This window comes from Coenobita brevimanus, chromosome 12 (assembly GCF_032717465.1).
Source record: "Coenobita brevimanus isolate Jiangsu-jjx chromosome 12, ASM3271746v2, whole genome shotgun sequence".
NCBI lineage: Eukaryota > Metazoa > Arthropoda > Malacostraca > Decapoda > Coenobitidae > Coenobita > Coenobita brevimanus.
In genome coordinates, this window is record NC_136965.1 from 16,761,614 (window position 1) to 16,833,702 (window position 72,089).

The 72,089-nt window shown below is 41.1% G+C and overlaps 1 protein-coding gene across 1 annotated transcript; it reads right to left on the reverse strand.

Annotated features, from left to right (window-relative positions):
* Positions 1–2,015: 2,015 nt before the first annotated feature.
* On the reverse strand, positions 2,016–27,118 carry LOC145412909 (trypsin-1-like). The gene is made up of 7 exons (XM_080282707.1): positions 26,967–27,118; positions 25,338–25,453; positions 14,489–14,657; positions 12,310–12,403; positions 10,980–11,160; positions 4,766–4,908; positions 2,016–2,177 (listed from the first exon to the last, which is right to left on the reverse strand). The coding sequence occupies exons 1-7, from the start codon at positions 27,116–27,118 to the stop codon at positions 2,016–2,018; spliced, it is 1,017 nt and encodes a 338-aa protein (XP_080138833.1).
* Positions 27,119–72,089: the final 44,971 nt, after the last annotated feature.

Here is a 72,089-nt window from a genome sequence, read left to right on the forward strand (position 1 = left end):
GCACTGAGACTGGACATATTTCAATTTTAGGCCAAGTTAAAGTGGACATAATATAAGAATGTCTGTACACCCCGACACAAACACAGGGTATCCTCTGTTGGCATGAAGTTTAAGGTACACAGGGCGTCTCATCTGATGGCAAACTACGTGCAAGTAATGATTCCTGGGGCCATCCAGGGACATCAATGCAAGATGAACGTATGTTGGATGCGCAACGGATATGAAGTATGGGGGAATTAAAACTGAATGGTTATGGCGGGAAAATAATATTTACATCCACCCATGATGCTGTGCTGTGTACCCTTCATTCCTACATACTTTTCTTCTTTTCTGTAGACAACCCAAACATTGCTGAATACGGCTATTGATCTGAAGTGAAGGACAATTAAATATGAATGATTATGGCGAAAAAATATTATCCACATCCACCCATGATGCAGTGCTGCATGTTTTTTATTCCTTTTTTTTTCTTTTTTTTTTTAGACAACTCAAACATTGCTGTATATGGCTGTTGATTATTATGTAGGTTATCTTCAGCCGAAACAAGGCAATCAAGCTTAATAGGGGTGGCAACACAGGTAAGAAATGGACAATACACTATGCCTCACTCCTTGTATCACAGGCTTCTCATCCCTTTATACTTACTTATATCTTTATTTTGGGGGGACGGGGTACTATTCAACTCATGTATGTATGTATGTATGTATCCGTCTGTCTATCTGTCCATCTATCTATCTATTTATTCCTTTAGTTTTACTTTATACCTCAAACTACGTACAACATGGTCAAAACAATGTGCTTTTTCCCTGATTTGGATGCACAGGTGGCTCAGTTACTTTTCCCATAATTGCAAAGAAAATCAGGGTAACTGACCACCTGACGAAGGAAAAAAAAAAAACAATCCCTGTAAAAGCACTACGAATACTACATTATAGTTTGCGTGCCTGACAAATGCTGTTAGGTTAGGTTAGGGCAGGGTAGGGTAGGTTAATTTAGCTTCAATTCGTTACACTACGTTAAATGAGGATATTGTAGTTAGATTACGTTGAAAAAAGCTCTTAGAGGAGCAGTAAACACGGCTGATTAAGACTGTTTAACCGAGTCGGTCATGATCACGTGATGGTTGTGATCATCAGCATTTTACCCTCTCGGAAGAGAGCTGAGAGCTCATATAGTCTGATCTAAGTGCATAGCCTTGACCTTCACACACGCACACACCCATCCCCTTGGTCAAGGAGGACAGTGACCACCCGTTTCGTCAGTGAAACTTTTTCTCATCCAGAGCAAGGCCCGAACCCCCGCCTTAGCTGATGCTAAGCAAGAGCGTTACCACTGAGCCAGCGAGCAGTGTGTGTGTGTGTGTGTGTGTGTGTGTGTGTGTGTGTGTGTGTGTGTGTGTGTGTGTGTGTGTGTGTGTGTGTGTGTGTGTGTGTGTGTGTGTGTGTGTGTGTTTAAGGTTCAGATTAGCTTAGATAAAGTCACATTAGGTAGTTAGGTTAGGTTAGCACAGTCTAGTTGGATTAGGCTAAGCTAGGCTAGGTTAGGCTGGCAAAGTGCTACAGAGGAGAAATCATAGCGAATTACGCTCTCAGGGCTACGTATTCTCTTTGGTTCAGGAAGCTCCCTAACGCCTTTTCCTGGGCGATTTATTTTGCTTATTCCTCCTTACTATCCTATTCTGTGTTATGTAAATCCAGTATCAGTGAATTCTGCATAAATAACGTACAACATATTATCATCCAGCGTATCCAATAATAAATCGCTAAGAAAAAGGTGTTAAGGAGCTTTCTTAACCGACGAGAATGTGGTGACTCTTTGGCCCGTATTCTCGTCGGGTAAGGAGGCTCCCTAGCACCTCTTCCTAAGTGACTTATTTTCCAAACTACACATTAATATCCCCTAGTTTGCTTATGTCTTTTTATTATCGACAGAGATTGCATGAATAACACACAAGAATGTAGTAACGGGACAGAATCAGAAATGAATCGCCAAGGGAGAGGTATTAGGGAGCTTCCTTAACCGACACGACTACCAATGACTCTCTCTGACTCACTGTTGACTCTGGTAAAGACCGCAGGGTAGTAAGCACTGGCGCACTGATACCCCCACGACACCACGCCGATCGCCTCCATACGTGAGTCATCCCTGGGAGTCACCATGGCCCCCCCTGAGTCACCCTGGGGAAGGAAGGAGAGGAAAGGATAGAAGGAAAGTTGAGATTAATGAAGTGTCTGTCTATCGCCTCCTGTCAGAACTATCTATCCCTGCTAGTAAGGTACACATCCAACACAATAAAGTACACATGCAAAATCTTCCTGTACATTCAGATAAAACATGGAACCTGCATACCCAGTCCTGTGATATGTAGGCCCGAGTTGGTTGATGTACATGTGGCAATTATCCTCCATTTCTGATTGTTTATATATATATATATATATATATATATATATATATATATATATATATATATATATATATATATATATATATATATATATATATATATATATATATATATATATATATATATATATATATATATATATATATATATATATATATATATATATATATATATATATATATATATATATGTATATATATATATATATATATATATATATATATATGTATATATATGTATATATATATATATATATATGTATATATATATATATATATATATATATATGTATATATATATATATATATATATATATATATATATATATATATATATATATATATATATATATATATATATATATATATATATATATATATATATATATATATATATATATATATGTATATATATATATATATATATATATATATATATATATATATATATATATATATATATATATATATATATATATATATGTATATATATATATTTTTTTGGGGGGGCTGACCCCTCCAAGAATCATTGGGAGGATCATGGTCCCCAAATATCGCATTACAGATGAGCGTCCATCGTACAACATGTACTAAGATGTCAGTCTTACCTGCCCTCCTTCCCCTGTTTTGCATCCTTTATAATGTTTGGAGGGGGGGGGGTGACCCCTTTAAAACTAATGGTGTATAATGTTATGTTGTGGAGAACATTAATAAGCAACCAACAGATATGACCTGAGACGTTTCGTTGACATCCAGGTGCTCACTTTCCCCCATTTCTGATCGTTTTTAATTTTGTTAGGGGGCATGACCCCCTTAGAACCATCAAGGGGCAACTCTCCTCATATATCGCATTACGACTAAGAGTCCCTTGTACACCATATACCAGGATATCAGAGCCATATCTACCTTCCTTTGATTATTTCTGAGAATTTTTAATTTGGCTAGGGCGCTGACCCCCCCTAAAAATCATGTTTGGAAAATTGTATATAGCGGAAGACCTTTCCAGAAACCTAACGAACTCACCTGGGAAGTTTTATTCAAATCCATCAAGTAGCCTAGGAGTAGTTATAACACACACACACACACACACACACACACACACACACACACACACACACAGTATAGCGCTACGCCATATTGAGCAATGCCGAAAACTATACCATCCTGAGTTGCAGAAATGATAAAATCGTGAGAATATGTTTTAAAAAATGCATTAAAAGTAAGATCCATATTCTCGTCGGTTAAGGAAGATCCTTAACACCTTTTCCTAAGTGATTTATGTTGCTTCCTACATATTACTCCCCTCCTCTGTGTTATACAAGCCCTTTCAACATCGTCATACTCTTCATATATAACGTACCAAGGGATAATTAAAAGCCATATCCAAAAATAAATCGCTTGAGAAGTGGTGCTAGGGAGCCTCCTTGCCAGACGAGAGTACGAGCCATAACATCGTCACTCCAATGCCATTTTTTTTTTTTTCATTATAATTTTTGGTGCCAACCGATGCATTTACCGAACTATATATAAACTGGGTTCCTACTCTCGTCAGGCTCCCTAGCACCTCTTCCTTTGCGATTAATTTTTGGATATGGCTGGTTAATATGGTTTTGGACGTTTTTTTTTTTTTTTAATGCAGAGTATGGCGATTCTGGAAGGATTACTGTAACACAGAATAGGACAGAAAGGTGCAATAAGCAAATAAATCGCTTACTAAAAGTAGTTAGGCAGCAACGAGAATACAGGTCTTCTTATAGTAAGTGTTGCATTTATGCCGATATCTGACAACTACCATTAATAAGCCTCGCCTAATGCAAGTAAAATTTTCTTAATATATCATGAATAAAAAATAAGTCACTGAGCAGAAAGGGTTAGGTAAAAGCTACAGATAATTCAGTTAACTCAGTAATAACTGAGCCCAGTGACTGGGATGGGGGTCTGGCTTCTGGCCTTCTTACAGTATATCAGCTTTGGCCTTCATCTTATTTATCTTCAGTTAATAGTGCTGAAAGTCCCTCTTATATTCAAGTTGTGCTGATATTTTAGGACAAAATAAAATATACCTGAAGATGGCTGTGATGGGTCTAACATTGGCAAATAAAAATGTTTTTTATGATATTTACTTTCTCATTCTCTTTATATATATAGATATATAGATAGATAGATATAGATATAGATAGACAGATAGATTAATTGATTGATAGATAGATACAGTACATTATATATATATATATATATATATATATATATATATATATATATATATATATATATATATATATATATATATAATCAGAGAGACAGACAGACAGACAGGACAGACGGAGACAGAGAGACAGACACACAGACAGACAGCACCCACATTGCAGGCGCCCTTGCCATCCTCGTCCACACCAGCGCAGATCATGTTGGCAGTAATCGTTTCCCTTCTGTACCTCCTGGCACACTCGGCGTTGGTCATCGTGTCTACCGTCACCTCCAGCAGTTGGGCTGGTTGGCTCCCTCCTGTTGGGTCAAGGGTCATGTTAGGTCGAGGTCATATTAAATTTCCTGCTAACTTTCCCTCGGCGTTATTGCCTATTGGATCGAAGGTCATGTTAGGTCTCTGTCGTACTAGCTGCTTTCCTGTTAGGTCGAAGGTCATGTTAGGTCTCTGTCATACTAGCTGCTTTCCTGTTAGGTCGAAGGTCATGTTGGGTAGGGGTCATACTAGCTGCTTTCCTGTTGGGTCGAAGGTCATGTTAGGTAGAGGTCATACTAGTTGCTCTCCTATAGGGTCGAAGGTCATGTTGGGTCGGGTCATACTAGCTGCTTTCCTGTTGGGTCGACGGTCATGTTAGGTAGGGGTCATACTAGCTGCTTTCCTGTTGGGTCGAAGGTCATGTTAGGTAGGGGTCATACTAGCTGTTTTCCTGTTGGGTCGAAGGTCATGTTAGGTACAGGTCATACTAGCTGCTTTCCTGTTGGGTCGAAGGTCATGTTAGGTAGGGGTCATACTAGCTGCTTTCCTGTTGGGTCGAAGGTCATGTTAGGTAGGGGTCATACTAGCTACTTTCCTGTTGGGTCAAGGGTCATGTTAGGTCGGGGTCGTTGTGTTTTCCCAATTCAATTTGCCTGACAATTGTACTTTTTCAGTGTTTTAATTGCCATGGGCAAATTTGAAGAGCTGTGCATGTTTTGACTTTATTTTCTACGGCTGACAGCCAGTTCTAAGGACACTATATCGTCTTTCATGCTTATTTTTTACCTGTGGATTTATCTTTCCTCTATTTTAATCGTCTTATTTTAACCCAAAGACGATACGCTTTTTACACTGATATGGCCCAGAGTCTTGTCCTTTTGCAGTCTATTTCACGTAGCGCATTGGCAGAAAAAGACAATATTATAACTCCACAGCCTTCTCATTAGACTTCTTTGTGACCAGCACTGTATTTTATAATTAATCTGTTATCACTCAGCAGTCAAGATGGAAAGGTGAAAATTTACGCCAAGTTAGTGTAAAAGTAGTATAGATGTGCAGGTAAAAGCGTGTGTGTGTGTGTGTATGTGTGTGTGTGTGTGTGTGTGTGTGTGTGTGTGTGTGTGTGTGTGTGTGTGTGTGTGTGTGTGTGTGTGTGTGTGTGTGTGTGTGGAACTAACAGGGCGAGATTCCAGTCCCACTAACTGGTGTAAACATTGCCAGTCAGCCTCCCAAACTGTTATCCCATGGAGCCGTTATAACACCGTCTCTTCGTGGGGCTGGAACCCACCTCCCCACTGCAGGTGCAAAAGGTGAGTGGCTGCTGTCTGATGATGTTTTCCCCTCTTTTCGGACCCACACACCCCTACCTAATGCTATGAGGGGACGGTAGTGAGCCTGACCTAGCCTGGACACGATGCTTGGCAGGGTGTACGTAGAATCGACAAGTTAGAAATATTAATTAATTCTGAGTTCCTGTTTGGAGATGCTCATGTGGAGAGGATGGAGAGCCAAAGACTAACGAGGAGAGTGTATATGAATGAGGTGGAGGAGGGGGGAAAGGACAGGGGAGACCGAGGATAGGTTGAGGGATGGAGTGGAGAGGTATATGAGAGAGGGGGGTGTGGGCTTGGGGGAGGACAGAGAAATGTCGGAGGATGAGGCGACATGGAGGCGATTTGCTTGTGGCCACCCCTTACGGGATTTAGGCGTCTGGCTTTGGATAGATGGAGACAAACATTTCATACAGATAGTAAACACAGCAAAAAATTTGGTGGGTTATTTACACTGGATTTCAAGGTCCGTATACTCGTCAGTAAACGATGCTCCCTAGCACCTCTTCCTTAGTGATTTATTTTTGGATATGGATGGTTAATATCTTTTTGTATGTTAATCATGCAGAGTATGCCGATGCTGGAAGGATTTATGTGACACAGAAGAGGATAGTAAGGTGCAGTAAGCAAAATAAATCGCTTAGGAAAAGGTGTTAGGGAGCTTCCTTAACTGAGGAGAATACTGGAACAAGGTATAGTGTTGAAACCTAACCTATCCTAACATAACACAGCATAGCATAACATACCACAACAAAACATAACAAACTAACATGGCATAACATAACATAACACAACATTATCTAACATAACACAACATAACAACATAACAATCTAACACAACATAGTATAACATTATCTAACATAATACGACATAACATAATCTAACTTACACAACATAACATAATCTAACATAACACAACATAACATAATCTAACAACACAACATAACAACATAACATAATCTAACAACACCGTAACAACATAACATAACACAACATAACATAACAACATAACATAAGCTAACATAAAACAACATAACAGAATTTAACATAACATAAAGTAATCGAACATAACACAGCATAACAACATAGCATGACATAATCAAACGTAATAGCACAGCACAACATACCAATATAACATAACATAATCCATTTCATTCAAAGGATCTTATTTAGTCTAGAGACATTAGAGGCTGGTGATGAGAGGCATTTACTAAAATTAATATATATTGTCCATAAATATAAAGAAAAAATATAGAGAAAGGTCTAGCAATGAAGCAGTTTCTGTCAGATTACCCCCTGGGGATAGGGTTTTTTTTTCGAGAATACTCCCCCCGTACCCCTACTTGTCGTATGAGGCGACTAAAAGGGTTGGCGGAGGGTTAGTTCCCCTCCACGGAAAACAGTTACTAAAAAGACGAACAAGAAACCTCGGACAAGGGCTGACCAAGAGATGACGACCAAGGACCGGAAAAAGGACATGGTACGGAACGCGACGTGGAGTGTAAGGGGTGTGAATGATGAGGTGAAAGAAAGAGAGATTGTCCAGGTGCTTGAGGGTACGAAAGTGGATGTATGTGGAGTAACTGAAACTAGATGGAGAAGAGAGAGTGTGAGAGAATGGGAGTATGAATGGAGTATATGTGCAGGAGTAGGTGAGAATGAGAGGGCAGAAGAAGTGTGTATTGTTGTGAGTAAAAGATAGACAAAGAACATAAGAGAGTATGGATCAGTTGGGTCAAGGATTGTGTGGGTAAGATTGAAAGTTGGAATGCAAATGTGGGCGATTGTGTGTGCGTGTATGCACCAACACAAGTTCGTGCAAGCAGAGTGAGAGAAGAGTTCTGGACAAATGTGGAAGTGTGCATGGAAAAGTTTGGAAGGAATGAGAGTGTTTTTGATTGGTGATATGAATGGTAAAGTAGGGAATGTGAAGGTGGATGGAATAGTTGGTGAGTGGGGTGTGCCTGCTGAGATAGATAACAATGGCAGTGGACACTTGTGCCAGGAGGAGGTTGGTGATAACCAATTCCCTCTTCAGGCACAAAATGATCCACAGGTATACAGTACATGGCGAGTGATGAGAAGGGTGGGTGGTGAACTGAATGAAAGGAAGGCAATGATTGATTATGTGTGTGTGGATGAAAGGATGCGAAGATGTGTAATGGATGCAAGAGCTTATAGAGGTTAGAAGAGTGGACTTTCTGACCACTACTTGGTGGTGGCCAGAACCAAGATCCAAGTAAGATGGAAAACTAGAAGAAGGGAAGGACGAGAGGAAGGAGTAGTTGCAAGGAGAGTGGAAAGGTTACAAGAGGATGAGAAAAAGCAGAATATAAGAGAGAAGTGGAGGAACAATTGGGTAAATATGAACTGGAGCAGATGAGGGACGTGGGAGGTGTGTGCAAGATATTCACAGAAGAAATATGTGCAGCATGTGATGTGGTGTGTGGGGTGAAGAGAAGACGGAAGGGGGGTGCAAGGAACAGCACTGTGGAATGAAGAGGTGAAACGGGCTGTGGCACAAAAGAAGAAAGCATACAATGAATGGATGAGAAATAGGGGCGTGAAACAAGTTGAGAGGCGGAAGAGAGAGTTATATGTAGAAAGAGAGAGGTGAAAAGATTAGTAAGAGAGAGTAAGAAAAGAGTGGATGAGGAATTTGGAAGGAAATTGAGTGTAAAGTGGAGGGACTGTGAGAAAATGTTCTGGAAAGAGGTGAAGAGAGTAAGATAGGGTGGCAGTGAAGTTAGTCGGGAAGTGAAAGATAAAAATGGTAGATTACTAGTGGAGAAGGGAGAATAAGTGAGCAGATGGAGAGAACACTTTAAGGAATTGTTGAACATAGAGAATGGAAGTAATGCAAGTATAAGTGGCTGGGGAATGGCTGGGAGAAGGAGGGAGGTGAGAAGACAGGAAGAAATCAGTAGGATAGAAGTTGTGGAAACAGTGAAGAAAGTCAAATTGGGGAAAGCCCCAGGAATTGATGAAGTGTGTGGTGAAATGCTGAAGCATGGGGGAGAGATAGTAGTACAATGGATGTGGAAGATGTGCAGATTGGCCTGGGAGGAAGGTAGAGTCCTGGAGGATTGGAAGTCAGGTACAATTATTTGCTTGTGGAAAGGAAAAGGGGAAAAAGAAGTGTGTGGTAATCAAAGGGGCATTTGTCTTCTGCGTGTAATAGGAGAAGTATATGGTAGGATACCTACTGACAGAGTTAGGGAAATAACAGAGGAATTAGTTGGAGAAGAACAGGGAGGCTTTAGGAAGGGAAGAGATTGTGTAGATCAGATATTCGTTCTTAGATCTTTAGTGGAAAAGTTCCTAGAGAAGGGAAAGAAGTTGTATGCGGCCTTCACTGATTTGGAGAAAGCATATGACAGGTTATATAGACAAGGATTGTGGAAAGCATTAAGAATATATAGAGTAGATGGGAAGGTGCTGAATGCTGTGAAGAGTATATATGAGGGTGCTATGGCTGCAGTGCGTCTGGGTGGTGAACTGGGTGAATTTTTCTCTATGAAGGTTGGGTTGAAACAGGGATGTGTCATGTCTCCATGGTTGTTCAATCTGTACATGGATGGGGTAATAAAAGAGGTACAAGGTAGGGCAGTGGATGTTGGAGTGGCCCTGGTGAGACAGGGTAGTGTTTGGAAACTCCCTGTACTGTTGTTTGCAGATGATACTGTGTTGTTGAGTGAAGACGAAGGGGAGCTGCAAAGATTGGTGGATGAGCTTGGGAGAGTGTGTAAGAAACGGAATCTAAAGGTGGATATAGGGAAGAGTAAAGTGATGGTCTTTGAGAAAGGTGAAGTCAGTGAATGTACAGTGAGGTTGGATGGTGAGGAAATGGAAAATGTGAGTACTTTTAAGTACTTGGGTAGTGTGATGAGTAAGGATGGAAGTTTGGAGAGTGAAGTGCTTGAAAGGGTACAACAAGGAAGAAAGGTTGCTGGTTCCTTGAAAGCAGTGATAAGAAACAGGAAACTGAGCATGGAAGTGAAAAAGTTACTACATGACAGTATTGTGATACCAACTCTAACATATGGAAGTGAAGCTTGGACGTTGTTGGAAGGAAACAAGTCAAGAGTGAAAGCAGTGGAAATGAGTTTTTAAGAGGAGCCTGTGGAGTCATATGGAGAGACAGACTAACAAATGAGGATGTGAAGGAGCGTTGTGGTGTGGATGTGGATGTGATAGGAAGCGTTAGGAGGAACACACTGAGGTGGTTTGGCCATGCGGAGTGGATGGAGGGTGAGAGACTGACGAGGAGAGTGTATGTGAGTGAGGTGGAGTGGGGAGAGGGAGGGGGAGGCCGAGGATGAGATGGAGGGATGGAGTGGAGAGGTATATGAGAGAGGTGGGTGTGAGTTGGGAGCAGGGCAGCGAAATGGCGGGGGACTGGGCGACGTGGAGGCGATTTGTTTGTGGCCACCCTGTACGGGATTAAGGGGTCTGGCAATAGATAGATAGATAGGTTATAATTATTATTATTATTATTATTATTAATTATATTTTTATTTTTATTTTTGTTATTATTATTATTATTATTATTATTTTTATTATTATTATTATTTATTATTATTATTATTATTATTATTATTATTATTATTATTATTATTATTATCATCATCATCATCATCACTATTATTATTATTATTATTATTATTATTAGGTAAGGACACCTGTAGTCTGGTGTACAGATTTTTTTTCCACCGTTAAATTGTTTTTCCCTTCTCAAGGAGCGAGAGAGAGAGAGAGGGAGGGGGGGGGAGTCAACACTTGCCTTGCGTCGTAACTCCCCATCCGGTCACCGTGGCCTGTACACTGGCGTGAAGTTCCCCCTGTTGGGGCAGGCACACGGGGGCCACCTTGTTATCGCCGTTGAAGGCAATGGGTGTGGCCAGGCGGAGGAGGGCGATGTCGTTGTCTAGGGTCCGTCTGCTGTACCTGGGGTGGATCACAACCTGCAAAATACACTCCTGTTGGCCCCTCTGAAGCATAGACTCCCGTGGACACGTTGCGTGGGAGAGAGGGAGACACAGGGTAGAGCTGGATTTCTTTGTTTCTTTCTTTTCCCTGGCTTCTCGGGCTACACAGAACTCGTGTACACAGAGCCTGAAGACAAAGACCTGACGCTCTGTCCTGTGCCTCTCCCACCCAACATTGCCACTTGTCTCAATGGAGCTGCTGTATATAGAGTTTTGTGCTTATGGTGGATCACACCCTGCAAAATGTCCCCTTGTTTAGTTTTCTTAATTATATGGGAGGATACTCAGGTTGAATCATCATCATCATCATCATCATCATCATCATCAGCCATTGCAAGTCCACTGCTGAACAAAGGCCTCCACCAAACCTTCTTCATGAATTCCTTCTCTCTCTCTCTCTCTCTGCAAAATTTCCTTCTATTTACTTCTTTGAATTACATGATCTTTTACCCACGTGGATCACACCCTGCAAAATTTCTCCTGTTAACCTCATTTGATTAGAACATCTTGTAAGTGAGGTGGATCACAACCTGCCAAATCATCCTTCTGTGTACTCCTTTGAATCAGGTTATGTTCTATCTTTTTTATGCAAAGAAAAAAGAACCAAAGGCTAAAGTCTTCAACCAAAGGGAGGCCAATTCAAGATCATTTTGTGACGACTGGATACCTTGCGTTAGTCTGGGGGTCAGAGGCAGAGGGAAATACAGACTGAGAAAGTACCAAAGTTGACCTCTCTCTCTCTCTCTCTCTTCGGCGGATCACAGACTGTAAAATTTCCTCCTGCAACGAGAGAGAGAGAGAGAGAGAGAGAGAGAGAGAGAGAGAGAGAGAGAGAGAGAGACAGACAGACAGACAGACAGACACACACACACACACACACACACACACACACACACACACACACACACACACACACACAGATACGAGGTGTGTGAAACAGAGTGGTGAATTAGACAGGAAGGAAGGAGTGAGAATGGGAGAAGAAGAGAAAGGGATAGCCAGACAGACACGCACACAGATAGATAGATAGATAAGTAGACAGAGATAGACAGGTAGATAGATAAGTAGACAGAGATAGACAGATAGATAGATAAGACGACAGATAGACAGATAGCTAAGTGTTACCTGTGCGATACTAAGGCGTCTGGTGGCAGTGGTCTCAGAGGCGGTGTTCCATCTGTGTTCACCCACGACAACGTCTGTGTTTCTGGCTGTCCATCTGAGAGCCGGAGACAGACAAAGATAAGGCACACACACACACACACACACACACACACACACACACACACACACACACACACACACACACACACACACACAGATGATGCAAAAATACAAAGGAGAATTACTAGCACAGACTCTTGTAAAGAGCTACAAGAAGAATTAAATAAACTTCATGAATGGAGTAGTACATGGCAAATGGAATTCAATGTGGACAAGTGTCATGTAATCAAGTTTGGTAAAAGTGGAAAAAGACCTGATTGGGATTATAAGTTAGGAAATAAAACCCTACACACATCAGGAAGAGAGAAAGACCTAGGTGTGATTATCAATAACAGACTATCTCCGGCTGACCACATCAGCGAGAAGGTACGGAACATGTATACACTGCTTGCAAATATGAAAATAGCATTCACATACATAAATGAAGACATGCTAAGAAGGATAATAACATCATTCATTAGACCAACCCTGGAATATGCATCAGTAGTCTGGAGTCCTCATCTCAAAAAGCACATAGACAAGATTGAAAAAGTTCAAAGGGCCGCTACGAGATGGATACCAAGCTTAAGGGACCTAAGCTACGAAGAAAGACTAAATAAACTGAATCTACCAACACTACAGGAGCGAAGGAAAAGAGGTGACATGATAATGCTACATAAGTGCATATCAGGGAAGGAGAAAATAGACATAAATGATTACTTAACACATGGAGAAGCATCAGCAAGAGGACACTGCAAAAAACTGCATAAGAAGAGAGGTGATAAAGACGTAAGGAAATTCAGTTTCCCAAACAGAGCAATTGATCAATGGAATGCACTACCGAATGAAATAGTGTGTGCCAAAACAATTCACAAATTTAAGGATATGTACGATAAATATGGTTTAAGACCGGGACAGTACGAGCTTGACTCATTCCTGTAAAGATACAATTAGGTAAGAACAATTAGGTAAGGTAAGAACACACACACACACACACACACACACACACACACACGAAACGTAACCTCATCTCATTGGTGGAGACAACACACACACACACACACACACACACACACACACACACACACACACACACACACAGGACTTAACTTCATCTCACAAGTGAAGACAGTGACCCATATTCTCGTGGGTAAAGAAGCTTCCAAACACCTCTTCCTTAGCGATTTATCATGCTCACTACACCTTGCTGTATTCTTCTGTGTTACTTAAATCATACTTTGCCTAAGTAACCTACAAAACGATTTTAGTCAGTCGCATACAAAATAAATCGCAAAGGAAGAGGTGTTAGGGCGCTTCCTTAACCAAATTGCCATTGATAGTGTAACTAGATTTTTTTTTTTTTTTAATGTGGGCTTGTCAGTCTGAACCCGAGGCGTGTAGCAGGACCAATGTCATTCTGGGATATGGCTGGTTAATATCCTTTTGTACGTTATTTATGCAGAGTAGGACTAAACTGGAAGGATTTATGTAACACAGAGGAGGTCAGTGAGGTGTAGTAAACAGAATAAATCGTTTAGGAAAAGGGGTTAGGGAGTTTTGGAAGAATTTTATAACCCTGATTTATATAACACACGAGGTCAGTAAGGTGTCATAAACAAAATGAATCGCTTAAGTAACTGTGTTAGGAAGACTCGTATTCTCGCCAATTTAGGAAACTCCCTAACACCTCTTCATTGGCGACCTATTTTTGGACATGGCTGGCTAATATCCTTTTCTATGTTACTGATACAGATACGGCAAAGTTTGAAGGACTTGTATAACAGAACAGGAGAGTGAGGTGCAATAAACAAATAGCTTACGAAAAGGTGTTAGGAAGCTTCCATAACCCACGAGAATACAGGCCCCAAGTCGGTATTCTGGTGTGGATAGGAAGGTTATTGACACCTCTTCCTTACCGATTTATTTCTGATTCTGCTCCGTTACTCTATTCTTGTGTGTTACTCTTGCAGTCTATGTAGACATAAAAAAGATAAGAGAAGCAAAAATAAGGACATTAATGAGTAGTTTGGAAAATAAATCGCTAATGATGATTTGCTAGGGAACCTCATTACACAACGAGACTACGGGTGCCGTGTCTCACCGTCCGACGCAGTGGGCGGCAGTGAAGACCCAGCGATCTGCAATGATGGCCGCGCCACAGTAGGGTGCCGTTCTGCCCTTGGGGGTCAGTGACGCCTGCCAGGGGTACTCGTGCACCTCTGTCTCCACCCCACCCACGATCCTGGTGGCGCGGTTCACCATCCCGCACACTGATGATGATGATGATTATAATAATAATAATAATAATAATAATGATAATAATCTATCCATCCATCATCCAATCCTATGTTGCTCCATGAGAAGTGTAGGAGCCCAGGGCAAGGCAAGTTGGTCCTGGCATTTAGGATGAGAGTGAGTATAATAATAATTAAGTAGATGGACAGAGTCTTCCTGTGCATTCGGAGAAAACAATGGAAACTAGACTTCATACCCAATCCTGCAATATATATGCCGATTTTCTTTCCCATTTGCTCACTTTCTCATATTTCTGATCACTTTTATTTTTCAGGAGAGGGACTGACCCCCTCAAGAATCGTTGGGAAAGACACGCTCTCCAAATATCGGATTACAGATGACAGTCCATTGTATAACATGTACTGAGATGTCAGAGCCATATCTGCCCTCCTTTCACTATGTCTGAGAATTTCTAATTAGGTGAGGGGGTTGGCCCACTTAAAATCATCTTTGGAAAATTGTATATTGCAGAGCACCTTCTGGGTAATCACATGAACACACCTGGGAAGTTTGATTTGGACCATCTATTTCTGATCTCTATATTTTTGGGAATGGGGCTGACCCCCCAAGATACATTGTGGGGGGCACCCTTCCTAAATATCACATTACGGAAGATAGTTCATTGTACAGATTCGAATACCAGCTGCGACAGGAATTTAATTTCCATAAAGCAAACTTTACTGATCTGCTGTAACACCCGCCGACATGTCGTACAAATATCCCCCCTAATACCAATACACCAGTCCTCTATGAGACAGCCCTGGCATATATTTAATATGGACGGTGGGTGTTAGCGCCGAGGTGTTGGCATGAGGAGGTGATTGGTATGTACAGGACTACTGGGTCTTGAAAACAGACTGAGGAGCCTATGTCCAGAGTCACACACACACACACACACACACACACACACACACACACACACACACACACACACACACACACACACACACACATGTATTTACGCCATATCTGCAGTCCTTCCCCTATTTTGTATCCTTTTTCAGTTTCAGAGGGGGGCTGACCCCCCTAAAAGTAATGATGGATTATTATCTATAGCGGAGGACATTATCATGAAACAGTCAAATTGATCTGAGAAGCTTCAGTAAAATCTATATGCACAATACCCTACTTCAGATCATTTTTATTTTTGGGAGGGGGCTGACCCCCCAAGGAATCATTGTGGGGTCATGCTTCCTAAATATTGCATTACGATTGAGAGTCCATTGTACAACATGCACTAAGATATCAATGCCATATTTACCCTCCTTTCGCTATTTCAGACACTGTTATACTTGGTTAAGGGGGAATGGTGGCACTAAAAATCATGGTTGATAAACTGTATATAATGGAAGAACTTTGGAGTTACCGAACAAACTCACCTAGGAAGTTTATTTAAAACCATCAAATAGCGTAGGAGATTAGAAAGTGCACACACACACACACACACACACACACACACACACACACACACACACACACACACACACACACTTTGACTTGTCGAGATGTACGTCACGGCGTCGACAAGGGCGCTTGTTAATGCTCAAGAGAAACCCAGGACCATAACATGCTTTAAAAATATAGAGTTTACATGTGTGTGAATAATGAAGGTAAAGGTGTATTCCAGATCACGAAGGACCGCGCCATTCAGGAACAAATAATAATAATAATAATAATAATAATAATAATAATAATGATGATGATAATAATGAAATAAATGTCAGAGGGTCAGAAATACATGCATAAAAGACACTACAACTGACAGGAGGTATGGAAAAAGAATCACATACAATAGATATTTTTCCGTTAATTTATCAGACAGGTAAAGACAGATTTTATAATCATGGTCTTTCTGTATCGTTGCTGACTAATCACTCTTAAGGCGGTATTCTCGTTGGTTAAGGATGATCCCTAACACCTCTTCCTTAGTGATTTATTTTTGGATATAGCTGTTTAATATCCTATTGTATGTTATTTATGCAGAGTATAGCGATGTTTGAAGGATTTATGTAACACAGAAGAGGATAGCTAGATGTAACAAACAAAATAAATCTTTTAGGAAAAGGTGTTAGGAAGCTTCCTCACTCAGTTAAAATAAAGACCTTAGGCTGGTATTTTTACGCGGTTAGGAAGCTCCCTAACACCTCTTCCTATTTTTTTCTGTTATATTCTAGTGTGTTATTCACGTAATCTATGCCGATATTAGAACATAAAGAAAAAGGTTGTAAATGGGTAGTTTGGAAAATAAATCGCTAAGGAAGAGGTGCTAGGGAGCCTCCTTATTGTTAAATAGGGTCATCATTCTCGTCGGGTAAGGAACTTCCCTAGCACCTCTTCCTTATCGATTTATTTTACGATATGGCTGTTTAATATCCTTTGGTACGCTATGTACGCCTAGTATGGCGATATTCAAATGGCTTATGTAATACAGAGAAGGACAGTAAGAAGCAGTAAGCAAAATAAGCTGCTGTGGAAAAGATGTTAAGCCCCGTCCACATTAGGGCTCATGTTGTGCACTCTGTTGCACGTCATGTTGCTCAACTCGGGTTTTCGCGCCGCGGAAGGTCTGTGCCCCGCGCTGCTGGCAAATCTGGCCAAGGGGCATTTCATGGTACCGCGCACCGTGGAGCCCTCAGTAGGCGTCTATCTTCCCTCTGAAATTACTTCAAGACAGCTTCTGCTGGCTTCACATCTTCGTTTTCCCATTCTACTTTTCTTTCTGGGATAATACCGTGCCACAATGCTCTACATTAACAGTCTCTTGAACTGCTGAGGTGTTGGTATCTAGTATCCTCCTCTCGCAACTCAACAGTAAACTGGCATGCACTGCCCATTGACCTTGTGTGGACATCAGCGGCCTCTGCAACATGATTTTGACATGACAAGCAACAGAATGCGCACCATGAGCCCTAGTGTGATTGGGGCTTCAGGGAGCTTCACTAGAATACTGGTATAAGGCTTCCTAACACATTGCGTACTCAGTTTTAATATAGGGGAATATGCACTATGTGAGGTTACTATGGAGATTACTATGAAGTTAACTGTGGATATTACTATGGAAGATTACTATGTTACTTCCGTAACAAGGGTGCCACCTGTTGTTATTATCAAATCTGAAGATCCAGTTGACACTGTTTTAAACTTCACTTCAACTAATTTTGATTACTCACTGTATAAGCTAAATCATCTAAATATTACCAAGTATATCTGTGTAGTCTATCGCTCCCCCATTGGTTCTTCAGATCCCAGTGTATTTGACTCCATATCCACACAGTTGAATAACCTTAACCTTGCCCTTAGCACCGAAATTACATTTCTGGTTGATTTTAACATACATAATGTTGAATGTCTTTTTCCGCATTCTGCCAGAACTGACGATGCTGGTCTACAGTGCGAGCTGTTTGCCAATCGTTTAATCTCACTCAGTTGGTAAAGCAACCAACCAGAATACCTGATAATCCTGACCATAATGCCCATCTCTTGGATCTATTCCTGACAAATAATCCAGATCAATACAGGGTAGAAGTACTGTCACCACTTGGATCCTCTGACCACAATCTCATCAAACCCTCATAAGTCAGCCCCCACAAACCTCCCCGTTCTGAGCCTGTCGGGGTGACCCGATAGCACTTTGATAGGGCAAACTGGGATGGATTGAGAAATTATCTTGCTGACATTCCATGGCAGTCACTCCTCTCTGGTGATGTCAGTTCTGCCCAGTCCCATATTAATGACTTAATACTAGCTAGTATGGATTTATTCATACCAAGTCAACAGTTCACTAAAAAATCGAACTCTCCGAAGTGGTTTGATAGCAAGTGTGCCAGAGCAACGGCCAAAAAATCATTAGCATATAACTCATATTTTAAATTAAAAACATCTGAATCACTCTATCAATTTAAAATTGCTAGAAACCATGCAAAGCTGTAATAAATCTCGGCAAATCAAACTTGATTCAAAATCAAGCATCAGAGCTACTTAACAACCCTAATGACAATAGAATATTCTGGTCAGCTCTCAGTTCTTTCAGTAATAACTTTAACAAGTCAACATCTATTCTCCCACAAAAATTCTCAGATGGCAACATTACAAATGACCCGCGTAGGAATGCAAATATCTTTGCTATTTGCCAGATATTCTACCTTAGAGGAAGTCAGCCAGAACGTCCCAGTACTTGAACTTGACTCTCCCGAAATTGTTCCACTTAAACTTCAGACTAGATACATAAAATCCATCCTAGACAATTTACCAACTTCCAAAGATCCAGGACCAGATGGAATCCCTCCAACTCTTTTTAAAAAGTGTTCCCCAGAACTTGCCTCTGTTCTAGCTAAATTATTCAAACTATGCATACGTACTTCTTTATTCCCTAATTCATGGAAAGAAGCCAATATCCACCCAATTCCGAAGAAAGGAAGTTCCTCTGACCCCTCTGATTACAGACCAATAGCTATCACATCTTCTCTTGGTAAAGTATTTGAAATTGTAATTAATAAGCACACAGGTAAACACTTTGAATCCAACAACTTAATCAATGAGACAATATGGTTTTCACCACGAAATATCCATCATTGACATACTCAGTCGCCTGACTCATACCATCCATCAATCAATTGACCAACATGGAGGAACTCATGCAGTGGCCCTTGATCTTTCTAAAGCTTTCAGCAGAGTATGGCACCGTTCCCTGCCGTCTAAACTCCTTTGCTATGGACTAACGTCTTCCGCTCCTCTGCTTTCCTTATATCTCAGTGGCAGAAAAATAAGGGTAAAAGTAGATAATGTATATTCCAATTTCCACTCAATTAACGCAGGCGTGCCACATGGATCAGTATTGGCACCAGCTCTATTCCTTGTCCATATTAATGATCTCTTATCTGTCACCCACAATCCCATCCATTCATATGCAGATGACTCAATACTTCATAGTTCATTCACACTCAGACACCCATTTACAAAGTTTAATATCTCTAACTCTCAACTCAGTACAGCCATCTCCATAAATCGAGACTTATCTAAGATCAGTCATTGGGGACAAAATAACCGTGTCTCATTTAATGCTAGTAAAACCAAATATATACAATTTACTAATAGACAGATATTGCCAGATTGGTATGGTACCTTCAATGCTACTAATATTCCCATCTCCAAAAGTACTGAAATTCTCGGTGTTTCACTTAACAATGCCTTCGCTGGACCTTTCATGTCAGATCACTTGCAAAAACCGCTTCAAAGAAACTTGGATTATCGTACAGAGTCAGTAACTTCTCCACTGACGAGCAGTTAGTTATAGTTTATAAGAGTCATATGCTCTCACAACTTGAATATTGTTCACTCTTGTGGAATGGATGTGGAGAGGCTGCACTAAAACAACTAGACAAAATTCAAAGCAAATTATTAACAACCCTGGTATTACAAATAAACTACCTCCCCTACAAGTAAGAAGAAATGTTGCCTTCCTTACATTATTTTACAGATATTTTTATGCCAAATGCTCAGACGAAGTTGCGTCCATTGTGCCACCCCTCAATGACTTCCCTCGTGCTACACGGGCATCTGGTAGTGCTCATGACTGGAATGTCACACAGCCATATTGCAGAACTTCTGCCTATCAGAATTCTTTTATTCCTCGAACTGCATCTCTCTGGAACTCGTTTCCCCGGAGTTGTTTCCCCCCAGGCTTCAACCCACAGCTGTTCAAGTCCAACTGTTACATATTTTTTATGAATGGAGGACGCCAGTAGTGTGGTGTATGGATTATTATTTTTTTACTCATTTGTTTTTCCTTCCTCTCTCCTGTTATTTAAAAAAAATAATAAAGAAAAGATTACTATGGAGATTACTTACCACACCATGGAGTAGTGACAGTGGTACTTGTAGTCTCGCTCGTAGAGGATGTAAGGGAAGTAGTTGAGGACTCGCCTGTAGAGGATGAAAGGGAAGTAGTTAGATTCTCCTTGCAGTGCTCATAAGAAAATAATAAGGATCTCAGTCTGTCTGTGTACACACACACACACACACACACACACACACACACATACACACATATATATATATATATATATATATATATATATATATATATATATATATATATATATATATATATATATATATATATATATATAAATGTGTGTGTGTGTGTGTGTATTATGTGTGTGTGTGTGTGTGTGTGTGTATTATGTGTGTGTGTGTGTGTGTGTGTGTGTGTGTGTGTGTGTGTGTGTGTGTGTGTGTGTGTGTGTGTGTGTGTGTGTGTGTGTGTGTGTGTGTGTGTGTGTGTGTGTGTGTACTCACTTTGATCCAGGCGCCAGCACGGATCATGGCAGGGTCTGCATTTCTAACATACATTTTTGGTATGGACATGACTGTTGAGAATAATCCTTTGTAGACATTTTTGTTGCCGTGAACGTGGGCAACACACTGCTAGATGTTTCTTGTGACCCACTGAACCACAGTTTCCCTGAAACATCAATGTAACCATCCCCAGGCATGTGCACTTAGTGCTGATAGGTGAGGTGGTGGTTATGGCATTATAGCAAGCAATGGCCACCACAGTTGTCACCATTTTTTGCTACATATAGTGGTTAATTCATGGCATCAATGAAGTCATAGAATTCGAACTGCGGGTGTGCAACCCTCCACCCACCCCTTCTCTCTCCCTCACTCTGTGCATAGATGCATGACACTCCACAGAAATGCCGTCATACTTTTCCGCTTTTTGATGCAATATTCATGAAGAAAAATAAATTTTTTTGAGGTATGTAGAGTTGTACACAAAAATTAATTCCCCCGCCCTTAACTACAAATGTATGTACATTAGCCCCACAAAGGTCCTGGGTTCAGAAATTTGCGTGTTCCCCAGGCCGGCTCCGGGACCATTTTTCAGGGTTTTAAAGTCGATTATTTTTCTTACACATGTGAAGAGAATCGTCAGGTGAACCTGGCAGTGTGTTTTCTGGCTTCCTAAGCCCGTCCTGTGATTCGCTATGATTCGTGGAAGAATTCACAAAACAACTGCACATATGCCATTAACATGTAAACATATGGATGAAAATATCCGAGATAAACTAACCGCCTGAGTACTTGGGATGGTAGAGTAGTGGCATGTAATCGTACTATTGGCCTTCGTTCCCTCCCACAATTGTCTTTTTTTATGCAAGAAAGAAGGAACCACAGGCCAGGAGCCCGCAAACCGTTCCTTCCAAGAAAAAAGCAAAAACAATACAAAAAAGAACCAAATTCAAGATCCGTTCATTTCGAGATGCCTGGACACACTGCGTTTGAAAGACTGGAGATCATAGGAAGCAGGAAATACAGACAGAGGGAGACTGTTCCAGAGATGACCTGTTGCATAAATGAAGGAGTGGGAGTAACAGTTAACTCTTGCATTTGAGAGCTGGACAGAAAAAGGATGAGAATTTGTTGCTAGACGGGAGGTGGAGGGATGCAAGCAGACAGTTCAGAGGAGGAGTGACCACTGAAGACAGTTTCAAGTGGCGATAGAAAAGAGATAAAGATGCAACACTGCGGCAAAGACACAGAGGTTGAAGGGAGCCAGTAAGAAGAGGAGAGTTAATGAGACAAAAAGCCTTTGACTCCACCCTATTGAGAAGAGCTGTATGTGGGGAGCCTCCCCACACATGAGAGTTGTACTCTGCAAAGGGGCGAATAAAATCAACATCTGTGCAGGGGTAAAGAAGGTACGGTGTCGGCTTAGCACACCCAATCTCTTGGAAGCAGATTTTACAAGAGATGTAATATGATCTTTCCAAGATAAGTCCCGCGTGAATTAAACTCCAAGCATGTTCAACAATGATGCAGGACTTATCTGGATATTATTAAACATTAGTGGGTATACCTGTGGAAGATTGTGTTGGGTTGATAGGTGTAAAACCTGAGTCTTTGATGCATTGAAAACAAACAGATTATTTTTACCCCAGTCAGAGATACGAGCCAAGTCAGACATTGGGTGTGCCATAGCCTCATCCCTTGTTTGTTGAAGTAACTGCTGATATGGATGTTACGGGAGCCGAATGGAGAGGTGAAGGGTGGAATTGTCAGCGTACGAGTGAATAGGGTTAGATGTACAGCTTAGAAGGTCATTGATGAATAAAAGGAAGAGAGTTGGTGATAGGACAGATCCGTGAGGAACACCACTGTTGATAGATCTAGGAGAAGAATTATGGCCGTCTACAACAGTGGCTACAGAACGACCAGATAGAATGCTATAGATGAAGGCACAGATAGAAGGATAGTAACCGTAAGAGGGCAGTTGGGAAATTAAAGCTTTATGCCAGACTCGATCAAAAACCTTTGAGATGTCAAATGAAATGGCAAACCTTTCGCCAAAGTCCCGAAAGGAGGATGACCAGGAGTCTGAAAGGTAGGTGAGAAGATCGCCAGTGGATCGTCCCTGACGGAACCCATACTGACGATCAGAAAGAAGGTTGTGATAGGAAAGATGCTTTAAAATTTTTCTGTTAAGAATTGACTAAAAACTTTTGAGACACAGGATGTTAAAGCAACTGGACGATAGTTAGAGGGTTGGGAATGGTCACCCTTCTTTAGGACTGGCTGAATGAGAGCAAACTTCCAGCAAGAAGGAAAGGTACAAGTTGACAGACAAAGGCGAAAGAGTTTACCTAGGCAGGGTGTAAGCAAAGAAGCACAGTTCTTGAGGACAACAAGGGGGACTCCATCAGGCCCTTATGCCTTGTTAGTATTAAGGCCAGTGATGGCAGAAAATACATCAGCTGAAGAAATTTTAATGTCAGCCACGAGAAAGTCAGAGGGGGGAAGTGATGAAGGAGCAGCACCGGAATCGTCTAAGGTGGAATTGGAGGAGAAAGTCTGAGCAAAGAGATTTGCTTTATCAGTAGAAGAAATAGCTACAGAACCGATGAGGTAAAGTTGTTAGAAAGGTTTTTTGGCAAGGTGCCAGAAGGAGCGGGAAGAATTCGAGTTGGAGAGTTGAGAGCATTTAGTACGGATGTAATTATTTTTAGCAAAGCGATGAACAGACTTAGCACGATTCCAGGCAGAAACATAAACAAGATGTGATTCAGGGGTGGGTTGGCTCTGGTACGCTTTAAAGGCCCAGTCCTTGTTGCGGACAGCATTAGAACAAGCGTGATTAAACCAAGGCTTTCTTGCATTAGTCAAAGGATATGAGAAGGTAATGTATGCTTCCATGCCTGAGAGAATAACCTCTGTAATGTGCAAGGCACACTCAGATGCCTCCCGGCCATGGAAGCAATAATCATTCCAGGAAAAATCAAAGAAGTACTGCCTGAGGGCCTCCCAATCTGCAGCTCCAAACTGCCACAGTCGACGTTTCTTTGGAGGGTCCACAGGCTGTACCAGTGCGATAGGACAAGTTAAGATAAGAAAGTTGTGATCAGAGGAGCCCAACAGAGAGGAAAGACTAACTGTAAACAGAAGGACTAGTTGTAAGGAAGAGGTCAAGTAGGTTTTGAGCTCTCTCTAAGGCAGTCAGGGATATGGGCAGGGTGCTGTACAAGCTGCTCTAGGTCATTAAGGATAGAAAAGATGTAGGCTTGTTCACCAGGTGGATCAGTGAAAGTAGAGGAGAGCCAAAGGTAGTGGTGAACATTGAAATTTCCTAGAATGGAGATATCGGAGAAGGGAGAAATGGATAGACTGTGTTCCATCGTAGAAGTAAGATAGTCGAAGAATTTTTCATAGTCAGTAGAATTAGGGGATAAGTAAACAGCGCGGATAAATTTAGTTAGAGAATGACAGGAAAGCTGAAAGCAGAGAGTAGAGACTTCAGAAGAATTAAGTTCAGGAACACGAGTGCAAGATAAGTCGTTGCGTATATATACACAACAGCCACCTTTGGTTTTGAAATGAGTGCAGAGAAAGTAGGAGGAAACAGAAAAGGGTTTGCTGTCAGTTGCCTCTGACAGCTGAGTCTCTGTCAGGAAGAGAGGGTGAGGTTTAGAGGAGGAGAGGTGGTGCTCGACATACAGAAAGTTAAAGGAAAGGCTGCGAATGTTGCAGAAACGAAGAAGAAGTTTCAGACAGTGGTTCCAGGCATCTCGTTGAGTTTTTGAAGCTCGTGTTAATTCAATGTCACCGTGACCGGTACGGTGAAGTGTCATTCAGCGCCAACAGCTACTGAGGGGTTCACTGGAGGCAGTTTTCAAAGTGCTTAGCCTCACCACTAAAGAGAAGAATCCAATTATATGAATCACACACACACACACACACACACATATATATATATATATATATATATATATATATATATATATATATATATATATATATATATATGACCATTTATCTGTCATCTGTTTATGTACCTATGTACGTATCTATCTATTTTATCTATCTATGGAATCATTTATGTCTGTCTGCCTTATCTACCTATCTAATTACTTATCAGACTGCCTGACTATCTATATCTATATCAAATTACGTATCTGTTCTTTCTTGTATCATTTTTATCTATCTATTATGTTCTGTCTATATTTTCCTAAATAATAAATAATGTTATTCCCATCAATCTATCTATATTTCTTTCTATCTGACTCTACACAGAAGTAAATAACACAGTTATCAACAAAACCGACCCTTCCCGCTAACTCAGACGTAACCTGTAAATTAATTCTCCTTCCCACACTCACCCGTGGCGTTAACTACACACATGAATCCCTTGGCGGTCTTCCTTGTTTTAGTCTTGAAGAGAGCGACGAGCAGGCCGGTGGTACTCTCCCTCTCCACCTCCATCCTGCCGCAGAACCTGAAATGCCGAGGTTGTGCAGGCGTGAGTAGGTGGCTGGTGGATGCAGGGTTTGGAGAGAGCGAGAGAGAGAGAGAGAGAGAGAGAGAGAGAGAGAGAGAGAGAATCATTTTGTCAAGTGTGAGACAAAGAGGAATCATTTGTCAAGAGAGAGAGAGAGAGAGAGAGAGAGAGAGAATCATTTTGTCAAGTGTGAGACTGACAGACAGAGAGGGATCACTTCTCAAGTGAGAGAGAGAGAGAGAGAGAGAGAGAGAGTGAAAATCATTATTGTGTTAACTGGCAGTGTACTCCACATGGATTTACATAATTTGCAAAGCACTCATATAATTGAAAGACCTGTGTATAATGACAAACATAATTATTTGTTGTTCATTTATATTAGCTTTTATTTAGTACAGTGAGTAGCCAATTGGGTCATCTGGCTGTTAGCAATAAGCCAATATATATATATATATATATATATATATATATATATATATATATATATATATATATATATATATATATATATATATATCTTAGAAAAGCCCTGTAAATATTCCCATTGTCCCCTGCCGCTGAACACACCCATGAAAGACATCACTGGAGTAAATCCCCAAATGAGTGGATTTGACAGGCTTGGACTAGTAATGATCCTGGCGCTTGTTTGAATGCGCTCACTGACGATGACAGTGTCCTACACAATCATGCAGACTAAGGAAAAGAAAGCTGGGAAGACTGTTTTACGTGGAGATATCCGAGAATTCCTGAACCCAGTGTAACGTGATGGTAAACTGAAGTTCATTTACTTCTCTCCCAGCGAAATTAGGAGAGCCAGAGAACAACTAGGCTCCCAAGAGTGTAGCACAGCCCCCTTCCAGTAAAGTAGACAGTTGTTGTGGGAGTCTTACAAAATAACCTGAATTGCTGTTGGAATATCTATAGGCCTTTATCTTACACTACTGAAATGGCGAATTGTGAATGTGATGGAAAGATTAACCTGATAAGTGAGTGTAATATAAGTAGTTGGTATCTCTGTGGGAGTGAGATGGTGTTTCAGCCCACAGATGACGAAAGTAGCCATAGTGTGAAAAGTTTCGGTTCTAAGTGTATTTGGAAGGCTTGGACTATTGAAATGACGGACTGTGAGTGTGGTGCGAGGATTGATATAGTTAGCTAGTGCTGTGTATAGGACTGAGATGGTGTTTCCAAACAAAAGATGGTGTCACGATTTTCGTAGATCGTATTATAGCAATTCGTGACATTGTATTAGTATTATTATGGGAACTCTTGAACAGTACTGAAACCCATAAGTTTGCTCAGTCGCTAACCGCCCGCGTTTGCACTCGGATTTGAAACAGTTTTCATAACATTCGTCACAGCTCCATACGTGACTGTCTTTATGTATAAACAGTGCGTTTCACTGAGTGATATTTTTATGTAATTGTTCCCACGCCTTGCTTTTCTAGCCATTAAGTTAAGCCACGCCCATTTCTCATGCCCCTGTACCCGGCCTGGGAACACTAGTTACTTGATGTTGGACAGCCACGAGAGTAAGGCGACGTTGTGCGCAGTGCTGAGAGCAGGACCCTCATCATAGCTGCTAGTCTCCAGCAACTCCACGATTCCCCACATCTCCCCACCGAGTTGGTGACCGGCAGTAGTGGACGTCAACGTGTGCATTACAGCACCTCGAGCAGTCAGAGACGCCCAGCCTCTTCGCAGCTACAGGTCCATTTTTCTCCACTGACCAGTATTTTCGTTCGTTGTTTTTCTAGGCTTAAGATTATTCAGTTATTTGAGTGCGTGAGTGAATTTCCTTTGCTTTGATATTTTGAATTCACATTGAGATTCTTGTAATGTAAATTTATTTTGTTGTAATTAATAAGGTTACAGTTCTTTTCTTTGAGCTTAATTAAGTGTAGAATTGTGTTTGATTTCTCCACATCGTGCTTTCTTTAATTTGCTTCCACTTGGCACAAATTTCTTATATTAATCACGACTGGCATTTAGGCCAGTTCTTTGGTATTAATTCTTAAATCAATAGGAGTTAGCACCAGCAAGAATCTGTCCTTATTATTATTATTAAGACTGTCAGGGGTAAGGACACTTTCTCAAAGGCCAATAGTACTAACAATACAGCATTCGTGAGTAAGTAGTCCCTGCTGCGTACTGTTGAGAAAATTCATGAAATTCTCGTCTTTAGAGAATTGGTGAAGTAAGCCACATAAAGTAAAATTTACTACGATTTCACAAGTCGATTCCTTTCTGACAGTTGACTATTTTTTAGTATTTTATACATATTTTCACTTCCCCCCGTGACAGATGGCGTTAGTAGGCTATCCATATTGTAAAAGGCTTCAGTTCATAGTGCATTTCGAAGGCTTGGAGTATTGAAATGATGGACTGTGAGTGTGATGCAAGGATTAAACTGGCAAGTTAGTGTAATTTAGCTAGATTGTGCTGACTATGAGACTAATATGCCATTTCCAACCCACAGATGGTGTTACTAGTAGTATTATAAGCTGCGGTTCTTGGTACTAGAGGTGTATAGTTACCGTTTTTCTCTACCAGAGTCCTTGATTTGGTAACTCAGGGCTTGAGTATCAGTCAAGACAAAGAAAGACCTAGCCACTTAGGTGTTAGTGTTAGTGATTTCTTCTGCTAGGTTTATCAATGTTAGGATGTTAGACTTTTTTTCTGCATGAATTTATTGATACCGTTAACAAAAACTAAAAGTAAAAATAATAACAATAAAACTGGCCTTCAAGTCAGTGGTCGATAGGCATAAAAAAAATAAAATCTGCACTATAAATATGCACAATGAACCCAGCATAACCAACGCAGTCCTCTCCCTGTGTGTCATGAGGCTACTACACTTAGGCTGGTACTCTAGTTGGGCAGGAGGCACTCTAGCACCTCTTCCTTAGCGATTGGGGAGGCTGGTGGCTCAGTGGTAGAGCTCTGGATTCGAGATCACGAGGTCGAGAGTTCGCGCCCCGCCCGGGTAGCTGCCTTTGCGGGAGGGGTAGCGGTCGCCTGTAACCCTAGCAAGGCTATATGATCTATCTAGGTCTAGCTTGGGGGAATAAACCTTCCTTAACGATTCATTTTCGGTTGTGGTTGGTTAATAACCTTTTGTGCGTTATTTGTGCAGAGTATGGCGATGTTTGAAGGATTTATATGACAAAATAGTACAGTGAGGTGTAATAAGCAAAATAAATCACTTGGAAAAAGAATTTCCATAACTGAATACGAGAGTAAGGTATACAAGATAAGCTAAATTGCACAGGAAAAAGATTTGTGTAACAAAGAATAAGACAGAAAGATATAATAAGGAAAACAAATCGCTTGGGAAATGTATGTATATAACACAGGACGGTTAGGTGCAATACTTATAGCAAAATAAATAGCTTAGGAAAAGTTGTTACGGAGCTTCCTTAACCAATGATAATACGAGTCTTGGTGCATGTCGAGTGGAATAGAGCCGTGCAATAAAGCCATAGTGTGTGTGGATACATATGGAAAGATGAATAGAATGAAGTGAGGCCTGGAAATATCTGATAACTATACACAGTAACGCAATATAGAATCGAATAAAAGGATTACATCAGTAGAACAAGGACTGACACAACACGCACAATGGCAAAGGACGGTATTGTGGTGCGGTTAGGAAGCTTACTAACACCTCTTCCTTACAGGTTTACTTCTGATTCTGCCCCGGTACTATATTCTTGTGTTTTACTCATGCCATCTACGATGATGTTGAAAAGATAAAAGAAGCAAAAAAAGAGGATATTAATGGGCAGTTTGGATAATAAATCGTTAAAGAAGAGGTCCTAGGGAGCCTCCTTATCCGATGTGAAGCTCTGACCCTTAGTGGACGAATTCCCCCCATTGTTACATTACTCACTTCTTGTTAAGGGAAGCACCATCACTAATCTGAAGATAGGAACGTCTACAACCTGGCGACCTCCTGACAAGAAATGGATCGCAGGAGATGGACAGAGTAGATGCAGCTGACTCCGCCTGCGGGTGGTGGTGGAGTGGGGTTAGTGGTAGAGTGGGGGTTAGTGGTGGAGTGGGGTTAGTGGTGGAGTGGGGTTAGTGGTGGAGTGGGGTTAGTGGTGGAGTGGGGTTAGTGATGGAGTGGGGTTAGTGGTGGAGTGGGGTTAGTGGTGGAGTGGGGTTAGTGGTGGAGTGGGGTTAGTGGTGGAGTGGGGTTAGTGGTGGAGTGGGATTAGTGGTGGAGAGGGGTTACAGGTGGGGTGGGGTTAGTGATGGAGTGGGGTTAGTGATGGAGTGGAGTTAGTGGCGGAGTGGGGTTAGTGGTGGAGTGGGGTTAGTGGTGGAGTGGGGTTAGTGGTGGAGAGGGGTTAGTGGTGGAGTGGGGTTAGTGGTGGAGTGGGGTTAGTGGTGGAGTGGGGTTAGTGGTGGAGTGGGGTTAGTGGTGGAGTGGGGTTAGTGGTGGAGTGGGGGTTAGTGGTGGAGTGGGGTTAGTGGTGGGGTGGGGTTAGTGGTGGAGTGGGGTTAGTGTTGGAGTGGGGTTAGTGCTTGAGTGGGGTGGGAGATGGAGTGGTGGAGTGAGGTTAGAGGTAGAATGGGGTTAATGGTAGAGTGGCGTTAGTGGTGGAGTGGCGTTAGTGGAGTGGGGTTAATGGTGGAGTGGGGGTTAGTGGTGGAGTGGGGGTTAGTGGTGGGGTGGAGTTAGTGGTGGAGAGGGGTTAGTGGTGGAGTGGGGTTAGTGGTGGAGTGGGGGTTAGTGGTGGAGTGGGGTTAGTGGTGGAGTGGGGTTAGAGGTGGAGTGGGGTTAGTGATGGAGTGGGGTTAGTGATGGCGTTAGAGGTGGAGTGGGGTTAGTGGTGGAGTGGGGTTAGTGATGGAGTGGGGTTAGTGATGGCGTTAGAGGTGGAGTGGGGTTAGTGGTGGAGTGGGGTTAGTGGTGGAGTGGGGTTAGTGGTGGAGTGGGGGTTAGAGGTGGAGTGGGGTTAGAGGTGGAGTGGGGTTAGAGATGGAGTGGGGTTAGAGGTGGAGTGGGGTTAGTGGTGGAGTGGGGTTAGTGGTGGAGTGGGGGTTAGAGGTGGAGTGGGGTTAGAGGTGGAGTGGGGTTAGAGGTGGCGTGGGGATAGTGGTGGAGTGGGGTTAGTGCTTGAGTGGGGTTGGAGGGGGAGTGGGGTTAGAGATAGAATGGGGTTAATGGTAGAGTGGCGTTAGTGGTGGAGTGGCGTTAGTGGAGTGGCGTTAGTGGAGTGGGGTTAATTGTGGAGAGGGGGTTAGTGGTGGAGTGGGGTTAGTGGTGGAGAGGGGTTAGTGGTGGAGTGGGGTTAGTGGTGGAGTGGGGGTTAGTGGTGGAGTGGGGTTAGTGATGGGGTGGAGTTAGTGGCGGAGAGGGGTTAGTGGTGGAGTGGGGTTAGAGGTGGAGTGGGGTTAGTGGTGGAGTGGGGTTAGTGATGGGGTGGAGTTAGTGGTGGAGTGGGGTTAGTGGTGGAGTGGGGGTTAGTGGTGGAGTGGGGTTAGTGGTGGAGTGGGGTTAGTGGTAGAGTGGGGTTAGTGGTAGAGTGGGGTTAGTGGTAGAGTGGGGTTAGTGATGGGGTGGAGTTAGTGGTGGAGTGGGGTTAGTGATGGGGTGGAGTTAGTGGTGGAGTGGGGTTAGTGGTGGAGTGGGGTTAGTGATGGGGTGGAGTTAGTGGTGGAGTGGGGTTAGTGATGGGGTGGAGTTAGTGGTGGAGTGGGGTTAGTTATGGAGAGGGGTTTAATCATAACTTAGCAGCTGTAAAAGAATAAGTTATACTCATTTCACCTTCACTTGGCCCAGATTTCCTTCCTTTTGCAGCTTATTTCACGCAGGTGAGTGGCAGAACAAGATGATGCAGTGGCTCTACTGTACATCCCTCCCATTGCTCTTCTTCGTGACTAGTATTATATTCTCGTGCGAGTCTATTGATACAACTCAGCATTCAAGATAGGGAGAAGACAATTTAGGCCAAGTTAGAGTAAAAGGAGTATAGGAAACGATGTCACCAGTTATATCTTCATGAGGTACATAAATCTCTCTCTCTCTCTCTCTCTCTCTCTCTCTCTTATTAACCAAACGCCTTAATCCCGTCAGGGGTGGCCACTAGCAAATCGCCTCCATTTCACCCTCTCCTCTGTCATCAGCCTACCCACTCTCCATCTCACACACTCCTCTCTCATATACCTCTACACCCCATTCCTCTGCAGAGATTTTCCTTTACATTCTTCTATATAATTTATTATTTCTGCAAGCCAGGCCTAAAAAGAAAAACATAAGCCACAGAGAATGGAATAGTGGTATATATTTAAAAAAAAAATGCAGCGCTCCACCAGACTCACATATGAGGGACGGCTGTGTATGCTGGTATGGGCGGGAGTGTGGCAGTGGGAGTAGAAAATGAACTGATAAATACATGGTGTGGGAGGGAGTGTGGCAGTGGGAGTGGGAAATGAACAGATAATACATGGTGTAGGAGGGAGTGTGGCAGCGGGAAATGAACAGATAATACATGGTGTGGGAGGGAGTGTGGCAGTGGGAAATGAACAGATAATACATGGTGTGGGAGGGAGTGTGGCAGTGGGAAATGAACAGATAATACATGGTGTGGGAGGGAGTGTGGCAGTGGGAGTGGGAAATGAACAGATAATACATGGTGTAGGAGGGAGTGTGGCAGCGGGAAATGAACAGATAATACATGGTGTGGGAGGGAGTGTGGCAGTGGGAAATGAACAGATAATACATGGTGTGGGAGGGAGTGTGGCAGTGGGAAATGAACAGATAATACATGGTGTGGGAGGGAGTGTGGCAGTGGGAAATGAACAGATAATGCATGGTGTGGGAGGGAGTGTGGCAGTGGGAGTGGGAAATGAACAGATAATGCATGGTGTGGGAGGGAGTGTGGCAGTGGGAGTGGGAAATGAACAGATAATGCATGGTGTGGGAGGGAGTGTGGCAGTGGCAGTGGGAAATGAACAGATAATACATGGTGTGGGAGGGAGTGTGGCAGTGGGAGTGGGAAATGAACAGATAATACATGGTGTGGAAGGGAGTGTGGCAGTGGGAGTGGGAAATGAACAGATAATGCATGGTGTGGAAGGGAGTGTGGCGTTGGCAGTGGGAGTAGGAAATGAACAGACGGGTTAAACATGGATAGCGCCTGATTGAGCCGTACCCGCAACACACGAGAAGCCACAGGGTTATAGATGGACCTTCTCATGCATCACCAAGGAAGTGATAATGAACTTCCGTAGCCAACACAACTAAGATCCTTGGCACAAAATAAAGATCCTTGGCACGAAATAAAGATCCTTGGCACGAAATTAAGATACCTGGCACAAAATTAAAATCCTTGGCACAAAATTAAAATCCTTGGCACAAAATTAAAATCCTTGGCACAAAATTAAAATCCTTGGCACAAAATTAAAATCCTTGGCACAAGATGTAGATCCTTGGAACCAAATTAATATCCTTGGGACAAAGTTAAGACCCTTGGGACAAAATTAAGATCCTTGGGACAAAATTAAGATCCCTGGGACAAAATTACGATCCTTGGGACGAAATTGAGATCCTGGGACAAAATTAAGATCCTTGGCACAAAATTCAGATCCTTGGGACGAAATTAAGATCATTGGGACAAAACATCATTGGGACAAAATTGAGATCCTTGGGACAAAATTGAGATCCTTGGGACAAAATTGAGATCCTTGGGACAAAATTGAGATTCTTGGGACAAAATTAAGATCCCTGGCACCCACCTCAAATGTCCAGCGGCATTGTTGGTAGTTCGGGTACCTCCCTGGGTAGTTCCTTGAGGAGATCTTGACCGAGCTTCCTGGGGCCAGTGTGTGCTTCCCGCAAGACAGGAAGGATGACTCTGGAGGGGGAGAGAGAGAGGGGGGTGTTATCCTCGGTTAAGGAAACTCCCTAACACCTCTTCCATAGTGATTTAATTTTGGAGGGGAAAGTTGTGATTTTTTTACTGTTTTACTAAGGGCCAATTACATGACTCCAAAACCCGCATTCTCGCCGGTTAAGGAAGCTCCCTGACACCCCATCCTTAGTGATTTATTTTCTTTACTACCCCTTTCTGTCCTTTTCTGTGTTACATAAATCCTCACAATACCTCCATACTCTGCATAAACAACGTACAAAAGATATCAGCCTGTCATATTCATATATATATCGCTAAGGAAGAGGTGTTAGGGAGCTTCCTTAGCCGATGAGAATATTTACAGAATTTCATCGCTTTCATTTTCAGCATCAGTGATACTGGTATATAAATTTATATTAACCACTAGTATCAATGTGATAATAATAATAATAATAATAATAATAATAATAATAATAATAAATAATAATAATAACATAATAATAATAATAATAAATAGAAGAAGAATCTGTCTACCTATCTATTGTCAGACGCCTTAATCCCGTAAGGGGTGGCCACAAACAAATCGTCTCTAAATAGCCCTGTCCCTCGCTATTTCACTGTCCTGCTCCCAGCTCACACCCCCCTCTCTCATATACTTCTTCACTCCATCCCTCCATCTCATCCTTGGCCTCCCCCTCCCTCTCCCCCCCCCCTCCACCTCATTCACATACATTCTCCTGGCCAGTCTCTCACTCTTCATTCCCTTCACATGGCCAAACCACCTCAGTGTGTTTCTCCTAACGCTTCCTATCACATCCACATCACACCACAACGCTCCTTCACTTCCTTATTTGCAGTCTGTCTCTCCATGTGACTCCACATGCTCCTCTCAAATAACTCATTTCCACTGCTCTCACTCTTGACATCTGTCTCTCCAACAAGATCCAAGCTTCACTTCCATACGTTAGAGTTGGTATCACAATACTGTCATGCAACTTTTTCACGTCCATGCTCACTTCTCTGCTTCGTATCACTGCTTCCAAGGAATCAGCAACCTTTCTTCCTTGTTGTACCCTTTCAAGCACTTCACACTCCAAACTTCCATCCTTACTCATCACACTCCCCAAGTACTTAAACACACTCACATTTTCCATTTCCTCCTCATACAGCCTCACTGTACATTCACTGACTTCACTTCTCTCGAAGACCATAACTTTACTCTTCCCTACATTCACCTTTAGATTCCGTTTCATACACGCTCTCCCAAACTCATCTACCAAGCCTTGCAGTTCCCCTTCATCTTCACTTAACAGCACAGTATCATCTGCAAACAAGAGTACAGGAAGTTTCCAAACACTGCCCTCTCTCACTAGGGCTGCTCCAACATCCACTGCCCTACCTTGTATCTAATTTATAACCCCATCCATATACAGATTGAACAACCATGGAGACCATGACACATCCCTTTTTCAATCCAAAATAATTCACTCTTCACTATCCACAAGCACTGCAGCCTTAGCACCCTCATACATACTCTTCACGGTCTTCAACAACTTCCCATCTGTTCCATATTATATTCTTAATACTTTCCACAATCCTTGTCTATCCACCCTGTCATATGCTTTCTCCAAATCCATGAAGGCTGCATACAACTTCTTTCCCTTCTCTAGAAACCTTTCCACTAAAGATCTTTGAATGAATATCTGATCTACACAACCTCTTCCCTTCCTAAAACCTTCCTGTTCTTCTCCAACTAATTCCGCTGTTATTTCCCTAACTCTGTCAATAAGTATCCTACCATATCTTTTTCTATTACACTAAGACAAATGCCCCTATGATTACCATATACTTCTTTTTTCCCTTTTCCTCTGTACAGGGGAATAATTATACCTGACTTCCAAACGATAATGTAATAATAATAATAATAATAATTAATAATAATAATATTAACAACAATAATAATAATAATAATAATAATAATAATAATAATAATAACAACAACAACAACAACAACAATAATAATAATAATAAGAAGAAGAAGAAGAAGAAGAAGAAGAGGATGAAGAAGAATGAAAATAATAATAATCATCATCCCCCCTTTCCCACCGTAGGGCAGGGTGGGGAGTGGCAGTGTCCAGAGAGCCCAAATTTACCCAAATCCAATGGGCCACGCTTTCATTCAAGTCCCCGGAATCCAGGCTCTATCGGATACGTCAAAAACATTCATCACGTTCTGTAGCTTCACATAAACGTATCCGATTGAGTCAATCCGGACGCTGCCACGTTAAAATGGGGTGCCAAATCCCTGGTCATGCACTTCTCACAACATTCATCCAGCCAGCTAGATCTTTTGTCAGTTCCCTAACCTCACCGACTTCCAAACCTTCTTTCTCACACTCTCATCCACTATACTTCTCAACCTTCTCCTTGGCCAACCTCGCCTCCTCCCTCTTTCAAATTCGCTCAGATATACCATTCTATTGTTATCCATTCTCTCCACATGTCTGTACCATCTCAGTACACTCTCTTCAGTTCTGGTGTCCACCGACTTCCTCGTTCCACATCTTTCACAAATCACATTATTTCGTATCCTATCCACCCTCTGTACTCCACATACATTCCTCAGCAGTCCCATCTCTGCTGCTGTTACTCTTGACTTTTCATTTTCATGCCACACCATAGTCTCACATCCATATGTTATAGTGGGCATTAACACTCCTTCATCTAAGCCTCGTGCAGCTGCAACACTCAAACCTCTGTTTCTTATCAAGTCCTTCACTGCAGCAGCTACTTTTCTCCCTTTTGTCACTCTACTTTCAACTTCTTTTGCACATTTTCCTCTCTTATCTGTCACTGTACTCAGGTATTCGAACTCTCTCATCAATTCCAGTCTCTCTCCACTCACTGTAACATCGCACTGGGAGTCACTTTCTCTCTTAGTAACCATCACTTTCCTCTTTTCTACACTTACTCTCAAGGCACGATGCTCACAGACATCAGCAAAACTCTGCACTATCCTACCAATTTCTTGTCTGGTACCTGGAAGCAGTACTGCGTCATCAGCATACAACAAATTTTGAGATATTCCATCCATCACCATTCATTACCAACGCCATTCCTCTCTCCATTACTCGTGTTTTCACTTCTCTCATCATCCCATCCATATATATATTGAACAACCATGGGGCCATCACACAACCTTGTCGCACGCCCACACCGATCGTGAACCATTCACTTAGATGCCCATTAACCCTTACACATCTTCGCTACCATCATAAAAACTCTTGACGGCACCTAGCAGCTTACCATCTACACCGTACATGCGCAAAACTTTCCACAATCCCTCTCTGTCTACTTTGTCGTATGCTTTTTCCAGATCCATGAATGCCATAAACACCTTATGGTCCTTCAGCCTTCTCTGCTATCTGTCTCACTGCAAATATTTGATCCACACATCCTCTGCCATTCCTAAAGCCACCCTGTTCATCGCTCACAAAGACTTCTGATATCTCTCTTACTTTTTCTATAATAATTCTTCCATATACCTTCCCTGCCACACTCAATAGACTTATGCCACGGTAATTCTTGCACTCACTTTGCTCACCTTTATTTTTGTACAGGTGTACAATCACAGCCTTCTTCCATTCTGCGGGCACAGTTTCACTCATCCATGCCTTCTTACATATCTCCAACAAGCACTTCATTCCACTCTCTCCACTACACTTAAGCATCTGTGCATGCACCTCATCAACCCCAGCTGCTTTACCATTTTTCAGCCGCTTCACAGCACTCTTCACAGCACTCTTCACCTGTGAGAGTGTCACGTCTCCTGGCGCTGCATTCCTTCTCTGCACACCCCCCAAACCCATCTTGTTTACAGCTGCTCTGCTTTCTTTATTCAGATTCATCAGGCTTTCAAAATATTCTTTCCATCTGGTCCTTACTTCATCTCCATGGGTTAATAATCTACCACCTTCATCCTTCACACCACCACATTTCTTTCCACTTCTATTTCTTCATTTCCGCACTTCTTCCCAGAATAACTTCCTATTTTCAGGGTAGTTTGCATTCATTTTTCTTCCTAGATCATCATTTGCCTCCTTTTTCCTCTGCACTAGTCTCTTTACGTGCTTCTTGCTCTCAATATATTCAATTCTTATTTCAACTGATCCCTGTCCTGTAACCACTATAGCCATTTCTTCTTCTTTTCCTCCAATGCTTTCTTAACCTCCTCATCCCACCATGCCGTACCTTTCCTCTTTGTTGTTACTCTTGTCGCACCACACACCGCTTTAGCATTCCTAACTACGCAGTCCCTATATGCATTCCACAGGCTGTCCAGATCCATTTCATTCCAATTCAGTGATTCTAACTTCTCTACTTTGGTCCTGTAATCATCTGCCATTTCTTTGATGAGAGTAATATATGATAATAGTAGTATGATAATAATAGTAATAATAATAATAATAATAATAATAATGATTAATAATAATAATAATCATCATCATCATCATGATAATAATATTATTAATAACAATAATAGTAATAATAATAATACATTTGAAAATCGCGTAAAGTAAGTGAACGTATTGATAAACATAACAAACATATCAATAAATATTCAGAACACCTTGGTTGAAGAAGCTCCCTAACACCTCGTCCTTAGCTATTTAATTTGGATATGACTTTTTATTATCCTTCCGTATGTCAATTATGCAAAGAAAAGCGATATTAGAAGGATTAATATGACACCAAAGAGGACGGTAAAGTGCAATAAGCCAAATAAATCATTTAGGAAGAGGTGCTAGGGAGCTCCTTAATCAACAAGAATACGAGCCCGGAACTAGTATTGTCGTTGGTTAAGGAAGCTTCCTAACAGTTTTTCCTTAGCGATTTATCTTTGGATATGACTGGTTAATATAATTTTGTATGTTAATTATGCGGAGAAAGTAAATATTAAAAGGATTTGAGGATTTATGTAACAAAGAAGAGGACAACAAGGTGTAACAAGCCAAATAAATCGCTTAGGAAGAGGTGTTAGGGAGCCTCCTTAACCGACAATAACACCCATTACACCCACCTTTCCTGTGCTGGACCTGGCTTCCATCGCTGAAGGGGATGATGTGGCCTGACTCGTTGGCTCTGAGCTGGCCCTGACGCTGGCCACTCCACGGAATGAGGTGGCCAGTTTCGTTGATTCTAGCTTGACTGCCCAGTAACCCCTGCAGCTGCGCCTCAAATCCTGCCCCTCTGTGGAATGTGGAATATTAGATTTTTTTTTTTTTTTAATGCAAGGGAGAAGGTATCAAAAGCTAGAGGCCTGCAGAAATGTTCCTTCTTAAATAAAATAAAATAATAAAGGCCCAGATTCAAGATCCGTTCATTTCGAGATGCCTGGACACACTGCGTTTAAAAGCCAGGAGGTCATAGGCAGTGGGAAACACAGAAGAGGTCATAATCAGTAGGAAACACAGACAGGCAGACAGAGGAGGTCATAGGCAGTAGGAAATACAGGCAGAGGAAGACAGTTCCAGAGCTGACCTGTTACATACATGAAGGACTGGGAGTAACGGTTAACCCTTACATTAGAGAGTTGGACAGAAAAGGGATGAGAGTTTGCTATCAGACGGATGGAGATGTAAGCAGGCAATTCAGAGGAGCAGCGACTATTGAAGTAACGACAGAAAAGAGGTAATGATGCAACAGTGCGGCGAAGAGAAAGTCTGAAAGGAGTCAGTATACAGAGAAGGAGGAGAGATAATAGAACGAAAAGCCTTTGTCTCCATCATGTTGAGAATGTTGATGAGAGAGAAGAGGCAGAAAGAGGAGTGTTTGGGAGTGTTACAGTATTATAAATCTGCCATTCTTGACATTTAGCAATCTATTATAATGATGCGTTAACAGACTATGGTTTCTTATTTAACAAACTGCTATTACCTCCGTAAACGAAAGCTGGAGGAGGCTGTGTATTCACCCCTATTTGTCTGTTTGTCCCCAGCATAAGTCTAAATGTTGTTGATTGATTCCAAGGAATTTTTCTGGATATGTGGGTCAAGGGCCAAGGAAGAGTTGATTGAATTTTGATGGTGATCTGAGTTGTCCGGTATAGGCGTTGGTAGAGGTATGCGTTCTGTGATCTGTCTACTTGTTTTACCTGCGTTCGTACGGTTTAAGAGGGGGTGTGAAAGGGTACAAAATTTATACTGGATGAGGCACACGGAATATCCATGCTGTCGAACCCAGGCCGGTATTCTCGTCGGGTACGAAAGCTCCCTATCACCTCTTCTGTAGCGATTAATTTTCCAAACTACCCATTAACATCCTCTGTTTTGCTTCTTATATCTTTTTGATATTGACATAGACTGCATGAACGTCACACAGGATTATAGCAACGGAGCAGAATCAGAAATAAACCCAGTAAGGATGAGGTGTTAGTAAGCTTCCTAACCACACCAGAATACTGCTCAAAGCCTGTTCCCCTCGTGTCCCTCTTCAGCCAACAGTACAGTTTGGGGTCTGGGTAGAAATGGATTACAGGTGTTATACAGGGCGTCTCGGGATGAAAGGCATAACTTTGGAAACGATAGATCGTGCAATTCTATGTAAAAAGGCTCTATCAGCAAGAGTCTAGCTCTCATCCCTTACAAATCTACAGTTACTGATGACCTAATGGGCGAAAATGGTCTCCCTCGTAATTCACCCAGAAGGACACCAATAACTGTAGCCTCGTAATGGGCGAGATTTGGACACATGTTGATACAGCATTTTTTCCCCAGCTCTTATTTCCCAAAGTTATGCCCTTTCCTCCCGGGACACTCTGTATAATAAGCTGCCTTTACCTTCAGTATGTGAGGCATTTTGGAAGCAGAATTTAACAGTCCGGAAACAGGAAGAACGTAAATGAGGAAATGGAACAGGGGTAGAAGAAAGGTTGAGCAAACACCGATGATTTTTTACTGTCTCAAGCTACAGTTTTTCCGTGCAGTCCAGGAGTCAAGCAAAGCACTCTTCTTGTCTGGATGAGTACTCGACTTACTAAAATAATAACCGATTTCCCTTTTCTGACTGTGATTCATTTGTCAAGTTTTGGTTCCGTCCTTACACAACTGACTCTCAATGATACTAACCTGGATTTAACGAGGAAGGCCTGACTATCGCTCCACACACACTGCAAAAGTAAAGGTTAAGTTAGAATTGATTGGATTAAGTTGAACTAGATCCATTAACACTATACTGTGTTCACTATACCTTGGCCAAAAAATTATTATCCTCCATCTTGAATGCTGAGCTAGAACAATAAATTAACACTAACAAAAAATATTGTTAGTCTGGGGGAAGCGCAATAGAATAGCTGTAGAGCCACAGAGTAGTCTTTTTTTTGCCAATGAACGACGTGAAATAAGCTGCAAAAGGTTGAAAATCTAGACCAGGTTAAAGTGAATGAACTACAGGCTTGATTAAGGCCATTAGGATTGGAAACGTTGTGAGTTTAGATCAATTCAAGATATACTCATGTTAGGTAATGCTAAAATAGTTAAGCGTATTATTGTTCTTATACAGTAACTTGGCCCAGTTTTTCACCTCTTTCATGCTTACTTCTCGTACCTCAGTGACAGAATAAGACAATCCTATGGGTCTACATCCTTTTCATGACCCTTCTTCGTGACTGGCGCGTTAACTCAGTGTTCAAGACGGAGAGGTGGCAGTTTTAGGCCAAGTTAGTGTAAAAAGAGTACAGTATAGGCAAGCTAGAATGAGGAAATTAGAATAAGTAATAACAAGTTAATCAACACAGATCAGTTAGAGATGAACTAATTAAATCTGTGAGATAAAACTGTTTTATTTAATCCTCTCATATTGACATTAATATTACCGTTATGATAACCCATAGCGGATGATACTATATGGGATTCTCGTAGGTTCAGGAAGCTTCCTAGCACCTCTTCTTTAGCGATTTGTTTTCATTATTACACTTTACTGCGCTCTTCTGTGTTATTTAAGTCATTAAACATCACCATACTTTGCATAAATAACGTACAAGATGACAATAGCCAGCTGTATCCAAAAAGAAATCGGTAAGGAAGAGATGTTTGAGGAAGCTCCGTAGCACTTCTTCCTTAGCAATTTAATATAGGATATGCTGGTTAATATCCTTTTGTATAATTTTGTGACTATACCGCGTTTACTCCGACCTGATAAAGACTCCGAACCTCTTACAGTTCACTTCCCCGCCACGGGTAGTCAGACTGCAGGGCTGATTTGGCTGGTAACCAAGGAGACCTTCATAACTAAGGCTCATTGAGTTTCATGCCACCTGTGCAGCCTATGACCCGTATTCTCGTGGTTTAAGGAAGCTTCCTAACACCTCTTCCCAAGCGATATATTTTGCTTATTACACCTTGCTGTCCTCTTCTGTGTTACTTAAATCATTCTAATATCACTATACTCAGCACTAATAATGTACAAAACGATATTAGCCAGCCGTATCCAAAAATAAATTGGTAAGGAAAAGGTGTTAGAGAGATTCAATAACCGCCGACAATACCAGCTTATGTCATATAGAAAGGGTTACTGGACTAAAATCATAAATACCAGCTAAGTTACAGGAAGAAGCCATTTAAATTACTATGATATTTTTACCTAACTTGGCCTAAACCTGTCATCTCTCCAACTTGAATGCCAAGTTGTAAAAGTGGATTGACAGAATAATATGATCCCACTCGCAAAGAAGTGCAATGGAAAGGATATAGGGCCGTAGTATTTTTTTAAAATCCATTGACCTATGTAAAATAAGTTCAAAAGGATGAAAATCTGAGCCAAGATAAAGTAGAAAGAGTATAGTAACTTCTGATAGCTGAGCTGCGAGAGGAAAAATGACTGAAAATAACATGCGATGGGAGGAGTTTAAACTGACCAACTGTGTATTATTTATCCACGAATGAAAGCATAGTAAGTTAAAAAACAAAAACAAAAGTTTATAAATAAAGAGTATATATATTAAAAATGGGTTGCAACTTGCGGAAGCATAATGGACTAGGCTGATTGTAATTTACGACAGCGTAGTAGATTAATAACAAGTCATTCAGGAGAGCATAAGAGACTAAAGACAGCGTGTAATTTACTAGGGAATAATAACTAAATATTGACGATGGGTTGTAACTTGAGAGAGACTTGAAACTGGCAGTGGGTTGGATCTTCATCTGTCCTTCCATCTATCCATCCATTTATCCATCCATCACTCAATTATTTATGTACACTATAGAAGCGTAGGGTCCCTGGGCTAGGCTACTGAGGCCAGGCATTTAAGTTGAGAGTGAAGTAAGGACCAGATGGAAAGAATATTTTGAAAGCCTGATGAGTGGGAATAGAGAGAGCAGAGCGGCTGTAAACATGATGGGTTTGGGGAGTGTGCTGAGAAGGAATGCAGTGCCAGGAGATGTGACACTCGCACAGGTGAAGAGTGCTGTGAAGCGGCTGAAAAATGGGAAAGCAGCTGGGGTGGAAGAGGTGTATGCAGAGATGCTTAAGTGTAGTGGAGAGAGTGAAATGAAGTGCTTGTTGGAGATATGCGAAAAGGCATGGATGAGTGAAACTGTGCCTGCAGAGTGGAAGAAGGCTGTGATTGTACCCCTGTACAAAAATACAGGTGAGCGAGGTGAGTGCAAGAATTATCGTGGCATAACTTTATTGAGTGTGGTAGGGAAGGTATATGGACGAATTATTATAGAGAAAGTAAGAGAGATATCAGAAGTTCTAGTGAGTGATGAACAGGGTGGCTTTAGGAGTGGCAGAGAATGTGTGGATCAAATATTTGCAGTGAGACAGACAGCAGAGAAGGTTTGTGAGAAGGACCATAAGGTGTTTATGGCATTCATGGATCTGGAAAAAGCATACGACAAAGTAGACAGAGAGGGATTGTGGAAAGTTTTGCACATGTACGGTGTAGATGGTAAGCTGCTAGGTGCCGTCAAGAGTTTTTATGATTGTAGCGAAGATGTGTAAGGGTTAATGGGCATCTAAGTGAATGGTTCACGATCGGTGTGGGCGTGCGACAAGGTTGTGTGATGGCCCCATGGTTGTTCAATATATATATGGATGGGGTGATGAAAGAAGTAAAAACACGAGTAATGGAGAGAGGGATGGCGTTGGTAATGAATGGTGATGGATGGAATATCTCAAATTTGTTGTATGCTGATGATGCAGTACTGCGTGCAAGTGCCGGACAAGAACTTGGTAGTCTAGTGCAGAGTTTTCCTGATGTCTGTGAGCGTCGTGCCATGAGAGTAAATGTAGAAAAGAGTAAAGTGATGGTTACTGAAAGAGAAGGTGACTCCCAGTGTGATATTGCAGTGTTTGGAGAGAGACTGGAATTGGTGAGAGAGTTCAAATACCTGAGTACAGTGACAGAAAAGAGAGGAAAATGTGCAAAAGAAGTTGAAAGTAGAGTGACACAAGGAAGAAAAGTAGCTGGTGTAATGAAAACCTTGATGAGAAACAGAGGCTTCAGTGTTGCAGCTGCACGAGTCTTACATAAGGGAGTGTTAGTGCCAACTTTAACATATGGATGTGAGACTATGGTATGGCATGAAAATGAAAAGTCAAGACTAAAAGCAGTGGAGATGGGATTGCTGAGGAATGTAAGTGGAGTACAGAGGGTGGATAGGATATGAAATACTGTGATTCGGGAAAGATGTGGAGTGAGGAAGGCGGTGGACACCAGAATCGAAGAGAGTGTACCAAGATGGTATGTTCATGTGAATAGAATGGATAACAACAGTGTAGTGAAAAAGGTATATCTGAGCGAATTTGAAGGAGGGAGGAGTCGAGGTAGGCCAAGGAGATGGTGGAGAGATATGGTGGATGAGTGTGGGAGGAAGAGAGGTTTGGAAGTCGGTGAGACTAAGGAAATAACAAGAGATCGAGCTGGTTGGATGAATGTCGTGAGGAGAAGTGCATGATCAGGGATTTTGGCACCCCTTTTTAACATGGCAGCGCCCGGATTGACTCTATCGGATACGTTTATGTGAAGCTACAGAACGTGGTGAATGTTTTTGGTGTATCCGATAGAGCCAGGATTCCGGAGGCTTGAATGATGAGTGAATGGATGCGTGGTCGATTGGATTGGGCAAATTTGGGCTGTCTGGACATTGCTACTCCTCACCCTGCCCTAGGGTGGGAAAGGAGGTTCGGATGATGATGATGATGATGATGATGTTAATGTGAATTTATATATGACAATAAACGGAAAACCTGTTGAAGCTTACGAGTGCTGAGAGGACGAGGAGGATGGCCACGGGAGAGGGTAGTGTTGTCATGGTGTTGGCAGTGGTGGCACTCAGGAGTCAGTGGTGTCCGTGACTGTGCCTAGCTGTCCTCTGTGTTGGCAGTGGTATTGGCAGTCAGGAGTCAGTGGTGTCCGTCACTGTGCCTGGCTGTCCCTGGTCCTCACTTTATATACACCCCAGCTCAGGACCACCAACACCTGTGCCCACCTGTACTCTTGATTTAATTGCATTTTGGGGGGTCCATTTACCTGTTAGGGTGTAAATACATACGATATGGGTGTGTATATGATTCGTACTCTGTAGTCGCGGCGCTCGACTCTGAGGTTGTCATTATCGTACCCTGGCAACCTACCATTCAAAAGTGCGTCCGATTTCATATATTATACACGAATCATATTATTATGCACGAATACATTATACACGAATATTATTATACACGAACATCTTATACACGAATCATATTATTATGCACGAATATATTATACACGAATATTATTATACACGAACATATTATACACGAATCATATTATATGCACGAATATATTATACACGAATATTATTATACACGAACATATTATACACGAATCATATTATTATGCACGAATATATTATACACGAATATTATTATACACCAACATATTATACACGAATCACATGCATCTCGTATTATACACGAAATCAGACGCACTTTTGAATGGTAGATTGCCAGGGCACGATAATGACAACCTCAGAGTCATGGAAGCTCCCTAGCACCTCCTCCTTAACCATTTATTTGTGGATATGGGTGGTTAATACCCTTTTGTACATCATTTATGCAGAGTATAGTGATATTGGAAAGATGTAACACAAAAAGAGGACAGAAGGTGTAATAAAAAAAAAATAATGCCTAAGAAAAGATATGAGGGAGCTTCCTTAACCGACGAGAGTACGAGCCCTCATCAGCTTTGGCTTTTATTCTCGTCGGGTAAGGAAGCTCCCTAAGAACCTTTCCTTGGCGATTTATTTTTGGATACGGCTGGTTAATATTGATTTCTACGTTATCTTGCAGAGTGTAGCGATGCTAGAGGGATTTAGGTGACACATAATAGGTTGGCAAGGAGTAAGGATCAAAATAAATCACTTAGGAATAGCTGCTAGGGAGCTTCCTTACCCGACGAGAATAGCGGCTTAATGGCACCTCTTTATCGACGTATCTATGCATAAAGTGTGTTAATATTCACTTGTATTATATTTATTTACGTCTATACTACAAGTACAAGGGAATACCTAAATCTATCTATAGCCAGAAGCCTTAATCCCGTAAGAGGAGGCCACAAACAAATCGTCTCCATGTCTCCCTGTCCCCTGCCATAACGCTGCCTTTCCCGAACTTACACCCCCTCTCTCATATACCTAAGTCTTTTATTCAAAGCAAATCTCTGAGGAGGAGGAAGAGGAGGAGGAGGAGGTACTGTACAAGGGAGCCTACTTATCCAACAGGAATGCAATCTTCAGTACATACCCTGAAGTCACTATATGTACAGTTGCGGACAAGAATAATGTTCCACTTTTCGGTCCAGCAATTATGAAACCCTTCCATAACATTCTGAAGCATTACCCTGATCGCACTGGTGTGATTAGAAAGTTATAGCTCACTGTCTCGTTATTAATCGTACTGAGATGGGTCGATATTTATGTCCGCGAGTGTACAGTTGGCCACGAGGATAGGGCTACACCTTGTTCCTAGGTTGTGGAAGACTGCTACTTACGGCAAGCCCTACTAGGACGCAGAATTCTTTTATGAAGGAAGCTGCCACTACTATTTAGATGGGTTGGTAACACAGATGGGGACTGGCTAACACAAGTGTCTGCTTCTGCTATATGCATTTACACACGGTATTATGGTGGTAAGTGGTGGCGACCATCATCCACTCACTTGATGTAGTGCTGCCTACTTATTACTTCACCGTTGTCATTCTTTCTGTGTCTGCCCTCCTCTCTTCTTATTTCTCCCATCTTTCCTGTTACTTTTTATAACTCTTCTTTCCTTTTCAGGTGGCTTTACGTTGCGTGACAAGCCTAATGGTTTCCTATAAGCCAGGAAACCATTTACAATACTGGGTGGTAACCAAATAACCAACCCTTACTTGTTCCCTACATGTCAACAAGTGGGTTGACGGAGGGTTGGTGCCCCTCTCCGTTAAACAACTAACTCAAAGATAGACGGCCTCCCCTTATGGGATTATGGCGTCTGGCTATAGGTAATACAAGGGTAGATTTGATTATGCCTCCATTCCATAGCTTACGTTTGTGGCCTAACACTGCATTACACACTGGAAAATATGAATTGGATTAAACAGAACCTTTTATAGCAGATGTAACAAACTTAACACTGAATAATCATCGTTGGCACCTGCAGCACCCTTCCCATAAGCTCATGATCAGCGGCTAAAACAATGAAGCCTCGAACACAGTATAGCTGATGAATGAAAAACAGTATTAGTCCTTCAATGTAAATTTAGCTGAAGATTTAGTAGGGAAAGATATGCAACTGTTTGGAAAAATAAATGAATTACATAAATTCCTTTGAGGAGACTGCACACGTACAGGGAAAGTAGGTCATAAGAAATATCGATGAGACATCCTGGTGGTGCATAGTGCACACACACACACACACACACACACACACACACACACACACACACACACACACACACACACACACACACACACACACACACACAGTTCCTTTCGATTTAATCCACGACAGTCCTTAGATCAGCGTCTATTAAATAAAACTATGTTATAGCTGTTGACGTTAGTGTATCAATGAAGTTACATTGTCATAAGTGAAGGCGCCTTGACCTGCATGTCTGTCTGTCAAGTGTTACGCAATATTCTGCTGAGTGTGTCGGTCAAGTGCCAGGCAATATTCTCTGTGGCTTATGTAATTATGTTGGCGGTCCATTCCTTCATCCCTTGTTTTTTCCTTTGATATCTGTTCTCCTGCCTTGTAATATTCCTCTTGCGCTTCACACCCTGCTCGGCACCACACGCCAGTATCCACCCTGCCTGCCGCCATGACGCTTCAACCTTCCATTAGATTAGGATATTGTTAATCGGTTTTTCCTTTTGTTTTTATTCGTGCAATATTTACACTGTTACTAGTTGTACGTAGAGGCTCCCGTAGCTGAGTGGCGATGGTCTCCCTGTCATATATGGCTGATGGATTAGTGTTTAAATGCTGACTAACACATGTGCACATGTGTTGCATTATTCCTTGAGCATGTGTGTGTGTGTGTGTGTGTGTGTGTGTGTGTGTGTGTGTGTGTGTGTGTGTGTGTGTGTGTGTGTGTGTGTGTGTGTGTGTGTGTGTGTGTGTGTACAGAAAGAGAGAGAGAGAGAGAGAGAGAGAGAGAGCACAATAACTCAAGCAGTTCTTATCCAGTCTTAGACAAAGTTGGCGGAACGCTTAAGGGTCAGGAACAGGAGAAAAGATCAAACGTCAGTGTCACATGGCGAGGTCAGATGAAACAGCTCTGATCCGATTTAGACCAAACTTGGCGGAAAGGACGAGGGTCAGGTTAGTGGGTATATAAGGCTCCTAAGAACATTGAGCCCACCATCAAGGTTCCACGGCGAGATCAACTTGAGCAGGTTCAAGGAACAGCAAGGATGAGGTTCGATTCTGAGAGCAATCGGTGAGAGGGCAGGGTCAACTGCCCGGCCCAAAACTCCTGTTATTATTATTATTATTATTGTTATTATTATTATTATTATTATTATTATTATTATTATTGTTATTGTTATTATTATTATTATTATTATTAGTAGTAGTAGTAGTAGTAGTAGTAGTAGTAGTAGTAGTATCATTAGTAGTAGTAGTAGTATTGTTGTTATTATTATTTTTATTTTTATTTTTTTTATTATTATTATTATTATAATTATTATTATTATTCTTATCATTATTATTATCATTATTATTATCATTATTATTATTATTATTATTATTATTATTTTTATTATTATTAGAATTATTATTATTTTTATTATTATTATTATTACAGCATTATTATTATTATTATTATTATTATTATTATTACTACTATTATTACTACTACTACTACTACTTCTACCATTTTTTTTTTCGTTAGTCACCTCCATCCACAAGGGAATTATATTATGAAGGTCAAAACCAACCTTCCTAATACAGTTTACCATCTGGAGTTTAACTACTACTACTGCTGTCATTATTATTATTATTATTATTATTATATACTGTAACCACATTATGGCGCCTGGTGGTTTAGTGGGTAATTAAGGCACTCCAATCGTATTGAGCTGGTGAAGGTTTATATCCAAGGGGTGGCTGGGGTTTTTTGCTCAAGTAATGCCACTCAGGGATGAGTGAGGCTGGTCACTCATCTTAAATGTCAGGACCAACTGCCTAGCCCCGGGCTCCTACGCTCCTCATGGGGCAACACAAGATTAGATGACGTATGTACAGTATGTATGTATGTTTATATTATTATTATTGTTATTATTATTATTATTATTATTATTATTATTATTATTATTATTATCATCATCATCATCAGTCAATGGCCTAATCCTCTTCAACGTGTGGTGAATGAGGCAGTATCCCACCTGTCACTGATAACCCATAGATAATCAAGGTGTGGCCGGGTGTGGCAAAGAGTAATTACCATCATTACACAGCCAATAAAAGCGCCAGTGACACACCACCACTGTAATTATATGTATAGAAGTTAAGCATCGGAATTACAGTCAGTTTGGGGTTTTATCGATGAGTTTTTTCGACTAATGGTGCTTTTCTGAATATGTTTGGCAATGGATTTTGGGTACAGCAGAGAGAGAGAGAGAGAGAGAGGCGACTATGGATTTGCTAGTAAACTCATTTTATTCTAACTTGGCCTAAACTTGCCATCTCTCTATCTTCAAGTGCTGAGTTGTAACAATAGATTAACACTAGATCTATTACTATACTCATTTTTCTCTAACATGGCCTAAAATTTCCATCTTTCCATCTTCATTGCTAAGTTTTAACAATACATTAACACTAGAATATGAAACTAGTCATGAAGAAGTGCTAGGGTAAGGATGTAGAGCCATTGGATTGGTTGGTGCATTTGGTGGGTGGATGGATGAGGATTGGGTTAATGGGTGGGTGGGTGGGTGGATAAGTAAGTGGGTGGATGGATGGGTAGGTGGGTGGATAAGTAAGTGGGTGGATGGATGGGTAGGTGGGTGGATAAGTAAGTGGGTGGATGGATGGGTAGGTGGGTGGATAAGTAAGTGGGTGGATGGATGGGTAGGTGGGTGGATAAGTAAGTGGGTGGATGGATGGGTAGGTGGGTGGATAAGTGAGGGGTTGGGATGTAAACTGGACCAGGCTTAATGGAATAGAAGTAGCTATTTCGAACTTGTAAACACACAATGGAAGGTCAAGGACATAGGGTAAGGTAAAATATTTGGCCAGTTTTATGACAAGGTGTTGCCCTGTGACTACTCTTGCTGCTCTTGTTGCAGATATTACAGATATTTTATTATTATTGTTATTATTATTATTATTATTATTATTATTATTATTATTATTATTATTATTATTATTATTATATGTTACCGCACTATTACTTTTTATCGTGATAGTACCCAGAGAGCTTGTGTAATATATAACGTTGTACAGCATCGCGTGTATAGCACAGATGATAGCATAAAAAACGTACCCATAAGCCCATCAATAGCACAGAAACCCATAATACCCTGGCAGCATACAGCAGGTGAAAAGAAATAACTAACACATGGTGATTACCTTAATTAGCGTCATTACTGTTTGGGGACAGATAATGACCTTGACTGTCTCTCCAATGCATCACCTATGAACACACTGGCCCACACAATTTTTCTCGTCCTTTTGATGCTTTGGCTTCGTCCTGGATTTTATGTCTTAAATAATTGTCATGTATATTTGCACTATAAGATAACGAAGGTGAGGCGGGAGGGACAAAATATTTTTCTGAGCAATACAGCAGGGGTCCTTAATAAAACACAACAATACAGTGAGCTGTAACTGAGCCCAGATGCAGTTGTGATGGTGTGTATAAAACATACAGAGAAACGCAGATAACAATCCAAGCCATATACTGCTTTGATACAGATGAGTTTGTTTGGTCAATATGAGTTGAGTGGTTCAGAGCTGCCATAGCAACAGGCAGCTTTGTTCATTCGTTCATCTCGATACGGAAATTTCAATTAACGTGCCTGGCGTGCTGGAAGACCAGCATTAAAAATAGGGATGGGTTAAACAATAGTATCTGCCACGCGGCCCCCGAGACACGCCCTGACACCAAACTTGACATGGACCTGCTCAGACATACCGGGCATGCCCATGCCAAAATTTCACCTCATTCCACCCAGCTGTATGACCTGTAGAGGGTTCCCGATGTCTGGCGAAAAATCGAGCACAAAACTGTGCGTGGCTCGAGCACAACTGACCGCAAAACGTTGTAATTTACACCATCAGTGTCAGCTCGTCGTTCAGCTTCATTTGATGTATGGCATTCATTTGATGTATGTCACGTTGAAGACCAAGGGGATCAAATGTGGACACACACACACACACACACAAGGCTTATTCGCATAATATTATTGATAATGACCTGAGCTCCTAGCTGCAAAGCCACAACGAGAATCATTATGTGTTTCATCTGTTTTTGCTGTATTGGGTTTTACTGAGCACCAGAATACATACGTTATGTTTTTCAGTCAAAAGTAAACCACTTTTCTTTTCTTTCGTTTTTCATTCCTTGTTTTCTGCCTACGATTCTATGTTGTAACTTCGGAGGTATACCTACTGAAGAGCCAGTGTTCTCGTCGGTTAAGGAGGCTCCCTTACACCTATTTCTTAGCGATTTGTTTTTAAATATGGCTGGCTAATATGATTTAGCACGTTATGTATGTAAAGTGAGGCGATATGACAAGAATTTACCTAACTCCGAAGACGACAGTAAGGTGTAGTAAACAAAGTAATCGAAAAGGTGATAGGGAGGTTCCTTAACTGACGAGGATATGGACCTAGGAGTGTAGGGCTTAAGGAAGACCCCATATAACATATTATGAAGTTAGAAGATATACCCTAAGATGAGTGTAACAATTCCTTAGCAGCAAAAATAGAGGGAAAGAATATGCGTTTGGATGAAATGATTGGCTGTATTTTATCTTCTGTTATCCAGTTATTTATTTATTAATTGCTGCAGTAAGTTTGAATGAGCCGCATGAAATCACCCCAGGGACACTGAGAATAAATTACTGTTCCCAAATTCAGCGTCACGAAACCCACGGGACAACGTGATGTGGTCAAAAGAGGACCCTTGAATCAGTCGTTCCTCCCGAATCAATACATACTTTAGTCACCCCTCTGATTCATCAACTCGTTCATACTCGCTTAATTCAGAACAACATCTCGTTAGTAAAGACTTTAATAGAAGTTAACAAGTCTGAAGCTCGCAAAATTCGTGTGTGTGTGTGTGTGTGTGTGTGTGTGTGTGTGTGTGTGTGTGTGTGTGTGTGTGTAAAAATTCACAGATTTTATTGCTTTCATTTGATCAGGAAGTTGGGTATACCATTTTAAAGCCCTAGTCATCTACCTGCCTGTTATAGCCAGACGCCTTAATTCCGTAAGGGGCGGCCATTTACAAATCGCCTCCATGTCGCCGTGTCTCCCACCATTTTGCTGCCCTCCCCCAACTCACATCTTCCTCTCTGATATAGAGATATAAACTATTGCGGCCAGGAGTTGTTAGCCACCTTCGTCCAGCCAACCCGTGTATGTGGCAGCGTCGCATTCACGAACCAGAAGTTGCCTTCGATGCATTGCTGTCGAGAAATATCCCTTCAGCTTTGGGCTTGTACTAATGGATAAAGCAATAGTAATATTTACTCTGATGGTTTGACTCTGATAACACGAATATGTCTCATTTATTATTCAGTAACTTTTTTTTTTCATACAATACCAGGCAAGTGTCTTAAATATGTTTCTTTGACTTCACCTCACCTTTGATTGCACTGCTTTGAATGTTATCCTATGGTGGTAACACGATAGATAGATAGACAGATAGATAGATTGATTGATAGATAGGCAGGTAGGTAGGTAGATAGGCAGGCTGATAGATAGATGAATGGGCAGGTAGACTGATAGATAAAGAGGTCAGTAGGTATATAGACGGACTGATAAATAGGTAGATAGATGGATAGATAACCAGATAGACAAATAGATAGGTGGGTACTGTAGATAGATAAGTTGGTAGATAAGTAGGTAGGCAGGGAGATAGTTCGATAGGTAGATAGATAGGGACGTAGGTAACTAGATCGATAGATAGATAGGTAGGTAGCTAAGTAGATAGATCGATAGACAGATAGGTGGGTAGGTAGGTAGACGGATAAGATGGTAGGTTGGTAGACAGATAGGTAGCTAGGTGGGTAAGTAGGATGGTAGCTAACAGGTTGACTGATAGATAGGTAAGTAGGGAGGTAAGTACGTAGCTAGATTCACTGATAGACAGACTGATTGATTACGAGCAAGCGAGCGAAGCGAGCGAGCGATATTTATTCTCAGTTAAGTTTGGAAATGAGCGGCCCGGCCCGCCCGTCACGCTAAGCAGACGCTAAGAACTTAACTCCTATGTGAAGTACAGTTGAAATTCTTTCTGCATGTGATACATTCATTCAATAAAGTTTGTTATCAACTATCAGAATTCTTTTATTCCCCCCGAACTGCATCTCTCTGGAACTCGCTTCCCAGGAGTTTTCCCTCCAGACTTCAACCTACAGCTGCTCAAGTCCAACTGTTACAGATATTTTATGAATGGAGGACACCTGTAATCAGGTGTATGGACTATCTTTTTTTAATTATTTGTTTTTCCTTCCTCTGTTCTAAAACTAAAAATTCACCCACAAAGGCGTAGGAACCCCTTGGCATCTCCAGTTTTCCAAGGCAGTGTTCGGCTCTAATCGGTGAACGCCTCAAATACGAAATCAGATTAAGAAAGATTTTCCGTCGTAACACTGTGTTTTGTGGCATCAGCTCCAGCAATTAAATATCCGAGATTCCTCCTATAATTTTACATTAACGTTTTTGTTGTTTTGATGGTGAAAACACCGAGGCAAAACACCCCAATGCTGGCTTTAATCATCTCATCAATGACCAAGTCTTTATCTCTCAGTTTCGTCGATACGGCAGGTTGGCAGCGGAGATTGTGTGTGTGTGTGTGTGTGTGTGTGTGTGTGTGTGTGTGTGTGTGTGTGTGTGTGTGTGTGTGTGTGTGTGTGTGTGTGTGTGTGTGTGTGTGTGTGTGTGTGTGTGTGAGAGAGAGAGAGAGAGAGAGAGAGAATGACTTTCGCTCCAGTATATTTTTCATTGTTCAGCCACCAACATGAAGAAATAGTATGTCAGAGGGAAATAATGATATGGCTCTCGCTCGCTCGCCACGCCTCACAAAGCACACTTTACTTCTTGGTAGGTAGACATATAAATAGATAGATAGATAGATAGATACTGGTTAATCCCTTCCTTCCCATGACGTAATGTGTTTTATTTCAGTCTAAATACGAAGACACACAGATAGATAAATAGACAGGTAGATAGATAAGAAGGCAGACAGACAGGCAGATAAACTAAGTAGGTAGATAGACAGATAGATAGATAAATACTGCATTCTAAAGTGGCTGTTTTTTTTATTTCAATATTAATTAAAACAATTTCTTAGCATAAACAGATTCCCTAATTAATGTAGTAATTAAGGGTGGATCTAATTAAGGACATAATTAAGGGTGGACCTAATTAAGGGTAGATCTAATTAAGGGTAGATCTAATTAAGGGTGGATCTAATTAAGGATCTAATTAAGGGTAGATCTAATTAAGGGTGGATCTAATTAAGGATCTAATTAAGGGTGGATCTAATTAAGGGTAGATCTAATTAAGGGTGGATCTAATTAAGGATCTAATTAAGGGTGGATCTAATTAAGGATCTAAAGGTGGATCTAATTAAGGGTAGATCTAATTAAGGGTGGATCTAATTAAGGGTAGATCTAGTTAATGGTAAATCTAATTAAGGATCTAATTAAGGGTAGATCTAATTAAGGGTGGATCTAATTAAGGGTGGATCTAATTAAGGGTGGATCTAATTAAGGGTAGATCTAATTAAGGGTAAATCTAATTAAGGATCTAATTAAGGGTAGATCTAATTAAGGGTGGATCTAATTAAGGGTGGATCTAATTAAGGGTGGATCTAATTATGGAGAGATTTCTTAAGGGTAGATCTATTACCACTCCACCACCCATTAGCCCATTGACTGAGGTGTAGATAGATAGACAGAGAGAGAGATAGGTAGACAGGTAGATAGATAGAGGTAGATAGGTAGGTAGGTAGATAGATAGAGAGAGACAGACAGATAGATTGATAGATGGATAAATAGACAGGTAGATAGACAGATAGATAGGCTAATGAAGGGTCAGGTAATTAGTTCCGGTGGTTAGTTCCGGTGGCTAGTTCCAGTGATTAGTTCCGGCGATTAGTTCCGGTGATTAGTTTCGGTGATTAGTTCAGGTGATTTGTTTCGGTGGTTAGTTCCGGCGATTAGTTCCGGTGATTAGTTCCGGTGATTAGCTCTGGTGATTAGTAGTTCCGGTGATTAGTTCCGGTGATTAGTTCCGATGATTAGTTCCGGCGATTAGTTCCGGTTATCGATTTTACCGCCACATCAACACCTGTAAAAGCGACCTCGATTTACGGTGTGGCTTTAAACTGGGAACATTAAAATTTTACTCTCGGTGTCCCTCATGTGATTACGGCTCATTTAAACCCACCGCCTCAATAAATAAATGTATAAATGTATAAATAATGAAAAGATAAATAGACAAAATAAATAAATGAAAACAAAAGGCCATAATTTCGTAGGAACGCACCCTTTTCTCCTTTATTTTTACTAGTAAGAAATTGTTGAACATACAGGATGGAAGTAATGCGAGTATAAGTGGCTGGGGAATGGCTGGGAGAAGGAGGGAGGTGAGAAGACAGGAAGAAATCAGTAGGATAGAAGTTGTGGAAGCAATGAAGAAAGTTAAATTGGGGAAAGCCCCAGGAATTGATGGAGTGTGTGGTGAAATGCTGAAGCATGGGGGAGAGATAGTAGTAGAATGGATGTGGAAGATGTGTAGATTGGCCTGGGAGGAAGGTAGAGTCCCGGAGGATTGGAAGTCAGGTATAATTATTCCCTTGTACAAAGGAAAAGGGGAAAAAGAAGTGTGTGGTAATCATAGGGGCATTTGTCTTCTTAGTATAATAGGAAAAGTGTATGGTAGGATACTTATTGACAGAGTTAGAGAAAGAACAGAGGAATTAGTTGGAGAAGAACAGGGAGGCTTTAGGAAGGGAAGAGGTTGTGTAGATCAGATATTCATTCTTAGATCTTTAGTGGAAAAGTTTCTAGAGAAGGGAAAGAAGTTGTATGCGGCTTTCATGGATTTGGAGAAAGCATATGACAGAGTGGATAGACAAAGACTGTGGAAAGTATTAAGAATATATGGAGTAGATGGGAAGTTGTTGAATACTGTGAAGAGTATGTATGATGGTGCTAAGGCCGCAGTGCGTGTGGATGGTGAACTAAGTGAATTTTTCTCTTTGAAAGTTGGGTTGAAACAGGGATGTGTCATGTCTCCATGGTTGTTCAATCTGTACATGGATGGGGTAATAAAAGAGGTACAAGGTAGGGTAGTGGATGTTGGAGTGGCCCTGGTGAGAGAGGATAGTGTTTGGAAACTCCCTGTACTGTTGTTTGCAGATGATACTGTGTTGTTGAGTGAAGACGAAGGGGAGCTGCAAGGCTTGGTGGATGAGTTTGGGAGAGTGTGTAAGAAACGGAATTTAAAGGTGAATGTAGGGAAGAGTAAAGTGATGGTCTTTGAGAGAGGTGAAGTCAGTGAATGTACAGCGAGGTTGGATGGTGAGGAACTGGAAAATGTGAATACGTTTAAGTACTTGGGTAGTGTGATGAGTAAGGATGGAGGTTTGGAAGGTGAAGTGCTTGAAAGGGTACAGCAGGGAAGAAAGGTTGCTGGTTCTTTGAAAGCAGTGATAAGAAACAGGGAAGTGAGCATGGAAGTGAAAAAGTTACTACATGACAGTATTGTGATACCAACTCTAACGTATGGAAGTGAAGCTTGGACGTTGTTGGAAAGACACAAGTCAAGAGTGACAGTAGTGGAAATGAGTTATTTAAGAGGAGCCTGTGGAGTCACATGGAGAGACAGGCTAACGAATGAGGATATAAAGGAGCGTTGTGGTGTGGATGTGGATGTGATAGGAAGCGTTATGAGGAACACACTGAGGTGGTTTGGCCATGTGGAGAGGATGGAGGGTGAAAGACTGACGAAGAGAGTGTATGTGAGTGAGGTGGAGGGGGGAAGAGGGAAGGGGAGGCCGAGGATGAGATGGAGGGATGGGGTGGAGAGGTATATGAGAGAGGGGGGTGTGAGTTGGGAGCAGGGCAGTGAAATGGCGGGGGACAGGGCGACGTGGAGGCGTTTTGTTTGTGGCCACCCCAAACGGGACTGAGGCGTCTGGCAATAGATAGATAGAAGAAATAGTTTTACATAATTTAGGGTATATTATCTAAGCGGACGGGTTAGGTGTGGTTATCCTTGAGCTCTGCACCCCTAGCCACTCGGGAACGTTGTGCAGTGTGTGTGTGTGTGTGTGTGTGTGTGTGTGTGTGTGTGTGTGTGTGTGTGTGTGGAGGAGGTGTAGGTACAATTTCTGACTTTCATGTGATAGTGTGTGTGTGTGTGTGTGTGTGTGTGTGTGTGTGAAGTGGAGGTCTAGGTACAGTTTCTGACGTTCATGCATCACGGTTACCTGGTCATTTCCACTTAACACCTGGGTTCATTGCTGTCAGTGCCACCAACAAACACGTCATTATGTCAAGGCTGTCAAGTGTACCCAATGCCACACCCTCTGCTACACATGGATGCTGTACCAGGTGAATATGCTGCCAGCTGTACATGATTCTGTGATCAGTGGGAATGTTGGGCGGGAGAGACATAGGTTAGAGCTTTAATTCTATATTTCCGCTAGCGTCTCGGGCTGCCCAGAACCCATCTTCAGAGAGTGTGAACAAGAGATGACAGAGCCGAGACATTTATACCCCTGGAAATTCCCTCCCCCTTCTCGTCCTACCTCATCCCTGATTGCGCCATTGATACTCTCCTTGCTGTATACCTATAAAGGCTGAAAAATCCCTCCCTGTGGTTTGTTACATGTTATGCACAAATATCAGCTGCTTCCAACATTCTCCTCATTTATTGATTTAGATCTTTCTCAGTGACTGTAGCTTCGTCCCACTTGGGCTCTTACTAATGTCTCTCCCACCCAGCACTGCCACGCCTAGGTATACCGTTAAAGTTAAATAGAGTCGTAGGCAGCAGTGAAAGGAAAACGTAGACAAGTTAAGTAGTTTATCTCTTGAGATACATAAAGTTTACATTCTGGCGCCAATAAAACCCAATAAAACAAAAATAAAGTGATGATTATTTTGATTTTTACAGTGACTTTGCATTCAAGAACTTAGGATATTATTCTAAATAACCCAGGGCCATTTTACTGATTATAACGACGCCAAAGCATCGAAAGAACGAGAAAAGTTTTGTGGGTCAGTCAGTTCAAGGGCAGTCCAGGTCATTAACTGTCCCCCAAAAGTAATGATGGTAATTAAGCTAATCACCGAGTATTACTTATGTCTTTTTACCTGCTATTTGCTGTCAAGGATTTACGATTTTTTTGTCCTATTCACTGGCTTATGGTTCATGGTTTATATGCTATCATTTATGTCACACTCGTGCACGCAGCCCTATAAAATATTATATGATACACAGGGTTTTCTAAGTAATAATAATAATAATAATAATAATGTACGGTACACTAGCTCCAAAACGTATCTCTCAGGAATGCTCCGATGATATACGAAACGATCAGTACAGCTTAATATGTTTCAAAATGATTAATATTTTTCCCTTTTTAATATTGATAGGAATATGGCGTAAGGTATTTCATAAACACACGATATAATGCACTGTTATGATTACCAAAGCAAGGTGGAATTATCAGTCATTTTACAGCAGCCATCGTCTCTCTCTCTCTCTCTCTCTCTCTCTCTCTCTCTCTCTCTTACCAAAGTGAGGTGGAATTGTCAATAATTTTACTGTAGCCCTAGCCTGTGCTTTCTCTCCCTCATGCTTTCGACTCTAGGTATAGGCTTCACAATCCGTTCCCTAAGGCCCAGTTGTCCTCCTACATACCATACACCTCCACATGTCACCACTTCGGCGCTAACACCCACCATCCATATTGAATACATACTTGGGCTGGTGTATTGGTATTAGCGGGGTATACGGCATGTCAGCAGGTGTTATGGTAGATCAGCAAAGTCTGTTCTAGCGAAATTCAAGTCACTAAGCTGTTCCCTGCCCCAGCCGGGATTCGAATCTGGGACCATTAGGACTGTAGGCTACCTCTGCCAACTCGGACGCCGCGTGAAGTGTGTACCCCCCCCTCTCTCTCTCTCTCTCTCTCTCTCTAGCATACGTACCTCCACAAATCAGAGGTGCTTTAAAAATCCGACATTATTTCAACCAGTAATTTCCACACAGAAGGCTGGCGGTGCTCTGGTGTTGAACTGCGGGAAGGACAAGGTGGCAGTCGCATCTCCCACTGCCTCCTGTTCTAGCTTCATAAACACATCTTAGTTACGAGACAACAATTACTACGGGTTATATATATATTGTTTTTTCTGCAGGAAGCTCAGGGAAAGAAGTCAAAAATCTTCCCTTGTCTATTTCTTCCTGTAAAAACATATCTAAATGTAAATATGTTTGAGAATCCCCCAAGGGTCAAACGTCATGCATAAGGACTGTCTCTATGGTCCGTATTCTTGTCGGTTAAGGAAGCTCGCTAACACCTTTTCCTAGGCGATTTATTTTGTTTACTACACTTTACTCTCCTCCTTTGTGTCACGTTAATCCTTCCAATATCGCCTTACTCTGCATTAACGGCTTACAACAGGAGCGTAACTATAGGGGGACCTGGGGGGAACCAGGCCCCCCCAGTCAAACCCTTGGCCGCCCCAGTGCCCCCCCATTTAAATATTTTTCTTTTTTGTATAATACAGTGTGCAGCTGTGTTTCTTTACACTTTTGGGGAAGTTTTCAAGATTATTTTTCACTTCACTATGGATAAAACTCCGTATAGTATAGTGCTTCTAATTAATTAAACATGATGTTATATTGGTTGATTTTATTATGAGATAAAACTTATATCAAATATATATTTCCTCAGGCCGTCCTATAGCGACAATGAATATGTTAATAACCTGCAATACCGGTGAGGGAAAACGGGTCAAATCAGCTGACCTGTCCACGTTATGTTTACCCTGGACTCCCAGAACAAAAGGTCAATAAGGATTTCACAAAGTGTTTGCTGTATATATTGATGGTTAATACATTTCACAAGGTACAGTAAGATGTTATTTTGAAAGATCGTATGCCTTTATTTTAGATTATTTTTGTTGCAATATCTTCAATGTTCCTCACCTGTGCTCTTCAAGTAACCTGTGCAGTTAATAAGCATACCAAGCATTGTTTATAATGGTAATACATTTATAATAAAATGTGTATAATACTGTGTATATTTTCAAAGACAATAATGTGACCCAGATCAGAGTAACGCTTTTAAAGACCGTTTTATTTTAGCCTGTGGGTTTTAAGGTTTAACTAATTAGCGTGAAGTCGAAAAATTCCCAAAAGCGACGCCCTTCCCTGGGCACCCCAGATGAAGGCCTGGCCCTCCTTTGGCTTCCCCACAAATGACGTCTGTTATGCCACTGGCGTACAAGAGGATATTAACCATCCATATCCAAAAATAAGTCGGTAAGGAAGAGGTAATAGGAAGCTTCCTTAATTTTCGAGAATATGAACCTATAGCTTAAACATACTTCACTTGAATCAATCTCAGTGGAAGGGATGAGGATCAGCCTAGATTACACATTCATTTTGGAGAAGAAAAAACAAAAAATGGTCAAGTTAAGTATTTCTTATCCGATTTGGACCCAACCTGGTGTAGATGATGAGGGCCAGGAAAATATGAAGTAGTTGGGTTTTAAGAACGCAGTGTCTGAAGCCAAGGACCCATATTCTAGTCATGTAAAGAGGCTCCTTAACACGTCTGCCTCAGCAATTTATTTTCGGATATGGCTGGTAAATATCTTTTTGTACTAATGCAGAGTATGGCGATATTAGAAGGATTTATATGATACAGAAGAGGACAGTAAGGTGTAATAAAACAAAATAAATCGCTTATGAAAAGGTGTCAGGGAGCTACATAACCGACGGGAATGAGCCTTGGTCTCAGTTGGTTTCAGTCTTGTATTTTTTTATCTGCAGGTCTCCTCATTAAACCATTTAATTAAATATGCCAATTAACTTTGATCTCTTTATACAGACTGATACTTTGCTTACGAATAGTTTTATGCAATTTTCCAGACCTCAAAATGGCATGCGTTAGAACTTGTAAATGATAGCTATAAAAAGGCAATACAGTCGCTTCCTTCACACACACACACACACACACACACACACACACACACACACACACACACACACACACACACACACACACACACACACACACAGGAAATGAGAGCTATCTGAATATGTTTGCAGATGATGCAAAAATACAAAGGAGAATTACTAGCACAGACTCTTGTAAAGAGCTACAAGAAGAATAAAATAAACTTCATGAATGGAGTAGTACATGGCAAATGGAATTCAGTGTGGACAAGTGTCATGTAATCAAGTTTGGTAAAAGTGGAAAAAGACCTGATTGGGATTATAAGTTAGGAAATATAACCCTATATACATCAGAAAGAGAGAAAGACCTAGGTGTGATTATCAATAACAGACTATCTCCGGCTGACCACATCAGCGAGAAGGTACGGAACATGTATACACTGCTTGTAAATATGAGAATAGCATTCACATACATAAATGAAGACATGCTAAGAAGGATAATAACATCATTCATTAGACCAACCCTGGAATATGCATCAGTAGTCTGGAGTCCTCATCTCAAAAAGCACATAGACAAGATTGAAAAGTTCAAAGGGCCGCTACAAGATGGATACCAAGCTTAAGGGACCTAAGCTACGAAGAAAGACTAAATAAACTGAATCTACCAACACTACAGGAGAGAAGGAAAAGAGGTGACATGATAATGCTATATAAATGCATATCAGGAAAGGAGAAAATAGACATAAATGATTACTTAACATATGGAGAAGCATCAGCAAGAGGACACTGCAAAAAACTGCATAAGAAGAGAGGTGATAAAGACGTAAGGAAATTCAGTTTCCCAAACAGAGCAATTGATCAATGGAATGCACTACCGAATGAAATAGTGTGTGCCAAAACAATTCACAAATTTAAGGATATGTACGATAAATATGGTTTAAGACACGGGACAGTACGAGCTTGACTCATTCCTGTAAAGATACAATTATTGTAGGTAAGAACAATTAGGTAAGAACACACACACACACACACACACACACACACACACACACACACACACACACAGCTTCCTCATTAAACACCTGTGGAGCTGGCTGTCAAACACTGGTAAAACACACACACACACACACACACACACACACACACACACACACACACTCACTGCTATTCCCAACGCCGCCCTTTCCTCCTTCCATCCATATACTAGTGAGTGCTCCGGATCTTGACGGGTCTTCCTCATGTTTCGAAATCCAAGCCTCAAGGTAAAATAGCATTGACAGCGCTCACTTGTCCTCGCATGAGTGGAGCCAGCTGTACAATAAACAACAAATTTGATTGATTGATTTAATGCCTTTATTTATCGCTCAGTACAAGCTTCAACGCACTAGTAATCCTGTACCTCGCCTATAGACCCGTTTGCAAAATGGTGTTGGGGGGATTTCTCACCTGATCTTAGTTAATGGGTCCCTGGACATGACAAATCACGGAGGTGCTTGTCCGCCATCGCGCCACGAATGTTGCTGTGGTCAAATTAAATATGGCTGCCGTGAACAGTGATAAAAATTCACATTTTTAAATTATTTTCAGTAGATACACATGTAATACTTCCAATCCAACTATTTTGAGGGTGGAAAATTCATTTTTGATGTTTCTTTTACCATTCAGGGTCATCTTGACCTTCAAATGTCTGGGACAATGTGACCACAACTAGACCGTAATTCACTCATGGGTTCCAAAATTAATACCTCAGATTTAAACCAAAACACACACTATACTGATTTGTGACATGATGGTATAAACAGAAAGCCATAATTGCTCTGAAATATATGGCTGAATATTATTGTTAATTAAATAGAAAGTGTCAGTGCTAATAAAATTATAACATATTCTCCGTCAAAAAAAAATAATAATAATAAAATATGCAGAGGGAAAACAAATAATATAATGTTTTTCCAAACGTGCGCCACATCACATCTCAGTACCAGAGAGTGATTATCTGTCTGCATAGTCTGAGTTGTCCATGGCTGCCATCGTGTAATCCTCCCTGGTAAAAGTACTCGGTAAGGGTGTCTCTTCTTTTTCTGAGCATTTAACAGCATAGCTAGCAAGAAGGTTACGGGCAGTTCAAATGGTCTGGTAGCTTGTACATGAACCAATTCTATTGAAGACTGTGAGAAGGCTCTTACTACGATATCTTGCATAGAGAGCATGGCCAAGCATCATATGTAATGGAGTTTTTTTCCTTCCACTGTGGATGTTGTACACAAGCATTTGGAACAGACAGTGCAGCTGTGTACTCTTGTGATCCCTGACCCATGTCTCCTCCTGTTCCTGAGAGGGTTGTTGCTGGTCGGAAGGCAAGTCATCTTGCTGCTGTGGGAACTCTCCTTCTTCTCGGCTAATATCTTCATCCTCGAAAAGCTGGATAAGATCCTCTAGATCTTTAATACTGCTTCGGAAGAGCTTGTGCTTTTCCACCTTGAATAGAGCAGCTAAGAATGTGAGAAGAGGTGCTGGCATCATTGTTCTCTCCCATGAAGTCTTTAAGTTAGTGCCGTCACAGAAGCTGTCCTGCAGACCAAAGTCGACGTCCATAAGTGAGTCTCTCAACTTGCTGCCAGCCTCTCTCATTATGTCCTGATTCTTCAGTTTTACGGCTAGATCAGCAGCTGTGATATCAGAGGAAAAAAAAATCTCAGGTTCATTCACCTTACTGTTTGGACTGATTGTGACTGATTCACCATAATGGGAGATGATCAACTGTTTCATATCACAGTTTTGAAAGGTGCTCGTAAGCACCTCTCCTTCTTCCAGCAGACTCAGTGCAAATTCTACAATATCAGTCATAGTCCAACAGTCTCCACTCATCAAAATTTTGTCAATATATGGGATAGCACGAGTGAACAGCACACGCTTCACATTGTTGATGGGCAGTTTTTCCAGCTCTTCTGGTCTAACGTCACGTTCGTATTTACGCATGTAGTTTTGACGTCAGAGAGTCTGGCAGTATAAATCTGCAGATACGACTGATCTGACAGAGCTGTCTTCATCGTCATTCAGTCTATCTGCAATTCTTGTAAAAACAGCATCTTTGTTGTGCCTCGCAGCATCAATGAATTTCTTAGCACTGCCATACTCACAGATTCTGAATTTGTCACGACATTTCTTGTGTTCGACTTTCGCGCAGACAACGCAAGGTAGTGTTCTTGGATCCTTGTCGCAGCTTGGAGGTGAACAGGGTAACACACCTTTACGAAGGGTTTTCTTAAATCCAGCAGTTTCACAAGACGTAACTTTTGTATGGCACACCGTAGGCTCTTCAGTTCTTGCACTCTTTTCCTCAATAGCTTTAAGCTTGGAAGAATGTGTGTAAAATTTGTAGCACTTGTTGGTATTATGGTAAACAAACATGCCACTGTCATCACTCTCCTCTTCATCCCTTGTCACCAGTCTGATACGCTTTGTAACAACATCATTTCGAATTTTGGCAGCTCTTTTCATTTTTGCACGACCTGTCTTTTCACTAGTTACAGGTACTTTGTTATCTTCTTGACAGATAATGCAGAGTTTTGGATTTACTATCTCCCTTTCCACTGAGGCGACCAAATTTACCCTACTTGGTCCAGATATTGTAGAATAATTCATGATTAGCAGTGAGATGAAACTTCATGAATTCAGGAACAGCATGCACATGGCAGTGAGATGAAGCTTCATGCATTTAGGAACAACATGCGCATGGCTGAAAAGAAACAAGAAAAAAGAAACAGAGTTCCATTCAACATTCAGTAAATGGCAAAATTCATGCAATATTGATGACCCACACGGGTGAAGGCCAAGATGACCCTGAATGGTAAAAGAAACATCAAAAATGAATTTTCCACCCTCAAAATTGTTGGATTGGAAGTATTACATGTGTATCTACTGAAAATAATTTAAAAATGTGAATTTTTATCACTGTTCTCGGCAGCCATATTTAATTTGACCACAGCAACATTCGTGGCGCGATAGCGGACAAGCACCTCCGTGATTTGTCATGTCCAGGGACCCATTAACTAAGATCAGGTGAGAAATCCCCCCAACACCATTTTGCAAACGGGTCTATAGGCGAGGTCCTGGATTATAGGGAACGCTGTCACTGAAGGCAAGCAGGAAGGGTAGACAGACTCGAAGACGAGCCAAAAATGTTACCCCTGTTACTTTACCATAAAAAAAGGTTGTAGGCGCATCAAAGAAAACGTTTCAAGCCATCGTTTCAAGGCTGACATTAGGAAAAGCACCTGAACCTTGAATTTCTCATCATCAGGTGGGTCAGGGGTCTTGTGTTAAAAGATTAATGCAGTGCTTTTTCGTGACTCATCTCACAACTAACTCTGCTTATTACACCGTGCACTCTCAATAAATTTTGAAAGGGTTAATACCTTAGTTTGAACACTGAACATACGGTTAGACGTTTTAGACAAACACTCCTGCAACGTAAAAGTGATTAGTTTGCACTGACCAAGTACCTTCCGTGTGTGTGTGTGTGTGTGTGTGTGTGTGTGAGAGAGAGAGAGAGAGAGAGAGAATGATTAAAAATGAGTAACGCCAGTAAAGTGCATAAACCAAATATACAGAGTGAGAGAGAACTATGCAGAGAATATATATATATATATATATATATATATATATATATTATTGTTACGTCCCAGTCCCCACACTGCCACAGGCTCCAACAGCAGTAGTACAGTACAGGAAGGACGTTGCCCAGTAAGTTGTTGTTCTTATGGTCAGCCTTTAGGTGTGCAGTACACAAGATCAGTTGAGGCGAAAATAAACACTGGCTCCTTAAAGTTTACTGTCATTATTTTCCAAATAATTCCACTTAATGTCTTCCAACTTCACTGTTCTTACAAGCACCGGAGCTATACTCACTTTACTAACTGTTATTACACTTAATGCTTAACAACACTTCACAGTTATCACACTTAATGCTTGACACTTCACTGTTTTCTCAAGTACCAAAGACATACCAACTTCTGTAACCAGTCACTGTTTGCCACTGTTTTCACAAGTACCCAAAAATATACAATGTTCACTGACACTGACACTGCACCAAAACCGACTGCATTTCGCTCAAACTGACCTGACACCCGACTAAACTTTTAATAATCTCTACCCCATTTTATATAAGCTTGCATTGTTCTAGAATCTAGACTGATCTACATTCCACGAGAACAACAATTGCCAATTCGGAAACAACCAAAACATAGACCTACCACAGTTTTCTTACATTACATAACACTCTAAATCATTTACCATACGAACTTAAACTACATAATTTAACAAGCAGTCACTTAAATAAAACATTATAAAGAAAAAGAGCACAAAAACTGATGCACAACTTACGAAACAACTAAGCTCACAAACAGCAGACAAACTGGCAACTCTGATGACTCGTACGGGAACTTACGGTACCAGAAACATCTCGAAGGTACGAGACTACCTAACTGGCAAATCTCCCTTCATTATATATATATATATATATATATATATATATATATATATATATATATACTGTATATATCAAGTAAGACTCTTGCAGGTGATCTGGGTCATCATAACTTCCAATATATATCAAGTAAGACACTTGCAGGTGATATGGGACATCATAACTTCCAAAGAAGTAATAAAAAGAATGTGGTAAATACCGGTACTCTTACAAACATTATTAATATGAATTTTCGGCCCTCCTATGGCCACCATCAGGTACTCAAGTTGCCCTATATTGTCAGCAATGACACGAAAAATAATAAACCAAGTAAGACCTGTTTTTGCCAAATTTTTTTTATGCAATAGGGAGATTTCATGATTGAACAATTGTCTTAGTGAATTTAGACCGATTAATTTTAGAAGATGTGTAGATGATTTGTTTCTAATTTTCAACAACAAAGAAATTCATCAAAATATTTTTTATTATATTAACAACCAGCATAAAAATACAAAGCTCACTTGTGAATTTGAAAATAGTGGATCAAAATAATTTTCAGATATAAAAATTGTTAAAAGTAATGAGACTAGAAACAGGGGTACATAGAAACCAACTTTTACAGGTCAAGCCTTAAATTGGTATCGTTTTTATCCAATGAGGTACAAAATTAATTCAGTTAGAACTTTACCGAATAGAGTATACAATGTTTGTTTTCATTATATAACTTGGCATGAAGACTTTCTAAAGCTTATAGATTATTTTCAGGACGATACTTATCAGATACACATATTTGACAAATATTTAAAGTCTTTCCTCTATAACAAATTAACAAATCAATCTGTATGGTTCGAGGTAAAAAGGCTGGTTAAATATGTTAAAATGCCTTTCGGTGGTAAAACTAGCTATTAGTTTCGTGATATAGTACTTAAAGAATTATAGAACAGTTTCCATCTGTAAATTTTAGGATTATAATTACTAATTACATTAAGATAAAGCATTTCTTTAATCACAAAGATATATTGGTGCCTACTCCTCTATGCTCAGATGTATACAAAGTTACATGTCCTAGTTGTAAGGCTGGGTATATTGGATGTACAGGTCATTCATTCAAAATAAGAATATCTGAACATATGGGAAAGGGCTACAGAACAGGACAGTATTTGGATCAGATGGCATTTTCAGCTATCAGGCAGCATTCATTAACTCACCACCATCCTTTCTCTTATAATGACTTTCAGGTGGTAACTAAATTCAACAATTCATGTGATGCTTTACCAAGAGAAAAAGTCCTAATAGAAACAGTAGACCTGAAATTAATGTAGCTAATAATACATGATGAATTTTGTTCGAACACATAGGTTGATTTTTGTTCGAACACATAGGTTGTTTTGGTTTGATTGCTTCAGTTTGGGGTTTTGAGCTAAGTGTTCGAACATACAGATTGTTGTTTTGGTTGGGATTTTGAGTAAGTTACTTGGGTCTACCCTGAGTGGTTCTTGAAATTTCTCTTAGAGCTTTCATACTGGGAGGAGGCTTGCTGTTTCTTTACTTGGTTTTCTTACTTGGTTTATTCTGTATTATTTATCGTGTCATTGCTGACAATATAGCACAACTTCAGTACCTGATGATGGCCGTAGGAGGGCCGAAAACTCTTACAAAAAATGTTTGAGTATTTACCACATTCATTATATAGATAAAGATATATAAATGTAGATATAGACAGATAGCCTAACTAATGAAAATAAAACCACTTCAGTAATCATCTGGATGTTTTGAGAAATTTTCTTTTACTTGTGACTTTAAATTATTGCTAAATATTGTTTTTACAAATCATTTTTGTTATGAATTTTATCATGCACTGTAAAATTTATTTATTTATTTTTTTTTAAGGGAAAGGCAGACCCAATGGAGGATGTAATGGATACCCAGTTTGCCTGACAAACAGATTTTTCATACAGATATCATTGTCAGGCTTTAACATAACAAGTCCTCTGGACTCAGCAAATGACAGACAGACAGACAGACAGACAATTATCAAAAGCTATGCCATATTGAATTTTTTTCGCACAATACAGGGAGGCCAATGTGCTAAATTTCTAAACTATATCCTTTGTATGCTAACTTGGCCTAAAATTGCCATCTCTTCATCTGAATCACAGAACTGTAGCAAGTTATTAACACTTGAATATTGCGTTAATTACAAAAAAGTACTATTGGAAAGGATAATGAGCTTTAGCATTATTTTTTTCGACCACTCAGAAACATAAGCTAGAAAAGTACGAAAATCTGGGCCAAGTTAAGGTAACGAGACTATAATACCACCGTTCTCACTTCACTAGCACTGTTGATAGACATGACACGAAGAAAAACACATTCAGGATATATAGTACATTAATTTGCATTGCTCTGTGTACTCCACGTGCCAAGGAAAGCAATTAGACGAGGGAACAAACACTGGTTCATCAGGCTTCACTATATTAATGGTCGATTTTACCACACATGTTTACCGGTTGATCATTGGGTGTTGTAACTTCCCCCTCGAGTCAGTCCATACCTTCACTCCACTGTCTCTAGAAGGGTCGCTTCCTATACGGCCACCAGTTAACACCAGCCACTGCTAATTCTACTCTTTAACCTCCCGTGAATGTAAAATCTGTCACCTAATTTCATTTTCACACCAAGGCCCTTCCTCCTTCTATCATGTTTGTCAAAAAACGCGGGTTTGAGGCCATTGTTCAACAACATTTTGATATGAAGGGGAAGAGGCTTCTAGATGCTTCTCTCTTGATGCTGAAGCTGTGTGGTGGGTTTCCAATCCACGAGTATGTTGAGCCGGGAAGTGACAGTGACAGCAGCAGTGCCGTCTAAGAGCGGTCAGGTCCTCTGCACAGCCCAACCATCACTTACCAGCCCAGCAGAGGGTGGAGGTTGTGATCCTGCCTCGTGGTGGACTCTCATCTTTGCTACCTCTCATTCTTCGTACGGGAGGACCTGCTGTTAAACACTGTTTTGTTGATAAAACAAAAGAGCTGGCAACATGGCTCACTAGTATTGTGGGTGTAAGAACGGGCGACTTAATGGTGGTTATACATGGTGGCATATTGACATTCAGCAGTGACTGTTGCTGAGCTGCTGCAGTTACTGGTTCTGGAGGATAGCGCAGCCGAGAAGTTCTGCCTTAACCTACTTAACCTCATCTTCAGTTTTAATGCTGTGCTAAAGACTGCTGGATATCTTGGCGCTGTGGCTGCTGTTTGTTGAAGTACTTAGGATTCACCCAATAGTGTGTATTAAGGAACTACGCCAAATGTCTGTTTACTTTCTCACTTTATCGTTTATCATGAGCTTCTTCTACACCGCCGTACGCATCATGTCTATTCTATAAGAAGCTCAGACATTCACTACTTATATTTGGCCAAGGAGAACCAGCAATGCAGAGCAAAGTTAATCGCAAAGATCTTAAAATTTATAGTTTAAAACCAAACGCTGTAGGAGATAATTTTGAAGTTAAACCTTATGTTCTTGGCCTGTCTCATGATGAACGATTCGTCTCTCAGAAAAAGAGGTTCCTGAAAGTGATGTGAGAGACGTTATTGAAGATGCAAGAGGTTCACCACCTTCATCTGGACTACCTGGCCTTCTATGTCACCTTTATTATGCTCACCACAGTCTCTTACAGCATCGTGTCAGCCTACTACCAGCCATTCTTACACGACATAGGTCATTTAAACAAAATAATGGCGATCAGCTACGGAACCATGGCCTACCTCCCACTCTTCCTCCTCCCTAACATTCCCGTCATCCTATAGGCTCGGGTGTGAAACTATCAATTTTCAACACAGCTGCTAGATTTTCTGAGAATTAAAAGCAAGCATGCTATATGTCAGAAGGTGGCTGAAAGTTAAGAATGATAGTCTTGTGTAGAATTCAAATCACTGGTAAAACAAAATGTAAAATCCCGTCATTTGTATCAAGGACGTCTGGCTTGAGCTTGTTTGGTTGTGTACATGCACAGGGCTGATAGGGGTCTGTGGAAGGAATCCATCTTGAATCTGGTTGAACATAAATGGAAACTGATCTGGAATGTCAGACGAGTACAGAATGGGCTATTTTTAGTCTTGGCTTGGGGCGCATGGTAGGCCCCTGGTTCCATTCAGCTGTGCCGTGTGTTTAGCCCTGAATTTAGATGTAATACTCCTGTAGTGGTGTGTTGGGGCTGGGAAGGTAAACGGACAATGTAACATTATTAACAGAGCTGAATGGGAGGGGTGAGTGTGGGTAGATGTGGACCAAGATTATGTTGATCTATGCCTCTATGGTGTTATTTCCTTGATTAATCAGGTTTCCCGATTATACTGCCGCTAACGTCCATCATCCATTTATGTAGTGGTATGGGCAGAATACACAGCGTTAGTTTTCTTTCAGGCTAGTGAAAGAACTCCTGTGAAACAGATTTAGCAGTTAGAAGCATTTGCCAATGGTCGGTGCCGTGGTCAAAATCGCAGTATATAGATAGGTAGATAGACTGATAGATAGACCATTAGATATACATATACGTGTGTATAGTTATACAAGTTTTTTATGGATATTTAAAGTTCTCTCTCTATACAAAACCAAAAAAAAAAAATCAGTTTTGGGGATTAGAAAACTTGGCTATATAGGCAAAAATGTCTTCTTATGGTAAAACCAGCCAGCAATTTCGTAAACTTGTGCTGAATGAATTTAAAAAAATAGCTTTCCTTCTATAACTTTTGGGGTCAGTATTTGTTAATGATATTAAGATAAAGAATTTTTTCAAGCACGGAGATAAAGTGCCACCTCCATTTGTGTTCAGATACTGTTTACAATTTTTCTCGTCTTCTTTATCAAGCTTGGTATATTGGATGTGTTCAAGTCGTTCATTCAGAGTAAGAATACCTGGACATAGGAGAAAGAGCAACAGAACGGGACAATGCTCGCAACAGATGGTGTTCTCAGCTATGCGTGAGCGCCCACTGGCCTGTAGTCTAACAAAGTCAGGAAGTTCCCTTACACCTCTTCCTTGGTGAATTATTGTTGGATATGGCCGATAACTATCCTTTTGTACGTTGTTTATGCAGAGTCTGGCGATATTGGAAGGATTTACGACACAAGAGGACAGTAAGGTGTAGTAAGTAAAAAAAAGTCTCTGAGGAAGGAGGTGTTAGGGAGCTCCCTTAACCAATGATAATATGTGCCTTTAAATGATGACCACCCTTTTTCCAGTAACGCCTTTCAAATATTAACAAATTTCAGCAATTCATACGATGCATTAGTGGGAGAAAAATCACTGGTAGAAAAGGCCTGAAATAAATGTAGAAAATAATACGTAATCGTATCTCTGTTCGTTCATATAGGTTGGTGTGGGTTCGAAGCTTCATAT

Excerpts from the sequence above, each read along its gene's own strand:
- LOC145412909 (XM_080282707.1), bottom strand. The coding sequence starts at position 27,118 with ATGCACACGTTGACGTCCACTACTGCCGGTCACCAACTCGGTGGGGAG. Across the intron at positions 12,404-14,488 it reads GCCGCCCACTGCGTCGGACG|ATGGACAGCCAGAAACACAG; the intron begins GTGAGACACGGC and ends TCCGGCTCTCAG. Across the intron at positions 2,178-4,765 it reads ATGGCAAGGGCGCCTGCAAT|GGTGACTCAGGGGGGGCCAT; the intron begins GTGGGTGCTGTC and ends TTCCTTCCCCAG.